Source organism: Moschus berezovskii, chromosome 8, assembly GCF_049115385.1.
Source record: "Moschus berezovskii isolate FMDL1 chromosome 8, NW_MosBer_1.0, whole genome shotgun sequence".
Taxonomy (NCBI): Eukaryota; Metazoa; Chordata; class Mammalia; order Artiodactyla; family Moschidae; genus Moschus; species Moschus berezovskii.
In genome coordinates, this window is record NC_142467.1 from 22073775 (window position 1) to 22145863 (window position 72089).

Consider the following 72089-nt stretch of genomic DNA (forward strand, 5'->3'; position numbering starts at 1 on the left):
CTCACCAACGGTAGCTCCTGATGACAAGCTATTGTCAAGGCCCATCGAGAGAGAAGTTTGAATTACTATGGTTGATGCCCTGAGTTAAGTTAGAATTATGTTGTGTTGCTTAGGAATACATAGTTGGCTCTAGCCTAGGGATCTCAGAAACTCCCTGTACTTGGTTAAGTGTCTTTCTACCATTTCTGATTTAGTTTTTTTTTTTACTGCCTACCACAGGAAGCTAAAATTGCAGCAATTTCCAGGGTCAGATGGGGAGAGAAGTCCTGGATGAAATTTAGACAGAACCACACACTTCCCTTCCCCAAACCCCCCAAGATGTGGCCCCTGGAAAAGGCTTTTCATAAAAAGAACCTATCAGTTAAACGTCTCCTTTGTGGGCAGATCTGGCTCCGGCTAAGTCTAAGGTGTATAAAGGGAGTGGAAGTTTTTACAGCAATTGCCCAAAATTGCATTTTAATTTCCATACACACATTTGGAATCTTGCGTTATTTTTAGTTTTTGCCATCACTGTTCAAACAAAGCAGCAGGTTAAACTCTTTCCTCTCCAATCACATGAAAACCTCACATAACAAAAGTCCAGAGCAATTTTTTTTAGACCAAGCAAATACAGACAAGTAGACCTTAGAGCTCCTCTTGTCTTTTGTCTCAGCGTCAGTCTAAACTACGAGAAGTCTTTCTGGGGAAAAAAAAATAAAATTATAATTCTTAAAATGAGTCTTTAAGAGACCTAATAAGCAACCATTCTGCCTACAGTTGTTCTAAAGTGCATGAGGAATAATCTGAAAATACAAGACATGAGGTACCATGTCCTTCTGAGCTGTTTCATTTTTAGGACAGTTCCTGGAGATGTATATTCTGACAGCTTGTTTTGAAATAATAACCATAAAGACTACTTCAGTCCTTTAATCACATAATCAGCAAATATGTATAAAATGTGTACTACGTACTGAGCCTTAGACTGAGTTGGGAAGAAAACGGTGTTTTTGTCCAGACCTGGCCTTCAATGAGTCACAGTCCAGAAGGGAGATCAAACTATAAACAAATCATTACAACACAATGTGGGAAGTGTTGATATGTGTATGCGTGTAAAGTGCCATAAGAACACTGAAGAATGAGCAATTTGCCATGCAGGAAGTTAAAAAAAAAAGCAATTAAGAAACACTTTACCAAAGAGGTGGTATTTTAAGGTGAGTTGTTTGATCAAAATCAGTCAGAGTATCTCAAAAGATAAACAGGCAAAGGCCTAAAGAGAATGAAACACATATTACATTCAGACAATCAGAGCAGTTTATGTTAGATTTCAAGATGAAATTTTAAAAGTAGAAGAGAGCCAAGGTTTCCTGACAACTTCTGAGGAATTTGGTCATTAACCTGGAAGCAATGGGGAACCTTTGAAAAACTGTATTAAGTATATTCAAATAAGAGACACATATTAGCAAGTCAGTGCAGCAACACAGATAGGAAAACAGAAGGACCCAAAGTAAGCCAGTGGGAACCGAGACAAGAGGACAAAACCAGGAACAAGCGAGGAAAAATAAGTAGAAGCCTTGGACGCCTGAATTGTTGAGGAGGCTGAGAGGGGGGAAAAAATGGAATCAGAGATAATTTCAGTAACTTCAAAGGAGGTGTTTAGCTGCAAGTGATAAGACACCCAGCTCAAACCAGTCAAATAAACAACAATCTCACACCAGTAAACTGTGCAGAGGTTGGAAGAGCCACAGTGTCATCGGGGCAGACCCGATTATCTGTGACTCTCTTGCACGGTTCACTTCCACCTGGCAGGCTTTTTGCTAGGTTGGCCCTCCACATGGCAGGGAGAGGACTGCCAGTCCTACCTGAGCCTCACACTTTCTGGTTAACACACAGGAGAGAGAGTCAGTATCTCTTACAACCTGAGCTTTGTTATCGTTAGACCGGCTTTAGGTCTCTGCCCACCCTGGATCAGTATTCGTGGCAGTAAGAAAGTCATTTGCTAATTACTTAGGCGAAGGTTTCCAGAAGAAGCAATCACTATGTCAAGAGAAACAGAATTATCCTAAATTTAGACTTACCTGGTCCCACCTATGGTGCTGGAAATCATATCAGTTTCCATTGAAAACTCATGTCTGCTACATAATTGAATCTAGAGAAGAATATATGCAATGACCATTAACATGCAGAGCAAAATCATTGTTTACACACATTACTACATTACCAAGTGGGCAAGACTGACTTCTACAAGCAATGTCCGGGCTGAAGAAGGAACTGCTTTATTTCCAGCCTGTTTTTGCAGAATCACACTGTTCAGTAATTTGTAGACTACTACCTGAAATCTGCAAACAACAGGCACTTAGATGTATAATTATATCTTTCTTGAAAATACGATAGCTTGGAACATCAAACACAGAATTCTTCAAATTTGGATAAAGTCTCTATTTCTTCCTATATACTATCCCTGACTATTTAGGAATAAATCAGTTAACAATCTCCATTTTAAAGAATGCCCTAATACATGTTCCTAATGCAGGGAATAGGAAGGTAACTTTTCTACTATTTTCTATTTTGTGTTGTTTTTAATTTTTTTTTTTTGGTAGATTTAATTAACTTGTAGGTTTCCATTGGAAATATACTTATCCAGGTTAATCGCACTGTTGGTTATTATAAGGAAACTATGAATTGGTTTGAAATTAAATGCATTGCCTTAGAAATTGAAAACATATGTTAACTTTTCAAAATATTAATTTTTTCAACCAAAGAAAGTATCAAAAAGCCTTGCTTAACTGAATTTTAGTATTTACTTTGCTATCTGATGAAGATTACATATTTTGTATTGTGTAAAGGAGGGAACATAGTTTAAAATGTGATTTATTTTACTTTAGAATATAATAGCACCTGCTTTGTTTTCACTGAAATCCATTAAAGTATCTTCTCTTAGTTAAGCCATATACTTTCTTAAAGAGAGCCGAATATCATGAGCTTAGCTGGATGCCATTATGAAAAGAAAGACTATTTCACCATATATTGTGTATTGCATTATATTGAAGGTGAACTGATTACAAAAACCATCAAAATGTTACCAATGTTTAGCGTCATATATATAGGTGCAGATTGATGTTTAATAGTCACATTGACAAAATAGTCTAGTGTCTATGTTGTTAAACTTATCTGCAGAGAATTTTCAAATATACAAAACTACAGGGATTCCAGTCTCTGGTGCATTTTCAGAATGCCCCCAATGATACCACTGTCTAAACATCAACCTGTCAAGATGAAATGACAGCTGGGACAACTGCAGAAAAAGTATCTGCTCCAAGGACTTCTGCAGTGTTCTCGATCACACCTTTCTTCTCAATGCACCCTTTCTGTGGTTTCCGTGACTCTATTCTTATGTATTTTTATGATTTTCCTCCCAGTTCCCTGCATGCTTTCACTCTCTTCAATTGCCTCTTTTTCCTCACTGCAGAACTTAAATATTGCTGTTCCCCGGGCCCTCGTATAATAGTTTTTGCCCTTCATTAATATCTATCTACCAACAGCTACATTTTAAGATATGTTCCAGGCAAGATACCTGATACAAGGGGAAAAGTGCAAAGTAAGCATCAGACCAGACTGTGCTGTGGATGAGCTTGTAATATGGTTCAGTCAAATAGATAATCAGGCTCATCCAAGTTCCTTCCTGTATCAGAACATTTACATTTATCTTCTCACCTGAGTGATATAAAGTGCTGTACCTGAACACTGTATTTTATTACATTGTTATGACATCTTAGGAACACATACAATAAAATCTAGTCCTGAATTTCCCTATTACTCGACAGATTCAGTTATGTCTGACCTATTCCCATTGTGTGGGGATTTTTTAAGAAAATTATGCTGAACCAAGCAGAATAGCATTGTACGATATACTTTAAGTAATCTGATTAAAAGTCTAAATGCCTAACCAGTTTTACTGATGCTGAATTTGTACTGGGAAAATAATGGAGACACTTAATATAAACAACTCTGAAATGAAGCATTTTAAAAAATCCTTTTTTCCTCCTCAACCCAGACAAAAAGCACACCAGAAGTTAAAGCAAAACATCCTGATTAGATTAGCACCAACTTCACTGGTGGCCAGCAACTGACTCCCTCACAGGGTGGGGCAAGAAAAGAAAGTTACTTGTTCTTTTCTAGGGCTGCCTGCCTGCAACAGCCTTTATTTGGGCAGTAGCCTGAAGCAACCCATCCTTTATTGGAACCATGACTGAGGCAGGTTTATTGTTTTCCTTTGTGGAACCCCAAAGGACATAATGTTTATTGTTCATTTCCTCTACATAGTGACTGTCTATCCAACCTAAGTAATGTAGGGTCCAAACTTGGGTTTGGCAACCTCGAGCCTCCAGGCTAAATCCCATAGGGATATTACTAGTGAATGCCAGGCCTGGCTGCAAGTTTAAAAATTCCCTTGGCCAAATCTCATAACATACATGGTTTAACCAGATGTCAGGAGTTAGTCCCAGAGACCCAATCCTTCTCCAGACTGGGGGGAAAATAAAATACAACCACAACTCTCCTACCCCTCCTGATGTCCTTGAAGGTCCTGCCCTCAACATGTTGGCATTCTATCAAGAATTCTGTACTGAGCATCCTTATAAGTTATATGTTGCCCAAGGACAATGACTTTGTCTTACTTGTATCAAGTGATCTAGAAGTATATGTCGACTTGACTTTTGTCCCCAGTGGACCCTACAGCACCACCCAGCCTGCCACTAGAACATGCCTTCTCCATTTCTTGAGTCTTATCATACAATACTTTGAATAAAATACAATGACCAACTTCATGAGAGTGCTTGATGCTATTTTTACATGATGAATAAATTAATGAAAATGTTGTTAACTACACACAATTCACATAAGTCATATAAACCTCTCAATTACCCTTTGAGCCATAAAGTATCAGTGGTAAGGGAATACCGGTAGGATCATCCATATTTCACTGTCTCTAAAATTCCCGAGCTTTTCTCTTAACCTTCTACCCCATTCTAACTCCCAACTTTTAGCCAAAACTGAAGTTGGCCTATTCAGGCAATGGAGAATGAGAAAGTCAGATCATGTACATGATATATCTTTGTGCCAACGCTGCAGAATCACCCCACTGGCCAAGCCGAGGAATGTGAGTCCCTAGTACCATCCCATGTGTCTGGCTCCAGGCCCCAAAATACCATTGGCAACAAGCATCCAGTTGGCAACTGTATCTTTCAGACTTGCTCATAAACATACACCTATATATACACCCACATATCACATTTCCTTGCCCAATGAGGTAAGGATGCCTTTTTTGTCTTGAGTTTCTAGTAATAACCCTAAACTATGGTGGGCTAAAATGTCATCCGGCTTATGGTCATATCCACAAGTGCTTTCTTAAGAGGTTTCCTGACACCATGGCTTCCAATGTCGGTATTTTTAAATCCGCTTGCACATTAAAACTCCCATACCTCTGGTATCAAAAGCAAGTGATCAGATGAAACAGAAACACACTCTGCCCATGAACAAGGAGACTGTTAGCTTGTTTCAGTGTCAAAATGTCATCTGTGCTCGTATATATATATTTTTTAATTCTCTGGAAAAAAAAACTGTTTCTCTTCATCCGTTAAAAATTTAAAGTGAATTGAAAACTCTTTGGGAATGCAACCCCTGTGTGATTGACAGTGACAAGCACACATACCTTGAAAGCTCCACTGTAATGTTTATACTTAATAAAAACAAATACTGTGGCATCTGAGAGTAGCCTAGTCAGCCATGCAGCTTTCTACCTGGCATCTTGTAAATTAATCTGGGTGTTTATGCTGTAGATCATTCATGATGAACATATTGCTATAGCAACATGCATTTCTTCCATTTTTTTTCCTGCTAATTACACTAACATCACCATCAGCTACTAAATCTTTGAATTACTAATGAATGTATGTGAAAAGCAATGTCTTGATAACACTCTTTCAGTATGTCCTTCTCTACAAAGTAAGGAAAGAAAAGATGCATATAATTTATTTTCAATTTTTTGTTAAAATTTGCCAATATAAGGTTAATCCATACTCAAATTTGAACATGTTAAAGAATTTGGCGAGTGTCTATTTAGAGCAACATGTATTTCAAAGAGGAAGAACATGGTGATCCTACATAGATTTCTTTCCCCCCATGTCTATTACCACACTATCTTCATTTGTACCTACATTACATTAACATTTGACCACAAGGAAGTTTTATTTCAAGCTATGAACAACTCAGGCTCCTACATTTCTAAGTAGCTCAACCAACATGCGTCACAAACATCAAATCTATTTAAATTAAGCCTTTAGTAGAGCACCTAATAAAAGATTGCAGAGAATTTAGTCGATATGCAGCATATAGGTAGACACTTCTATAAAATTCATATTCATCAATACTAAGGATAAAGAAGGACCCGTTGAGGTAATGCCCTGACCCATTAAATCATTTCTTTTAAAAACTATTGATGTATAATTGACTTCCAATATTATATTAGCTTCAGATATACAACATAGTAATTCAGTGTTGTCTGTTTTTTGTGCTGCACAGCTTTCAGGATCCTAGTTCCGTGACCAGGGATTGAACCTGAGCTGTTGATAGTGAAAGCATGGAGTCCTAACACTGTGCATTTCCCAATGTTTTTATACATTACAAAACTATTATCAGGAAAAGTCTAGTTACCATACAATGTTATTACAGTATTATTGACTATGTTCTTACACTGTATATTTATTTTATAACTAGAAGTTTATATACTTTAATCCCTTTCCCTTACTTTACTCAATCCCCCAACCCACAGCTTGAAAAGGCTCTGTTAAATATTCAGCTCAGTTGTGTATTGAGTAGTTTGGAAAGTTCTTTATGTGGTCACACAAACAGATATTTCCTAGTCATCTACTGATTAAATTACTAGTGCTTGTTCCAAATATGTCTAAATGTAGTCAAGTTGTTTAGGCCAAAAGCCTGTCTCATCATTAGTAAAGCTGAAAATTTCTGAGATGATTCAACCAGGGTGAAAATAGAGGTTTCACCTATTCAGTACATATTTGAATGTCAGAAACAAAGAGGAACAAAGGTGGGAGAAAGACAGCTGGACTCCCCTAGCTAAATAAACTCCTTCAATAAAACTTAATGATCTCTGCTGACCATTTCAGCTAGATTGACCCCACACAGCTTCCTCTTTTAGGTTTTCCCATCTATTCTAAGTTAACTAGTAGTGAAAGGCTATCATAAAGGTAAGAAAGGAATTGATCCACTGGGGCTTTAATATTCTACCCAGTATCCTAATTCCAAAGTTGTTTGTCCTAAGCTTAAGAATTTTGATGTATTATTGAGCATATTTCACTGTGAGAATCATAAATATATGAAACTACTTCTGAGTCTTTCAATGTTCATGTGTAGGAATAAGCATAAAATGTCATGCAGCAAGAAAAATATACAATAAACTAATCATAAAAGGAATGAATCATGAAAACCAAAGCAATTACCATTTATTTGTTGAGGTCAGTATCATTATTTCTCTTGCTATTTATTCCAGCGTCACTAACTTAAATGTTGAAAATCTGAAATGATGGGTTCATCCAACATGTGTCTCCTTCAGGCAAAACTGTGTTCTAGCTGTGCTCAACTGGATTCTGTAACACCTACATTTTCCCACCAAGAGTAGGGAGGAGAATCTAGAAAAGATTTCCATCTAGTCATCAAAACATTCAATGAGTGTTATTTTGGGAAATGTGGGTTCAGGAGAAACCATTGAAGCTAAATTGGAGGGAGCAGTGAGTCTCAGCTGTTTTCCTCTACAAGAGAATGGAGGATTCACAATCAGTTCATTGGTGATAGGGTTACTGTGCATTCACCATGGGCCCACACAGCCTTCAGGATCTCTTCTGTCAGGACACAAAGAAGTGGGGTGAATGTGAGTGGATTTGATGGAAGTTATTTGAGGGTAAATAATACAGGATGGCAGGCCATTATTTTTATTACTTGACACTAAATTCATGACGTATATGTATGGAGGTAATTTCTCAATGGAAAGGCTAGAAGAATGAGCACTGCTCATTGACCCATCTATCGGTCTTGATGGAAAAAAAAAAAAAATCCAACTCCACTACTGGAATGCAATTTAGAAGACATAACTATAAAGCTGACTCTCAAAAATGTGGTGGAAAAAAAGATGTGTTTGTACAAATACACAGAAATGTGTAGGAGAATATGTGACAAAAGCAGATACCATTTAGGTGGAATTAAGAAATAAACAGGTAGGTTTTCAATGTCTTCCTTATACACCTATTATTTAGCCTCTGAGAACAAGGATGAGTTCCTCTTTTAACAAAGGAGTCTTCACTTCATGAGAAAGGACATTAAATGTAGAAATGAACTATTTCCTCTTTTACTTCTCATGTATCAGGAATTTTCCACTTCGTAAGTGAGACACACGCCTGAAACTTTTTATCAAAGGAAAAGTACTTACAAAGCTTACAGAGAAAGACTTAAAAAAAATTTGTAAAAAGGAAACTGCTTCCTAGCTGAGACCACAAATGGCAAGTTACAGCTGAGAGTGATTTTTAATACTGAGTTAAAAGTCCTTGATAATAGCAGTTGTATTATACAAGAGTTAACAAATCCTTAATTAGATCAGAGTTTGCAACAAAGTCCAACTGCATTATCCCAGTAGTTCAGTTCCTTATGTATATATTATGTCTATCTGATTCAATTAGATCTCCAATATAATCAATATAGAAAAGACTAAAACAATTGGCTTCCTTTTCACACTCTCAAAGTTTATCAGAGGGTGGCTTAGAAATAAATCTTTATTCTCCATAATTTGGGTTGTATGGGCTGCCAGTACCCAAGAGGTTTCCAACATGGTTCATATAATAGTTATCACTGTGTAATTTAAGTTCATTCATACTCATTCTGCTGTTTCAGGAGGTGGGAACCTAATCCTAAATGCTCTTTTAAGAATACTAAATGAGAAAACACATTTTCAACTTTGTGAGGCAACAAGAATTATTACAAAAATTAGAAAATTATCAAAAGCTGCGGTTTTTTTCTAGAAAAGCAGAAACTAGCCTTGCCAGTTATCATCTTTACTGAATCTAACTATGGTCTGACTGAACCAGGATTTTTTTTTTTTTATTGTTCTGTTTTTTGGCCAAAAAGCAACATGCCTCAGATTTGCTTTTACCATATAAGCAAATATAATTGTTCAACTATTTAAATATGAATAAAACCTCATTAAGTTTCCGTACAGAAAACCACTGTCCCTTTCTAATAAAAAGGCAAAAACCCAAGGATGCCTTATTTGGAGACTGTCTGAAAAGTGCCTTCCAAAATGTGATTTGAATTCACATCAAAGGAAGCTCCTAACACGCCAACTTTCGTCAGCTAACATCTTCTTTGCACCAACCACATATTAGTGAAAGAAGCAGTGCAATCTTATGCCAGAATACTATGCTGTACAAAGAGCACCAGCTGAAGAATCAGAAGACTCCAACTAAACTAACTCAGGCAAAGCCCTTCACCCATCAGAGAAGTTAAGCTGTTTCCCCATTGGTCAGATGCAGATAGCTTTCCTTACTGATCACAAGGAATTCAGAGGGTTCGAACAAGATAAAAACATTAGCATATTTCCTCTTCCCTATTCAGAATTATTTACTAAAATTCATAATAGGTTATTGTAATCTAACCTAATTATATATGCCTAACTGAAGTGACAGAGAAGGCAATGGCAAGCCACTCCAGTACTCTTGCCTAGAAAATCCCATGGATGGAGGAGCCTGGTGGGCTGCAGTCCGTGGGGTCACTAAGGGTCGGCACGACTGAGCGACTTCACTTTCACTTTTCACTTTCACCCACGAGAAGGAAATGGCAACCCACTCCAGTATTCTTGCCTGGAGAATCCCAGGGACGGGGGAGCCTGGTGGGCTTCTGTCTATGGGGTCGCACAGAGTCAGACACGACTGAAGTGACTTAACAGCAGCAGCAAGTGAAGTGGAATAAAGTTGCTCAGTCGTGTCCGACTCTTTGCGACCCCATGGACTGTAGCCTACCATGCTCCTCCATCCATGGGATTCTCCAGGCAAGAGTACTGGAGTGGGGTGCCATTTCCTTCTCCAAATATATGCCTATTATTCATTCTTTCAGTAAATAGGTATTGTGCCTTTACCTTTATAATCCAATTACTGTAGGATCACGATATATGTTTGTGATACAAAATATTGCTTTTAAAAAGTAAAGCACCGTATAAATGCAAAGTTGTTTTGTATGATATTGCATCAGTTTTGACAAAGGGAGCAAGTCTAAAGATGAAAATCCTTCTATTAAGTAGTCATGCTCTGAACTGATGGAATCCGCATTTCTCTCTGAATTCAGTACTATGACCAAGGCCATAATCTACTAGGCCCTGGCTTCCTCATGAACAAATTCCTAGTTTTGTCAGTTTATATTTCCTATCACTCACATTAGATGAAATGCATTCCATGAAGGAAGTATGTGTTAAAAGGAATGCAAGTAAACCGAATAAAAATGATTATCAAACTACAGACTTTCTAAATAAGGTCCCCCCATGCACCCACAAGCACTACATATTAAGGACAGTCTGCACAAACATGAACTCTTCCTTTTCAAACAAACAAGAAAAAACCCACATTTCCAACAAACGTTAGAAAAATAGTCTTTTTTTATGTACGAAAAGAAATCTACTTCAAAGGCAATATAGCTGCCTATATTCTAACACTGCATATACATTAATGATTTCTTTGCTTCTTTTAAAGAATAATTACAATTATTTTCTTAGCTGTGTAAAAATTCCAAAAGCTACTGACTCACATATACTCACATACACATATATACTTACATTAAAAGTTTCTGGATCACTCAAATAGTACATAAAAATTATCAGAAGACCAAGACAAAGTAAAAAGTCAATGAATGTGGACAAAATTATCCCTTTCAGTAGTAAAGAAAATTCCCCCAGCAAAACTGAGTGTTCTTTACATAAAATTTAATAAAATAATTTTCATACCACCAAAACCTGACACATAGCAGTCAACAAATATAAAATCAATATTAAAAAATCAATACAGTGACTGAGAAATATGTTAAAAGAAAATACAAGGCTTTGTTTCCAGTTTCACTGCTTAATCTTTAATATAAAGTTCTAATTAGCATTCAAGGTTGTTCATTTCCCTTTTTATCTGTTTTGTGTGATCTAATATTTGTCCTATTTCATCAGGACTTTCTTGCTGCACCATTTTGCAGGTGTGAAATTAAAAAAAGAGAATTAAAATGACTTGAATAGAATCAAATAAATAAATATGAAGTAAATTCATGACAGAGCTGCCAGTGCACTAGAATTCAGTGTCAATCTTCATTACCACTTCAGACCATAGTGTCATTCTATTCACTCCCCTAGTAATTCTCACACCACTGAAAATATATTTATATTAAATATATACTTAAATTAAATATATGTATATGAGAGACTTTAGAAGTGGTACACTAATTTGATGGGAGGAAACACACATTTCAATATACTGCATAGAATTATTATTGATTCTCTGGTAAAGGGTCATTTGTACTTTTTAAAGGGCCAGTATTAAAAGAAACTTTTAAATTTAATATTGAAAACTGGAATATGGATGATAATATTTTATAAAAGCTATTTGTTTTGGACTTCTGAGAAAACCCCACACATGACTAATTTAGAGTCACTGGCATTCCTTGCTACTTTACACAAAGGCTAACAGTGAAGTGTTACTGGAAAGCAAATCAGGTGAGGTGAGTTCCAGGTGGAGCAGGAGGTAAGGAATCTACCTGTCCATCTAGGGGACGTAATAGACATGGGTTCGATCCCTTGGTCGGGAAGATCCTCTGGAACAGGAAATGACAACCCACTCCAGTATTCTTGCCTGGAAAATTCCATGGACAGTGGAGCCTGGTGGGTCCATAGGGTCGCAATTACACAAATATCCAAAAATCTAAGTAGAAGTGTTCTGAACTTTGTGCCACCAAAGATATTAATATTTAAATATTCTCCATCAAGGGATCTATATTTTGAGAGAGCTACTTTATGGCACAAATTACACTAAATAAGTTAATTAAGTATGAGTTGTCTTACAGTACAAAGTTGATATAATTCCAGCAAAAACAAAGACTCTAATTTTTCTCCATAGCTTTAGCAAGGGTATACAGAGATTTCCTCTGAGATGTACTGAAACAGTGAAAAGGCTCATCCTAAGATTTCTAAGGTTTCATACCGTAAATTATTGTACTGGGGAACCCAGTTTTACCTCCACCCCCCAGAGCTCCCTCCTATTCTGAATACTAATGACATCAAGAGCCATTGCTGAATTCATCTATTATTCACTTTTTGTTACTTAGTCCATCAGGAATTCCTGAGAAATCTACCTCCCTGGTACATCTCCAGTTTTTCTATTTCCCTGTTTTCTCTCCCACCTTTCCGGTTCAAACCACTATCATCATTTTCATGGGCCATGTAACAGCCGCCAACCAGGGCTCCCTGCCTCCATCTTCCTCTCCCTAAAACTCATTTTTATCACAGAGAATGTGGAGCTTTCTCTTTAATGTGTCAATCATATCTTGCTACTCATGTGTTTAAAGTTCTTTTAGTGATTTCTCATGGCATTTATTTTTGTGGCTGTCTTTGTGGCAAGTTATTTTCTTTTTGTTGAAGTATAGCCGATTTACAATGTTGTGTTAATTGCTGCACAGCAAAGTGATTCAGTCATACATATACATACACACACACACACACACACACACTTCCCTTCAGATTCTTTTCCATTATGATTTATCACAGGATATTGAATATAGTTTCCTGAGATATACACAACCTTGTTGTTCATCCATTCTATATACAACAGTTTGGATGAAACGTTAGAGAACTATAGGAACTTGGTCTCCATGGGTCATACTGTATCAAAGCCGGACCCGGACACTTTTCTGGAGCAAATGAAGATTCCTTGGGACAGGAAGGAAAAGACCATAGCCATACACTCATTACATTTAAAATAAAACTCAGACTCCTTACAATGACCTACAAGATGTGATAATGATCTGACCCCTTCCTTCTGCTTCAACTTAACTTTCGAATCACTCCTTCCCTGAATCCTGATCATCAGCCTAACTGTATCTCTATACTTTCCTCAAAGAAGTCAAATGTGTTTCGTGTATTTGCTGTCACCTTCACTTAGGGTTCCCTTCTCTGGTCATCCCATGACTGGCTCGCTCTTCCCTGTGCTCATCTCACTTCAAATGACACCTATTCATAGAGGCCTTCCCTGATGCCTCAATCTCAGAATCCTTTCATGTATCTTCTACTCCATTACTTGATTTTATTGTTTATCAGCATTTTTATCATTATCTGAAATCACATTCACTTATTTGTTTACTTGTCAATATCCCCCACTTAAAGTGTAAGCTCTATCACAACAGGGATTGGTACATACCAGGCATTCATAAACACTCTCTGAACAGAAGAACTGATGCCTAAGCTAACTCTTTTAACTGAGCCTATTTGGAAGTATGTCTGATCTCTACTACTAGAAGTGTTTATTCATGATGGATGTTCACTTTTGTTCTCTTTTTCCTGCACACAGTAGATAATTCATCAATTCTTTAAGTAAATGAATTTTAAAAATGCATAAATCACTTCAGTTCCATCAGAGACTTCTGTTTTAGACACGACACACTCTGGGTTATTACAGGGCATAGAATTCATTAAGTGGAGGATTGAGAAGGAAGATAAGAATCAATTCTTGCCTTCTTGGCTGGAAAAAGGCATGGAAACAATAAACTATAATATTACAAAATAGGCAGAAATAAATACTACACAAGTGGAGGATAAGAATTAAGATCAGAGGTGGAGACTGATTAGTAAAGATAGACTAAAGTCTAAGGTATGTTCAAGGATACAATGAAAAAGAAAACTGAAGGTTGGGAAGATTTGAGCAACATCTTAATTTTGCATAAAGTGAGAAACTCCTAAAGAAGAGGAATAAATGATGCATTAGTCCTCTGTTGAGATCCTCTTCGAGGAGGCCTCTCCTTCCTTCAATGTATTGGTTAGGAGACCCCACAGAATCACTTACTTCCCCACAGAGAATCTATTACATTGAACTGTAATTGCCAGTTTACAAGTTTGATTTTTTCATTGTCTGAAAGTTCTAAAAAGGCCGAAGACAGGTATCTTACTCACCATTTTATCACCAAGTTCTGGCAAAATACATAAATCATGCAAAGGGCTCAATAAATGGTTTTTGAAAGAAAAAAATAAAGAAGATAAGGAAGAAGAGAACACAGAGGGAAGGAAAAAAGGAAGGACAAAGAGGAGGAAAAGCAAGCCAGCCTCCTTTCTAATCTGTTCCACCCCTCCCCACCCTGCAGTGGGGTGAGCAGCATCTACTGCACTGCCCAGCATTTGAAAATCTGGATATGGTTCACCAAGTGAATGCAGTTGGCAGAATAAACTATTAGCAGCACATCAAATACATCATATTCATAGTAACAAAAATAAAGCCAGTTCCAACAGTTGTATTTATAGGTTGTATCTTTTGCAGGCTTTAATTGAAGAAAGATTTTAAACATTTATCCACATTTCAAAACCATGTATTAGTCATTGATTCAATATATTCTCATACATGTGTTCAATATTTAGGCACTTTACTATTTTTATCTTAATTAAGACTTGTCTTTTTAACTGCGGCAAGCTAAATCATGCATATTGTCACAGTCAGAATTCTAAACTCTGAACTCCGTTTGTTAGTCTGGGTAGGCCCTTAACACAAAAGCCATTCAACAGAGAGGGCATCTGAAAATATAAATGCACATGGTGACTTATTTGAAATTACTCATATATTTAATACTTGAAACCGAAGAAGGAAACGGTCTGAGAGAAGTTATGATTCTATCCAGTGTGTGCTACAATCTTATTCTGCAGTAAGACAAGGTCACTCAGAGAAACTAAGGGAGTCTATACAGGAAACTGCCTGCCTTGCCCTTTTTCTAACAAGGAGATCGTGCTTTCATTTCCACCATTTGCTCTGGAAGAACATGTACTGCACTGGTAAAATGGCTCCTTGGATAACTCAAGAATGGGCAATTGCAGTTTTAAACTCAGGTCTATGAAAGACTTCCATTCAGGAAATCAATGACTTCTTCAATATCATATCCTTGTTCAGTTACAACATGGACCTGGTTAAGTGAAAACAATCAATGAATAGTTGATATAAATATATAAAACCAATCTACTTAGTCTGATATTAACATACTTCCTTTTAAGTGATTTCCACTTTTAATTTGGTGTAATGAGAATCATATTGATCGCTTGCCTGCCAATTTAATGTGCTTGTGGCACAAAATTTATCACAAATATCTAAAGAATTTCTAAAACAAGCATAGAGTATTCCCTGCCCTCACAATCAAAATATCACTTCCAAAGAAGACCCAGAAAACATTCAGACATACTGAAGTGAGTCTAGGCCATTCAATTTTTAGATCTTGAAAGGTCTTAGTCAGTCTTCTAAGACTTATACTATACTTTCTGCCTCTTGATAAAATAAGCTGATCTTAAGTTGTTGATGTACTGCTTCTTTGCCTTATTGTGTTGGGAAGGAAACGCAATAGTATGGGCAATAGTGAGCACAGACTTTTGACCCAGAGCTCCCAGTTTTGAGTCTTAGATCTATCATTTACTACACATGCAATCTCAGAAAACTCATTTCCTTCCTCTGAGGGTCTTGGAAGCCTCAGTTTATTTCTCAGCACACCGGTGAGAATGCACATGCTGGTATAACTCAACTGACTGCAGTGAAAATATCTAAGGAGTTATGTGTAGAATGCTTCATAAATGCTTGTCATTACATTTCCATAATCTTTAAAAGTCATTATTTATTATGGAAAACGTTTTAAACATTCCAAAAGCAAAACGGTAATCCAACAAGCTTTCTGATCAGGTGTTAGGTTATCTGCATGGATCTGGGTGCTACCAGATCTAAACAAAGTCATAATGCACAGACTCCTTGCACTGAGTATTTTCCTTGACATTGATAAATTCCTTGCTGCCAAAGTATACAGAAGATGAATGCACTTGGGCAAAACAAGAGGAGTATAAAAGCACCACCCTTTGCATAGTGGCTGGCAGGCCCTCAGTACAAGGACTGAATGATCCTTTTCTACGGATAAGTTGAAGGTCTTTTTAGAGAAGGATCTCATTGGAAAAAATCTATCAGTCAGTTTCTTCCAAGTTATTTTTTTAATCCAACTTCTATGACTATGTCTAATAAATAAGAAAGTGAAAGTCACTCAGTCATGTTTGACTCTTTGCAACCGCATGGACTGTACAGTCCATGGAAGAATCCTCCAGGCCAGAATACTGGAGTGGGTAGCCTTTCCCTTCTTCAGGGGATCTTCCCAACCAGGGATCAAACCCAGATCTCCCGCATTGCAGGTAAATTCTTTACCAGCTGAGCCACAAGGGAAGCCCAATAAATAAGAAAGGTTTTATATTAATAAGAATGGTTTTACATTAATATCCTACACTCTCACACCAAGCCAGACTTTGCAATACAATCAGCAAATATGGGGCAAATTTTCCTTCTCTAATTAAGCTTTTGACTTGCATTAACAACTTCTCTAACCAGTTCAAACATGTAGTAGTATTTCATGAATCTTTAGTCTCGTTTATAACAGCATGAAAAAAAAAAAAAAAGATGTTTATGAGATAAATCTTTAAGCATAGCTCCTTCAAGCAGATTTTGGAATTCTCCTAAAATAAAAACATGGAGAGTCATGGAAGATGATTGGGATAGCTAGCAGACCAGAGTTGGCACTAGCAAATGCCAACTAATACAATTTTTATGGAGCAAATATATTGTTTTGCTGTTTTTGAAAATGAATTACAGAAACTGAAATATAATTCCCTTTTTAGGCAATTTTTGTAACTCTAATGGATTTAGAAGAGTCTGGGACTTTCTGACCTTATTATCAGTTCCAGGGTTTGCCACTCTGCTCTTACTGATCACGTGTTTCTTATTTGGGCTGGTGTCTGAGAAATGCCCTTTTCCTACTTAAAAATGAAGTCGGCTACCCTGCCTTCATGCTGCCTCTCCCATGAAGAGTCTCTGCTTGACGCAGCTCTGGTCACTATCTTACTACAGTTCCAGCAGTTGCATACATTCCTCGCTCAGATATGTTTAAAACGAATAGAGGTTTAGCAGACTGTGGCAATGGGAAAACAGCCTGAAATTTTTAGGGGCAGGAGTTGAACAACACTGTATGTTGTTTTCATGGAAATACAAATTGCTGAGAAGAATTTATAAAACGCAAATATATCTTACAGAAGTTCTAACACTGTAATCTTAAATTTTGGCAGTTATGTACACTTCATTATTACTTTAACATGCAATTATATTAATGGTGAAGGATTCTCATTTTCATTAGATTCCATATGTAGTTTGAAAGACCTGCATATGAGAAAAACACAGATGAATCTTCCCCAGCTGCTGGCAAGAAGCTGACAATGTTATAATGTGTTGGTGATGGTAGTGGTGTTGTCCACGATGGTGGTAGTGGTGAGGTAATTTTTGTTTTTGCTGTTTTCATTTGATATGAATTTGTACCAGAATTGGATGGAAAACTGAATTCCAAACATATGTCTTCTTTATAGATTAAAAAATTTTTAGCTATCTTTATAAATATATAATTATGTAAACATACCATTGATATCTTTAATAATCTGAAAACTGAATTAAATGTAGTAAATAAAAAGTTTAACTATACCCATAAGAAATATTTAAAATCTTTATGTCTTTGCAAAATAAGCCATAGACACAAAGTGATCATAAATTTACATTTCACGTATTTTCCACAACAACATCAACAAAATTATAAAGAAAAAAAAGCTTCAGACATATCATTTGTCTTCAAAAATATATATGTTTTAGTAAACGGATATAATGCCATATGACTGAATGACTCCCAGGAAAGAACTGAAACGCAGAGAAATTAAGTGACACTAGAGATGGCACATTAATAAATTTTAAAATGATTTTTCATAAATTTATATTGGGTATAATTGCTTTACAATATTGTGTTAGTTTCTACTATACTGTACAGCAAAGGAGAATAGCTTATAGGTATACATATATCCCCTCTTTTGGATTTCCTTCCCAGTTTGGTCACTGCAGAGCACTGAACAGAGTTCCCTGTGCAAAATAGTTCAGTTCAGTCCAGTTGCTTAGTCGTGTCCAACTCTTTGTGACCCCATGAACCGCTGCACTCCAGGCCTCCCTGTCCATCACCAAATCCTGGAGTCTACCCAAACCCATGTCCATCAAGTTGGTGATGCCATCCAACCATCTCATTCTCTGTTGTCACCTTCTCCTCCTGCCCCCAATCTTTCTCAGCATCAGGGTCTTATCCAATGAGTCAGCTCTCCGCATCAGGTGGCCAAAGTATTGGAGTTTCAGCTTCAACATCAGTCCTTCCAATGAACACCCAGGACTGATTTCCTTTAGGATGGACTGGTTGGCTCTCCTTTCAGTCCAAGGGACTCGAAAGAGTCTTCTTCAACGCCACAGTTCAAAAGCATCAGTTCTTTGGTGCTCAGCTTTCTTTATAGTCCAAATCTCACATCCATACATGACTACTGGAAAAACCATAACCTTGACTAGACAGACTTTTGTGGACAAAGTAATGTCTCTGCTTTTTAATATACTATCTAGGTTGGTCATAACTTTCCTTCCAAGGAGTAAGCGTCTTTTAATTTCATGGCTGCAATCACCATCTGCAGTGATTTTAGAGCCCCAAAAAATAAAGTCAGCCTCTGTTTCCACATCTATTTGCCATTAAGTGATGGGACCAGATGCCATGATCTTCGTTTTCTGAATGTTGAACTTTAAGCCAACTTTTTCACTCTCCTCTTTCACTTTCATCAGGAGGCTCTTTAGTTCTTCGTCACTTTCTGCCATAGGGTGGTGTCATCTGCATATATGAGGTTATTGATATTTCTCCCAGCAATCTTGATTCCAGCTTGTGCGTCATCCACCCCAGCATTTCTCATGATGTAATCTGCATATAAGTTAAATAAACAAGGTGACAATATACAGCCTTGACATACTCCTTTTCCTATTTGGAACCAGTCTGTCGTTCCATGTCCAGTTCTAACTGCTGCTTCCTGACCTGCATACAGGTTTCTCAAGAGGAAGGTCAGGTGGTCTGGTATTCCCATCTCCTTCAGAATTTTCCACAGTTTATTGTGATCCACACAGTCAAAGGCTTTGAAATAGTCAATGAATAGGAGGTTCTCATTAGTTATCTGCTTTATACATAGTAGGAAATAGATGTAAACCCCAATCTCCCAATTCATCATCCTCTCCTAGTATCCACACATACATTCTCTACATCTGTCTGTTTCTGCTTTGCAAATAAGTTCATCTGTATTATTTTTCTATATTCCATAAATATATTCATACTCAGTCACTCACTCATGTCTGACCCTTTGTAACCCCATGGACTGTAGCCTGCCAGGCTCTTCTGTCCATAGAATTTTCCAAGCAAGAATACTGGTGTGGGATGCCATTTCCTACTCCAGATGATCTTCCTGACCTAAGGATCGAACCCTCATCTCCTGCATTGACAGGAGGATTCTTTACCATTGCGCGGCCTGGGAAGCTCCAGATTCCACATATAAGTGATATTATATTTGTTTTCCTCTTTCTAACTTATTTCACTCTATGCGATAGTCTCCAGGTCCATCCACATCTCTGAAAATTATACGATTTCACTACTTTTTATAGATTAGTAATATTGCATTGTATATAGGCATATTAATAAATTGTAAGATCCTATAATTTTGTTCCTTTTTATGGCCCAGTAATATTCCATTGTATACAGGCACATTAATAAATTTTAAGATCCTGGCTTTGAACACAGGTATTTTGACCCTAGTATTGTTGTGCTTTTGACTTTATATTACTCTGTTCCCAACGATCGACAGTGACTTTCATCTGCTCTTCTGCTGTAGGTCTAAGACATCCTGGGCAAACTAAGTTCAATACAAATTTCAACTTTAGAAAGTATATGCCCACTAAGTTATAGTATTTTCTCTTTAATCTCTGGACAAATCTGGACTATGGGAGATATACTGGGGAAGAGATGCATAGAGAGCAAGATATTCAAATCAAAATCAGGAGAGAAGAAAACAGAGGGCACTTCCTGATTTAAAAGCAGAACCAAAGAAGAAATACTGTGCCCATGTTCAATTCATACTGGGGATCCTACAAAAAGCAATGATAAAATTAGTAATCTTGGTTTTTCCCGCTTAAAGAACAGAAAAGTTTTGGACCTTTCCTGAACCTAGAGTTTTCAACCAGAAAGACTTGATCAGTTAGGGGATGGGTAGACAGTAACTTGTTTCAAATTACATTCAAGTATTATTAAATATTATAAACTTAAGTTTCAAATGATTTAACTAAAGCAAAATTAGAATCAGTTTAAGCTTATCTCCAAAATCACTGCGGATGCTGATTGCAGCCACGAAATTAAAAGACACTTACTCCTTGGAAGGAAAGTTATGACCAACCTAGATAGTATATTCGGAGAAGGCAATGGCAAGCCACTCCAATACTATTGCCTAGAAAATCCCATGGATGGAGGAGCCTGATAGGCTGCAGTCCGTGGGGTCACTAAGGGTCGGACACGACTGAGCGACTTCACTTTCACTTTTCACTTTCACACATTGGAGAAGGAAATGGCAACCCACTCCAGTATTCTTGCCTGGAGAATCCCAGGGATGGGGGAGCCTTGTGGGCTTCCGTCTATGGGGTCACACAGAGTCGGACACGACAGAAGTGACTTAGCAGCAGCAGCAGATAGTATATTAAAAAGCAGAGACATTACTTTGCCAACCAAGGTCCGTCTAGTCAAGGCTATGGTTTTTCCCGTGGTCATGTATGGATGTGAGTGTTGGACTGTGAAGAAAGTTGAGCACAAAAGAATTGATGCTTTTGAACTGTGGTGCTGGAGAAGACTCTTGAGAGTCCCTTGGACTGCAAGGAGATCCAACCAGTCCATTCTAAAGGAGATCAATCCTGGGTGTTCATTGGAAGGACTGATGCTAAAGCTGAAACTCCAATACTTTGACCACCTCATGCAACAAGTTGACTCACTGGAAAAGACTCTGATGCTGGGAAGGATTGGGGGCAGGAGGAGAAGGGGATGACAGAGAATGAGATGGCTGGATGGCAACACCAACTCGATGGACATGAGGTTGAGTGAACTCCGGGAGTTGGACAGAGAGGCCTGGCGTGCTGTGATTCATGGGGTCACAAAAAGTCGGACATGGCTGAACGGCTGAACTGAACTGAACTGAAGTTTATCTCTGTAATAAAACCACCTGTTTATGTGCATCTTAATATTGCTTCTCAAAACTTAAAGATAGGGTGGAATAACCATTGAAACTCAGTGAATAGCTTAGAGGCCAAAGCTTATCTGGGTGTGTCTAGGGAAAAACTGAAAACTCAGCAGTGGCCACAGGACTGGAAAAGGTCAGTCTTCATTCCAATCCCAAAGAAAGGCAATGCCAAAGAATGCTCAAACTACCACACAATTGCACTCATCTCACACGCTAGTAAAGTCATGCTCAAAATTCTCCAAGCCAGGCTTCAGCAATATGTGAACCGTGAACTCCAAGATGTTCAAGCAGGTTTTAGAAAAGGCAGAGGCACCAGAGATCAAATTGCCAACATCCGCTGGATCATGGAGAAAGCAAGAGAGTTCCAGAAGAGCATCTATTTCTGCTTCATTGACTATGCCAAAGCCTTTGACTGTGTGGATCACAATAAACTGTGGAAAATTCTGAAAGAGATGGGAATACCAGACCACCTGACTTGCCTCTTGAGAAACCTGTATGCAGGTCAGGAAGCAACAGTCAGAACTGGACATGGAACAACAGACTGGTTCCAAATAGGAAAAGGAGTGTGTCAAGGCTGTATATTGTCACCCTGCTTATTTAACTTATATGCAGAGTACATCATGAGGAACGCTGGGCTGGAAGAAGCACGAGCTGGAATCAAGATTGCTGGGAGAAATATCAATAATCTCAGATATGCTGATGACACTACCCTTATGGCAGAAAGTGAAGAGGAACTCAAAAGCCTCTTGATGAAAGTGAAAGAGGAAAGTGAAAAGGTTGGCTTGAAGCTCAACATTCAGAAAACGAAGATCATGGCATCTGGTACCATCACTTCCTGGGAAATAGATGGAAAAACAGTGGAAACAGTGTCAGACTTTATTTTTTTGGGCTCCAAAATCACTGCGGATGCTGATTGCAGCCATGAAATTAAAAGACGCTTACTCCTTGGAAGGAAAGTTATGACCAACCTTGATAATATACTAAAAAGCAGAGACATTACTTTGCCAACCAAGGTCCGTCTAGTCAAGGCTATGGTTTTTCCCGTGGTCATGTATGGATGTGAGAGCTGGACTGTGAAGAAAGCTGATTGCCAAAGAATTGATGCTTTTGAACTGTGGTGCTGCAGAAGACTCTTGAGAGTCCCTTGGACTGCAAGGAGATCCAACCAGTCCATTCTAAAGGAGATCAATCCTGGGTGTTCATTGGAAGGACTGATGCTAAAGCTGAAACTGCAATACTTTGGCCACCTCATGCGACAAGTTGACTCACTGGAAAAGACTCTGATGCTGGGAAAGGTTGGGGGCAGGAGGAGAAGGGGACGACCGAGAATGAGATGGCTGGATGGCATCACCGACTCTGTGGACATGAGTTTGAGTGAACTCCGGGAGTTGGTGATGGACAGGGAGGCCTGGCGTGCTGTAATTCATGGGGTCGCGGAGAGTCGGACACGACTGAGCAACTGAACTGAAAAATACTCTTCTACTAGAACCTATTATACAGAGTGAAGTAAGTCAGAAAATGAAAGATAAATATCATATTCTACTCTAGTACTCTTGCCTGGAGAATCCCATGGACGGAGGAGCCTGGTAGGCTACAGCCCATGGGGTCACTAAGAGTCAGACACGACTGAGCGACTTCACTTTCACTTTCAATGCATATATATGGAATCTAGAAGAATGGTACTAAAGAACTTATTTAGAGGGCAACAGTGGAGAAACAGACAGAGAATAGAGATATGGACATGGGGAGAGGGGAGGAGAGGGTGAGGTGTATGGCGAGAGTAACCTGGAAACTTACATTACCATATGTAAAATAGACAGCCAATGGGAATTTGCTGTATGGCTCAGGGAACTCAAACAGAGGCTCTGTATCAACCTAGAGGGGTGGGGTGGGGAGGGAGAAGAAGGGAGGTTCAAAAGGGAGGGGATATATGTATACTTATGGCTGATTTCATGTTGAGGTTTGAAATAAAACAACAAAATTCTGTAAAGCAATTATCCTTCAGTTCAGTTCAGTCACTCAGTGGTGTCTGACTCTTTGCGACCCCATGAACCGCAGCACTCCAGGCCTCCCTGTCCATCACCAACTCCCGGAGTCCACCCAAACCCATGTCCATCGAGTCGGTGATGCCATCCAACCATCTCATCCTCTGTCGTCACCTTCTCCTCCTGCCTTGAATCTTTCCCAGCATCAGGGTCTTTTCAAATGAGTCAGTTCTTCACATCAGGTGGCCAACGTATTGGAGTTTCAGCTTCAACATCAGTCCTTCCAATGAACACCCAGGACTGATCTCCTTTAGGATGGACTGGTTCGCTCTCCTTGCAGTCCAAGGGACTCGAAAGAGTCTTCTCCAACACCACAGTTCCAAAGCATTAATTCTTCAGCGTTCAGCTCTCTTTATGGAGAAAGCAATGGCAACCCACTCCAGTACTCTTGCCTGGAAACTCCCACAGACAGAGGAGCCTGGTAGGCTGCAGTCCATGGGATCACTAAGAGTTGGACATGACTGAGCAAATTCACTTTTTCACTTTTCACTTTCATGCATTGGAGAAGGAAATGGCTACCCACTCCAGTGTTCTTGACTGGAGAATCCCAGGGACGGGGGAGCCTGGTGGGCTGCCATCTATGGGGTCGCACAGAGTCGGACACAACTGACGTGATTTAGCAGCAGCAGCAGCAGTTTTTCTGGACAACTAAGCCAATGGACCAAAGGGGATTATTCTTGAATAATCATCTTGCCAGCTACTGTCTAAAATTTAAGAGTAAAGTAAACATGAGTAACTGCGAAATATTACACTGCATATGGATTGCAAGTATATTAATTCTATCTTTGTCAATGTTCCTTAGGTATGTTCAGAGAGTGATGGCATTTTTTCCAGTCAAAAAAAAGAAAAAAGGTTTTTCTTAGACAGGAATTCCATCATTTCTGAACTTTTACAACTGTGTGCTCTACCTATCACTTTCATATGCTTCCTTAACCAGCAAATGATGTGGTAAAATTGTGGGTAGTGGCATCATGAAGAACAGAACCATTTTAATTTCTCCCATCTGGCATATTAGCATTAATAAAAGATGTTTAAAAAGAGAAGCACTGAAAGGCTTTCACCTCTTGATTTAACAAGATAATAAGGAAAGCTTGCAATCTGCCACTAAATATAACTGATAAGAATAAGAGTGAGTTTAATGTGATGATCACCAAGATTAACCTTAGAGACAATTTTTAAAACCCTGCTGATTACAATACAATTATGTTAAGACTAGCACTGAAACTGTTGTTGTTACTTTTTAGTACAAATAGGAATTTTTCCATGACATAGTAATATAGTCTACATAGATTAACAGAACCAAAATTGAGAATATACTTATAGCTGCCTTATCTATTCAAGTGACCATAACGAATCTCCTATTCACTGAAGTTAGTTGCCATTGTATTACTATGGGATTGTAGTAATACTGGTTACTTACTGGTTTAGATTAAGTACAGCATAATATTGATTAATCCGTCTCTCCATTTATCTGTTTCACCTGGTTTTATTGTTTTTATACAAACATTCCTCTCGCTAAGAACTCATTACCATTTTCTCATTCACCCTGGGTTTTCAATAGGACAGAAGCAATGATTTTATTTACCCTAGCAGTTTCTCAATTAAAGGGTGATTTGAGGATCACAGTCTTAATTGGAAAATTATCTGAGTTATTTGTCCAAGTTTTTCATAGCTTTGTTGGCTTATGTTTTGACCACAACTAGAGTTCAGAAGAACGCCAGAGCTAACAACAAAACAAAGTAATAAAATCAACAGCTCACAAGGGAGTTTAACACAAATGTAATCTCAATCCATTTTCTTCAGGTTACCCTTGACTGCACATCAGATGGTGTATTTCAAATAGTTACAGGATTAAAAAAAAAAAAAAAAAGGAAAACTTCCCTGGTGGTCCAGTGATAAGGAATCCACCTGCAATGCAGGGGACACTGGTTGGATCCCTAGTCCGGGAAGATGCCACATGCTGCAGAGCAACTAAGCCTGAGTGCCACAGCTACTGAGCCCACATGCCGAAGCTGCTGAGTCCATGCACTACAGTTTTTACTGAAATCTGCACATCAGCACATCAAGAACCCAGCCACCAAAACAGAGAGTCACCCCTGCTCACTGCCTAGAGAAAGTGCACCCAGCAACGAAGACCCAGCACAGCCATGAAGAGATAAACTTGAAAAAAGGAAAAACAGGCTGGGAGTAAACTTCAGCTTACAAATATGCTTTTTTTCCTGCAAAAAGTTTCATGTACGGCCACTGAGGTCATCTGTTGATCCTACTCTCAAGAAACATCTAGAAATACAAGGACAGGCCTGGTTACATAAGCCAGACTCACATTAACCATTACCTTAAATGAAGGCAGAGCTGTTTGTTTCACTTATTCAAGGCAAAATTTGGTCACCTGCTGCTCAGAGCTTAGAACTGGGAGTAAGAGAAAATGTTCCTAACATAAACTTAAGACAAATTTTTAAGTACCTGTAGGGCAAAAAATGTATTTATATAATGAACTGATAAGCACCCAGGGAGTATATTAGGACTTGCTCATTAATGTTGCACATATGGTATTCAATCCTCAAGGCCACCTTTGTGTTACAAAAATACAAATAAACCTGTAGCAATCACAATGGATATATACATGCCATGTAATCATCTTTATATTTTGTTTAATATCTCAGTTGAAAGCAATTGTGTATATTTAAAAGTCCAATGTAAAAAGCAGTACAGATTGAGGGACAATGAGAATTCTGTGCACACACAAAAAAAGGGCTGAATGTGGTCCATAGGAGGAATGATAAACCCATGGTAACCATGGTAGAATTTTATTTTTAGACAGTCTCAGTCAAAATCATTTGCCTAGAATTTTTTTTTAGATTGAAGACTCCAACTATAAAAAAAAATTCTGCTCTATAGTCAGGGCTAGAAGAATACACGTACATAGATTGTTGATAATTAAGAAGAAATTAAGTCTTCATTCATTCTGCAAATGTACAAAACAAGGAATACAGAACTTGTGTAGTACCTAAGAAGAATCATAACTTCTCACTTACTATGTTTGGTATTATTTTAAGTAATCCCCAAATTAAGCATATTTCTTGTTTCTTTTCTAAAAAAATCTAAAAATCATTTAAAGTGGAATTTCACAGGTATACAGACTAGATCACATATACTAATGAGCAATAAGTACTATATTTTAGATGAAAAGATTCACCCATATCATAAAATCCTTTCATTTCTCTCAACTTTTTATTAATAAAGACTGCTAAATATGCTAAAAAGTACACTATTACTATTTTCATTTAAAATAATTGTGTTTAAGACACGAAATTAACGTTGAATAAGGATCATTGGCTAATTTTCCTAAAGCTAAAGGATATGGACACTCATTGCTTTCTGTATTTCAAAGACTTTTGAAAAGATACCAATTGAAAAGATTTTTTTTTTCAATTTCCCTTAAGCTGCTATATTTTACAAAATAAAGAACACTCAATTCAATGTTTTCCAACAAAAAGAAGTTTAAAAATTTCCAATGGGAAATCATTCTCTATGAATCTGTCTTCATGGCAAGTTTTTCTGGAAAATTTGGAACTCCCTTGATGGTGAATTTTCCAAGAATTATACATAAATTTAAGACAGTTTCTATAATGTGGATGAATAGTAAACTCTTTGTTTAAGAATGCCACTGGATATGTATGTTTATCATATTGCTTGTGTGGCTTTGGTTTTGTTAAGAAGCTAGTGTGATGAATTCAAGGTTTCCACTTCTATTTCTCTAGCCAAAGGATATGGATGAATCACTAACAATCCATTACCACTACTGGAAAAGTAATACAATGCACATTCCAGGCTAATTCTACATTGGTAGCATCAACTTTGCATATGGAAACTGATTAAAAAAAACAAAACTCCCTTTTATTAACTAAACAGAAAGCCAATACAAGTCATTTTGAAATAAAAAGAAATATATAGCACTGAAAAGTTAATTTGTGTCAGTTCTTGGTTTTTAAATATCACTGGCAAAAAAAATAGAATCAGGTAACTAGAGAAATGGAAATATGACTTATTCCAGAGCTAGGGCAAGGAAAATACAACACATAACACTGGAGTATCTTGTAGTACTAGCACAAGAAATAGAGGACTAGAGCATGTGCCCAAAGGACATAGAAGTCAACTGAAAGAGCCCTGAAAGCCAAAGCTGGAAAAATTTGCTGAGAAAAAAATAATGGATACTGGGTTACAACCCAAAGTAAAAAATAAATATCCATCCATCTGTCCATACTGATATAAATAAATGTATAATTTATCATTTATTTATAGGAAGAAGAGACAAATCCTTAAAGGATTCTAACTGTATCTTTAGATTCTCCCACCACCCCCACCCCCAGAGCTGGGGGCTTCCCAGATGGCACAAGTGGTAAAGAAATTGCATGCCAATGCAGAAGACATAAGAGATGTGGGTTCGATCCCTGGTTGGGAAGATCCCCTGGAGGAGGGCATGGCAGCCCACTCAGTATTCCTGCTTGGAGAATCCCATGGACAGAAGAGCCTGGTGCTACGATACATGAGATCCCAAAGAGTCAGACACGACTAAAGTGACTGAGCACACACTCCTGGAGTTGGGAGAGAGCTCCCCTCCTCTTGAGTATGGACTGTAAATAGTGATCACTTCTAATGAACAGAATATGAAATAGGAAGCTTACAATGGAGAAATCCTGAAAAGACTTCTTTAATAAGCAACGAAGATTAACATCAGTGATGCCATGTGGGTATTATGTGTCCTCTTGATGTAGCAGATGAGAAGGGTACTTCACCTCTGTAATATTCTTGAGAAAACTTACAATCCCAGTATAATCATGATAAAAACACCAGACAAACCCAGTTTAGAGGATATTCAATAAAATGCCTAGATAGTACTGCTGAGGATATTCAAGGAAAGACTGAGAAAGCTTCACAGACCAGAGGAGGCTGAGGAAATGTGGTCAGCAGATGCAATGAGTTATTTTGCATTAGATCCTGGGACATTAATGAAAACCTGGTGACAGTTGAGTGGTACGGGGTTTAGTTGATACGTTTCTTCATTTCATAAAAGGTAGTACAGTGATATAAAATGTTAATAATGGGGAAAACTAGATAACGGGTATATAGAAACTCTTTGCATTGTCTAACTTTTCTGTAAACCTATTTTCTATAAAATATCCCCAAATAAAAAGTTCATTAAAAAGTGAACTGTTGCAGCAGGGGCAAGGGGGACACGGGAAATCTCTGTACCTCACCTTCAATTTTGCTGTGAACCTTAAGCTGGTCTAAAAACTTGAGTTTTAATGGAAATAGTGTATTGTTCACTTGCAGGAAAAAGTAACTGTCATAAATAGAGGGCCCAGAAATAAACACTTGTATATGGTCAAATGATTTTCAAAAAGATTGTCAAAATCATTCAATGGGGAAAGGACATCATTTCAACAAATGATGTTAGGAAAACTGATATCTAGCTGCAAAAGAATGAATTTGGACCCTGACCTTACATGAAAGTGAAAGTCTTTCAGCCATGTCCAACTCTTTAAAACCCCATGGACTATACAGTCCATGGAATTCTCCAAGCCAGAACACTTGTGTGGGTAGCCTTTCCCTTCTCCAGGGGATCTTCCTAACCCAGGGATCGAACCCAAGCCTCCCACATTGCACATGGATTCTTTACCAGCTGAGCCACAAGGGAAGCCCAAGAATACTGGAGTGGGTAGCCCATCTTTTCTCCAGTGGATCTTCCCAACCCAGGGCTTGATCCAGGGTCTTCTGCATTGCAGGTAGATTCTTTACCAAATGAGCTATCAGGGAAGCCCATGACCTTATGTAATATAAAAGAATTAATTCAAAATAAATCAAAGACCTAAACAAGAAAGCTTTTGAACTGTGGTGCTGGAGAAGACTCTAGAGAGTCCCCTGGACAGCAAGGAGATCAAACCAGTCAATCCTAAGGGAAATCAACCCTGAATACTCATTGGAAGGACTGATGCTGAAGTTGAAGTTCCGATACTTTGGCCATTTGATGAAAATAGCTGACTCACTGGAAAAGATCCTGATGCTGGGAAAGATTGAAGGCAGAAGGAGAAGTGGACGACAGAGGATGAGATGGTTGGATAGCATTGTCAATTTGATGAACTTGGGCAAACTCCAGGAGATAATGAGGGACAGAGAGGCCTTGTAAGCTTCAGTCCATGGTGTCTCAAAGAGTCAGGCATGACTTAGCAACAACAACGAAAGTATAAAACTCTTAAAAGAAAATATAGGAGAAAAGTCTGATGACAATGAATTTGGCAACAATTTTTGGATATTACACCCAAATCATAGGAAACAACAAAAAAATAGGTTAGACTTCATTAAAATTAAAAATGCTTTTGCATTAAAAAACAATATCAGAGGAATGAAAAGGCAATATGGAATGCAAGAAAATATTTGTGAATCATATACTTGATAAGGGATTGATATCCAGAATATACAAAGAACTCCTACAACTCAACAACAACAAAAAATAACCCAATTTAAAAATGGGAAAAGACTTAAATAGACATTTCTCCAAAGAAGATACACAGATGGCCAATAAGCATATGAAAAGATGCTCAACATCACTAATCATTAGGAAAATGTCAATCAAAACTATGACATACCACTGCACATAAAATTGATGGCAATTATAAAAAACAAATTGAAATTAACAAATATTGTTGAGAATATGGTTGAGTATGGTGTATACATAACATGGAATATTATACAGCCTTAAAATTCTGACACTGCAACATGGATGAACCTTGAAGACATTATGCTAAGTGCAATAAGCCAGTTACAATAAGACAAATACTGTATGATTCCACTTATATGAGATACCTAAAGCAGCTGAATATATAGAGATAGATGAGAGATAATATTTGTGAATCATATATCTGATAGTGGAACAGTGGCTACCAAGGGCTAGATGTAGAGAGTAAAATATGAAGTTAGTGTTTAATTGGTAGAGAATTTCACTGGAGATGTTGAAAAATTCTGGAGATGGATGGTGGTGGTAGCACACAATATGTATGTACTTAATGCCACAGAACTGTATAGTCCAAAAAATAGTTTAAATGGTGAATTTGGTATGTATCAGTTCAGTTCAGTTCAGTCGCTCAGTCATGTCCGACTCTCCGCGACCCCATGAATCACAGCACGCCAGGCCTCCCTATCCACCACCAACTCCCTGAGTTCACTCAAACTCATGTCCACAGAGTTGGTGATACCATCCAGCCATCTCATTCTCGGTCGTCCCCTTCTCCTCCCACCCCCAACCTTTCCCAGCATCAGAGTCTTTTCCAGTGAGTCTACTACAAAAATTAAAAGGTAATTTTCATAGTATGTGCAGTTTTTTAAACTATCTTAATTGATGTATACATATTGTTGTGAATATTTCCAGAAACATGAATCAGGTTGCTGAACATAACAAATCAAGATTGGAAACTACTTTATAAAGCCATTTATGACTAAAAAGTGAAAGTGAAGTTGCTCATTCATGTCCAACTCTGCGACCCCATGGACTGTAGCCTACCAGGCTCCTCTGTCCACAGGATTTTCCAGGCAAGATTACTGGAGGGGGCTGCCATTTCCTCCTCCAGGAGATCTTCCCGACCCAGGGATTGAACCTGGGTCTCCCACATTGTAGGTTGGCGCTTTACCATCTGAGCCACCAGCTAAGTCCTGACTAAAAAGTGAAGTAGTGCCCAAACCAGGTAAAAACAAATCATTTAAGTGTAAGAGACTTAGTAATAGACAACTTAATCTTGTTCAGTTCAGTTCAGTTCAGTCGCAAAATCGTGTCCGGCTCTCTGCGACCCCATGAATCACAGCACGCCAGGCCTCCCTGTCCATAACCAACTCCCAGAGTTCACTCAACCTCATGTCCATCGAGTCGGTGATGCCATCCAGCCATCTCATTCTCTGTTGTCCCCTTCTCCTCCTGCCCCCAATCCCTCCCAGCATCAGAGTCTTTTCAAGTGAGTCAACTCTTCACATGAGGTGGCCAAAGTATTTCAGCTTCAGCTTTATCATCAGGCCATCCAATGAACACCCAGGAAACTGATCTCCTTTAGAATGGACTGGTTGGATCTCCTTGCAGATTACCCAATTAGGAGAAATCTCTAGAGATCAGTAGTGGCTAACACATTAATTAATTAATAACTATAACTAAATAACTATTTTTTTTAAAAATAGGATATCACATATTAGTTTTCTTGATATTAGTCAAACATAAAAATGAGAATAACAATAATAAAGTATACCTTTATATAAGTAAAAATACAGTCTGTCAAACATGCTACCTTTGTTGAGATATGTGCTTAAAGTACAACATTATAATAAGCGGAAGTAATGAACAGACCTGAAGAAAACGTTTGAAAAACATCATAGTAATTTTTTTATTTTTTCTTTCTTCCTGAGGATATTTTCTTGTTCTCTTGATATGATTTTCTTCCCTCATCATAACTCCTGTCTTCCCAATCCTCATTGTTTCTCTAGTCAGACAGTCAATAGAAGGCAGAAAGATTTTGTCTGTCAAGTTTGTCAGGGTATCTCTTTAGAATATGCAAATTGAAAGAAAAGCCATTCGTTCATTCAGTCCTTATTTAATACATACTATTAAGGACCTAATTATGGAAAAGTTCGTTCCAGATACTGTGCTCTAGACAAATATTTTATTTCTGGTCCTATTTTACCCTATAGAATAAGTCTGGGTTTAGGATGGGGAACACATGTACACCCATGGCTGATTCATGTCAATGTATGGCAAAAAACACTATAATATTGTAAAGTAATTAGCCTCCAATTAAAATAAATAAATTATTATTTTAAAAAAACAGAATAAGTCTTCTCTTTACTATTATTAGTCTTGCTTTTTTCCCCCCTCTTCCAACCATAAGGTCCATTCTTTCAAAAAAAAAAAGCTTTCCAAAATTCCTTCTGATTTACCATTTCTTCCTAATGAATCTGAATCCTGCATGCAAATGCCTAGCACATAGTATAATAGTTGCTAAATAAGTATGGTGAATGCATCTATTGAATGATTGAAAAGAGGTGATCTTAGTGATACACTTTCACCATCAAAATGTAGAATGCTAATCAGTCTATCCTGGGTTATAAAAATTTTAAATATAACCAAGTAACTACCCTCAAATCATTTGTGTTAAATTTCAAAGTTCAGTTGAAAACAAAGTCCAATTTATCTATATTAAAAAAAAAAAAAACCTACACCATGTATTCTTTAAACTCATTTTAATGAGTAAAAAATAACTTGTAACTTATTTTTAAAACCAATAAGCAATCGCAGTGCTTGAAATACACCTCATTTGTGTTTGATCACTATGTTATCAATTAATTCAAACAGCATTCAACAACCTTGTTTACATTTCACATATGTCTAGTAAAGGGGAAATAAGAAGTATACATCTGGTTAATTCTCTGAGTTCCCAAATTTACAATTAAAATTTGACCAAGCTTCAGATACTTAAGAGCTTAATTGACCGTGTAATCCTGAAACATGCTACAAGGATTTTATTATAGGAAACGCATGGTTATAGGTACATAGCTTAATGATGACAAATCCTGCACATCAAATTCTACTTTTATTTACTTTTTTTTAAAGAAAAAAAAGGCTTACCCTTGAATCAGAGACATAATCTCTTATAACATACCATATGTATGTTAGCACATGTTTAAAAGCAGCCTTGATTATAGTCAATGCATTGTTTTGTTTCTCCACTGCCACTCCCCTCATACTGTTAAGTGATAGTGTTACTTGCTTAATCGTGTTTGACTCTGCGACCCTATGAACTATAGCCCGCCAGGCTTCTCTGTTCATGGGATTCTTCAGGCAAGGATACTGGAGTGGGTAGCCATTCTCCTCTCCAGGGGATCTTCCTGACCCAGGGATTGAACCCAGGTCTCTCGCACTGCAGGCAGATTCTTTACCATATGAGCCACCAGGGAAGCCCCATCCTGTTGAACACTATAGCAAAGTTAGCTCTGCGAACTTGTGCAGGATACAGATCACATTAGTGGAAACAAGGCTCTGTAGGATCCAGAAAATCTAAGGGGGCTACCATAGGACATTAACCAAAATTCTTTCAAGGAAACAACAAAAAGATCTTACTTTTTGTTCACATTAACAAATATTTATTAGATAACAAATGCTTTTCTAGTTTAGTGAGGACAAGAGATGTCATTAAATATCAAGTGAGAGGAAATAAGGAATAAAATAGTTTCTTACTTATGACCTTCTGTTTCTTATTTTGTCCAGTGAGCTAGGAGGATATGGTCATATAATTATAGAATTCTAAGAAAGATCTAAGGCCGAGTGTTCTGCTTCTAAGTGTAAAGTTCATCGTGGTTGGAAGAAGTGAACGTTTGAAAAACGATCATTCAAGAGAGCTTATTCTTTCATTTAATTTTTTAAAAGATTTTTTTTAATGTGGACCATTTTTTAAGTCTTCACTGAATTTGTTACAATATTGCTTCTGTTTTTTTATGTTCTGATTTTTCGGCCATGTGGGATCATAGCTTACCAACCAGGGATGGAACCCTCACCCCCTGCCCTGGAAGGCAAAGTCTTAACCTCTGAAAGTCCCATTTTGACTATTTTAAAAGCACTGAAAATACTAAATCATGTTCCTTTTCTTGCTATCCCTCATTCCTTGTCTCCTCATCTTCCAATTTTCAACTCATCGTTGTTACATAAATAAAATTATTTATATTGTTGTAGAAGAGTTTATTTAGCCTGGCTTCTTATTTAGTGTCTTTTTCTATCCAAAGCCTTTAATTCCAGCTATGCTTGAGCTCTGGTTCTTCTTCCTTCCTTGCCTTTATAGCCAATACTATAGACTAGATAAACTTTTTATCTAAAACTGTCCAGTAATATCATGAGTTCTCTATAAACCCATCCTCATCAACAATATGTCTGTGAAAAATTAAGAAATTAAAATGTAAAATAAACAAATACACAACATCATTTTCATTGTTTCATCTCAGAATTTAGGTAAAGAATCTGCCTGCGATGCAGGACACTAGGGTTCAATCCCTGGGTCAGAAGATCCCCTGGAAAAGGGAATGGCAACCCACTCCAGTATTCTCACCTGAAGAATTCTATTAATAGAAGAGCCTGGAGATACAGTTTATGGGGTCGCAAAGAGCTGGACATGACTGAGTGACTAACAATTTCATAAGATATTTAATTAGACAACAAGAATCATTTTTGAATGACACTTTTCTAAAAACATTGGCTAACATCTGCTACTTGCATCTGACTATTCTAGACAATTTTGTAGAAACCGAAACACCTGAATTCTGTCCCCAAGTATCTCTGAACTGCAAAGCAGTAATTAACAGAAGAATTCCTCCAGATTCCAGGAAATTGAATGGACAATCGAAAGTTAACATTTATAGAGAACATTTAGTTATTTTCATGGTTTTAATACATTACATTTTTAAACTCTTCTTTGCTTCCTCACCAGAGCCTTCATATTTCTTAACACTTTGTGGTTCTCATGCCCCCCCTAAAAATCCCCAACACTCTTCTACAAAGATCTGCTTATCATCCTTAAAAATACACACACACACACAAACACACCAGGCAGACTGATGGCATTATACATTTACATTTTTGAAACTGAGGTATTTTCAGCATCCTAAATATCCAGTCATTTTACATGCTACCAATCACATCCATTCTAACCCCTAAAACAGCTCTTCAAAATCATTATCAATCTCACCCATATCAATGGCCCCTCAGTCCACCCTTCAATTGCCTGCCCCCAGCTAAATCCAGAAATTAGACACTCTTAAGGCTGATTGCCGAAGAATCGATGCTTTTGAACTGTGGTGTTGGAGAAGACTCTTGAGAGTCCCTTATACTGCAAGGAGATCCAACCAGTCCATTCTAAAGGAGATCAATCCTGGCTGTTCATTGGAGGGACTGATGCTAAAGCTGAAACTGCAATACTTTGGCCACCTCATGCGACGAGTTGACTCACTGGAAAAGACTCTGATGCTGGGAAAGGTTGGGGGCGGGAGGAGAAGGGGACGACGGAGAATGAGATGGCTGGATGGCATCACCGACTCTGTGGACATGAGTTTGAGTGTACTCCGGGAGTTGGTGATGGACAGGGAGGCCTGGCGTGCTGTGATTCATGGGGTCGCGGAGAGTCGGACACGACTGAGCGACTGAACTGAACTGAAGGCTAAAATCCCTCTGCTCAGTACGTCCTCTTCACAGCGCCCTCATACTGAAACTTACACACAACTGTAAGTTTCCCTACACAGGTTCTCTCTCTCCCCCTCTCGCCTTCTTTCCCTCCCTCGTTCCCTACCTTTCTTCCTTCCCTACCATCCCAGATTTGCTTCTCATAAAATATTGCACTGCCCCCTAGCATTGCTGTATATATGTTTGGTTTTGGTTTAGTCACTGTCGTGTCCGACTCCTGCGACCCCATGGACTGTAGCCCACCAGGCTCCTCTATCCATGGGATTTTCCGGGCAAGAATACTGGAGTGGATTGCCATTTCCTTCTCCAGGAGATTTTCCTGGCCCAGGAATCGAACCCAGGTCCTGCATTGCAGGCAGATTCTTTACTGACTAAGCTATGAGAGAAGTCTGTATATATGTTTCCATTCCGTTCCGTTCTGTCACTCAGTCGTGTCCGATTCTTTGCGACCCCGTGGACTGTAGCCTACCAGGCTTCTCCATCCATGGGATTCTCCAGGCAAGAATACTAGAGTGGGTTACCGTTTCCTTCTCCAGGGGATCTTCCCAACCCAGGGATCGAACCCGGGTCTCCCGCATTGGAGGCAGAGCTTTAACCTCTGAGCCACCAGGGAAGCCCTTCACCTAAAAACTTACACTTATGCTCACTTGGGGTTGTTCCTCTAAACATACACTCACGTCCTTTACCCTCTGCCCACCACGGACCCCATTTTCACCTCAATTAACAAATCCAGTAACTCAAAGACTTCAAAGAGGAAATGGCAGCCATCTGAAATGAAGTTCAGAGTTTCCTCAACCTGTTCCCCCCAAAACATACACACAGATAAACCTACCTATTTTGGTACCTGTATTTTACTAAACTTTTTCTGGTCTCACAGGGGAAGATGTGGTTCCTTCTCCTCTCCTAGAGTAGAAATTACATTTCCTTCTACCTTACAAAGCATCATCATCTTTTCCTGTATGCTCAAGCTCTCCCTCTCTAGTAGCTCCTTTCTTCCCATTTCAAATACCCTCAGATATCCTATCCTTCACCCCCAGCCCTATGAAAACAAAAGCCGACAAAGTAAAACAAAAACAAAGATCTTCATCTCGATCCTAAATCTTTTTCTCACTTCTACTGCATTTCCCTTCTTGTTTTCATGATAAATTTTCCACAAGGGGTTTTTCCCATCTTTCTTTCCTCAAGTCCATTTTCTGTCCTACAACCTAACACTTCCTGATATCACAAAGGTTAGCAATAGCCTCCTAACTGCCAAATCCTCATCATTTCTCTTCTTCCTCACAAATTCTCCAACCCTTAACATTCGTTCAGCTACCTTCTTCTAACTCTTGCACATCTAAGTTTGACTGTCTCCCTTCTATTTTTGCTACTTCTCCTTTGTTTGCCTCCTGAACGCTGGAATTTCTCAAAACCTGATCCACTTCTCACTCCCCACACTGTCTGAGGGGCAAGATATTCTGAAGGAGATGTTTTACAGAAGTTCTTTGACGCAGTTTCCTCAACTCTGTGGTTTTGATGTCATTAAAACTTTTACTAATTCCTCAAAAATAGCTATTAAGTGTTAGGTAGCTTTTTCAAACTTACTAATTCTAATCCTCTTGCACACCAAGTGGATGCAAACAAAATGGTTTTGTCCAAGTATCCCATGTGTAAAAATGGAAACATCAAACTAATCAAGTCAAAATGTAATCTAATCTTACTAAATGTCACCTCTGTATGATGAAGATTTATAATCTAGTCCTCAGACTTCCTCTGTCTTTGACCTTTAGACTTATATTTTTAAAAGTTTACTAGAGCTGTCTACACAGATGTCTTACTGGTTCCTTTAAATCAATGAATCCAGAAGTGAATTTCAATTTTTGTTCTCTTCCTGAGTCGATCACTCTCTTATAATCCTCTCTTGGTTAACAGCGCCAAGATAAGCCATTCACCCCAGTCAGAAGCTCAAGAGCCATCTGTGATTTCTCTCTCTCTTTTTCCCACATTCAAAAGCTCATTAAATCCCATCAGTTATTTTTTCCTTTAAAATCCGTCAAATATGCCCACCTTTCTCTTTCAGTGCATGGTGAGAATTCAGAGCCCTCATCATCTGTGGGTGCAACAGTCTTCTAAGATGTCTCTTAATATGATTTAACCATTCTTCAATCCATGTCCCATGCCAGAAACATCTTTCCAAGAGCAAATCTGCCTAAAACTGTTTTCCTTCTTGGCTTTAAACTGTGATCCGTTTGCTATAGTCCATAAGAATATGTTCTGCTTATCTCTGCAAAGTCATCGTTTGCTACTCCCTCATGCGCATCCTGAAATCTAACCATACTAAACTAAGCACAATTCTTTTAACAAATACATTCATAGTAACTCCCTGATTTTGCAGATGCCCTATTTCTCCCTACCTGTATGTATCTAATGAATACCCAATTAGTTCAGGATCCCCACTGTCCCTTAAATACACTTCCAGGAGTATATATACTACTGCAATTGTCTTTTTTTTCTGCTAAAGTTATTTAAGGCATACTATCTTCTTTGTCTTTGTGTATCAATTGCATACCAGAGTGTGGACATTTTATACTTAGGAAATTTCATTAAGGAAATAAAGGCAATCACTATGTACATTTGGATAGTCTAAAATTCTGATTATATTCCTTTGAGACAATAGCAAGTCCATGGAGGAGAGAGGTGAATACATGTGTGTAGTAAATTTGAATCAAGAACAAACTGTGATGGTACTGTATTTCTGGCACACAAGAAACAAGTTCTTTCCATTAGATTTTCATTTTATTACTCTATTTACTTAGGATTAACCTCATCTTACTCTCTAATATTTCATCTGCAAAGGTAATCACTGGAAATTCAACTTCCTTTTCAAGATTCTCTCTTAAAAGTCCAATGACTGCTTCCAAGCAATATAATCATTAGAAGAAAAAATGTAGGCAAAGGAACAATCTGATTGTTTAGAAATAATCATGACAAAAGAGTTTTCAATGTGGTTAACTTACCCACCAACACAGATAGTTCACTAATTTCAGGTTTATAAAAGTTACAAAGAATAAATCTTGCTTTACCAAGCTAGCATTTAATTTTCCAATGCTGCAAAATAGACTTGATCAAGTGTTTTTCCTCCATAAGGTTCTACTTTAAGACCTCCATATGCTCAGTTTTAATAATCTGCTTTCAAAACCAGGAACCATTCCAAATATGAGTTATGGAAATATTGTGCTTCTTATTAAAAACAACATGAAAAGAAATATCTGAAGCCCAGGTATCAATCTGTAAAACACATAGTGGCTGGTCCATGTGAAAGGTTTGTATGAAGAATTACTGCTTAAAATCACTTTTACTGAGGCAGTTTAACTCGTTTCACTAGAAGTGAAAATTGCTATGACAAATATGTCACTATGGAGGTCAAATGGTAATTTGCACATGCTAAACAGCTCAGCAGGAAATTACATGTGATCCTCGCAATCACTAGCATTCCCACCAGAAATCATTTTAGAAGACACGGAGGTCACATGGATTGTGTTAGGGATAAAATTCTTTCAAACACATGTTCTACCCTCCCCCTCTGGAAGAAGAATTGAAAGGTATAGAGAGAGGTATGATCAAGGTGTTTAAAGTTGGAGAAATGTTGTGATTTAGGGTAGTTATAGAAAAGGAAACTAGAGAGAAGTGTCACCAGAGACCAATGAAAATAACTGCTTAATGAACTCAATATTTTGATACTATTTTATCTCTTATTATTAGCAAAATGCAGTTATGCTTACAAGCTCTGTGAAAAATCTCTCAGGGCAAAAGGTCCAGAAAAGAAATAGCACTTTCTTTTTTGATCAAGACTGTATTTGTTACTATCTCATCTTAAAAAGTCTTTACTTCTCATGCCTTACTCCAGTCATGCATAAAACTTCCTACATCTAAACATATTCCCATTTACTGACTTATTCTTAAATGAGTACAAATTTTGTTCTAGGAACTCTACCCCAGTGGTGACCAAGATAAACAGTCCCTCTTCCCAAGAAGCAACTGGTTTAACAAGGAGTACAAACGGGATGATGAATAAAAAGAGGGAAACCATAAGTTGCTATGGGAGCACAGAGCACAGTTTTCCAGCCCAGTTTAAGTGATTGGGAAGTCTTCTTGGAAAAAGACCTAAAGAATGTAGGGGAGGGGGATTGGGGGAGCAAAAATATCCCAGGCCAAGAATAAACCTATAGAACAAAGCCGAGAAGTGATATGAAGGCTGGTTTAATCATCACAGAAATCTTAATAGAGGAATAGGGACTGCTGATGTGAGTTGAGTCACTGAAACAGATGCTGTAGAGACTGTAAACTCTAGAGGCATAAATTAGTATACCAAGGGAGAAAAGTAAAGGACTAAATAAGTTGAACCACAGGAAAACGAAGCTTAATGGGTAGTTAAAAGATGTTGCAAGAGATAAAGAGAGGTAATAGAAAAGCAAGAAAAATGAGGTTTCTAAATCCAAGAAAAGAGAACATTTCAAAGAAGTTCATGCTCAACAGTATCCAATGTTTCTTAAAAATCAAGTCAAGTATGGATTATGAACTGCTCCTTGGACTTAATAGTAAATACATAGATCTGTAAACTTGGCAAGAACAAATTCATCAGAGTACCAAGAAACAGAAGCCAAGTTATTTAGATTGAAGTGTAAGTAAAGGTGAGAAATAAAGACAGTTGAGCTTACAACGCAGTAAATAACTTTAACCATGAAGCAGAGAAGAGATACATGTCAAGGTAGAGGGGCTCTGAGAGAGAAAGTTTGTGTACAGGTTATTGTTTTTTGTTTTGTTTTTTAATGAGAAATATTTGAACAGTGAAAACTGATTGATAAGGAGAGAATGAAGTGAAAAGAGAGATAAGGCTCTTTCAGACCATGGGTAGCAGCATTAATCACAGACCAAGGGAAGTAGTGTTCTAGTTGAAAGATGGCACATTGCTCATAGTTTCTTTTTGATGGCTCACATTTTCTCCCTGAAGTTAGAGACAAGATTATCTCTAGAGGAGGGAGGAGAAGGAGTGATAAGAGGTTCAAAGAACACATAGAAGAGTTGAAGGACCACCCTGGAATACATTGGAGGGAGCCAACGAAGGAAAGAGAAGTATGGCTGGACCCTGTCCAGGGACATTGATTTTGGACATTTTGTGTATACAGTGGCATCTATCTTCAAGTGTGCTTGATTTTCCCAAGCTGTGGAACTGCACTGATCTAAGATTGGCCCAGTTAGATTTATCCAGCATTGGGATTTCTGAAAAGTTATGATAGGATGACAAACAAGCAAGACAGTTAAGGATACTGACAGCATATCTAAGTTGGATTGGGAAAGACATGATGACTAAAGCAGACTTGTTTAGAGGGACAGGAAGAATAAACAAGGGGGTCAGAAGTTCCCACATTTCCCAGACACTATGTGGTAGAAAAAAATAAATAAGAACAGAAACCATGAAACTCAAACACTGTGGAGCATGATGGTTGAATTCTATACCTTGGAAGAAGGCTGGGTTATAACAAGATCTGGTGTCCAGCAATAGGACAGCTCAAGTGGCTTACAGACAACAAACTGGCATTGAGGATTAAGACCTGGCAGTCTAGGTAGTCAGAGAGGAAGGTCATCCAAATGGATACTGAAGTCCCCTAGAAGGATAGCATTTTGAGATTGAGAAAACCCAGTGCTAAAATCTTTGCTGAAAGAAGAGATATATTCCTGAAAGATTATTTTCAGTAGTTTCATAGTTATGCAAATAAAGATCACTCCAACTGAAATTCCAACTAAAATAATGAAATATGATTTCTACAAGTGCCTGTTTTCTCCTTGATGATGATAATGATGAAGAATGCTATTTATGAGGAGCTCATGTCATTCACAATCCCCACAGGTTCTTCACTGAGGATGGCTCTCTATACACTTGTCTCAATAAGCAATTTGTCAAGGAATGATCAACAACAAAGAAGTGAATCTCACACCTACTAAAACTTATCCTCCCTTTAAATAACTCGTTGTTCATAGAAATATTTAAATAACATGGTTAAACTATCCTTTAACCATTTAAACAGAGAATGAGGCCTATGATTAAGCCTCTTCTTAATGTCCTAGGGCTACCTCTTATATAAGCTCAGATACTTTTGAAGCAGTGTTTACCAAACATTGCTGAAAACTGTTTGTATTATTTGTTAAGTATGGATTCCTGGGTCCTATCCCAGACACACTGCATTCTCCAACAGAAGTGGAAAAGCTGAGTGTTTAAACAAGCCTCCCTGGTGAGTCTTATTACCAGGGATGTTTGAGAAACAATAAATAGCCTTAGAGGGTATAGCCTTTGATCCCACATTAAACAGATCTAGTTTACAATGTCTTTTGAGTTCTTTAAGAGCTTTTCTGTCATTTTCCTTGTTGTCAACTGTCACTTCTTTTTGCTACTGACATTCCTATCTCAAGCAGGTTTTTCTTTCTAATCACAATGTATAAATTACTGCAATGGAGGAAGTGAGTTAGTCAACTTTGTTTTAATTAGGTGCTGGCTGATGATCAGAAACCACACCCAGAAGTAAAACTATACACATTTTTAAGAATTTGTAGTATCCAAATTTTACTCACTTGCAGATTTTTTGGCAATTATCCAGATAAATGTCAGATAATTTATTCTAATAGAAGCAGAAGTTTGGAGTTGGACAATACACTCAGGTTTGGTTTGTTTTTTCAATTTTACCAAATGGTCTAATTCCTATTCAAATATTTGCATCACTTTCTAAATTCTTTTTTTTTTTTTAATAATAGCAGGACTAAATTGTATTTGATGTTTGGTTTCAAGCATTTGACAGAGGAATAAAAGGTTACACAGTACACATACAAACATACACAAATTTCCCAAAGAGGAAACAAACCATTAAATGTGGTTTCCTAATCTAATTACTGAACTTCACAATTAAGCCAGTTCTTTTTTATGTGGTTATCAGTCTTCAATCTGGGATCCTTCATCTAGGTGATCTGGCAAAGCCAGGAGAATAAACTACCGTAGAGTATTTGGAGATGAACTTATCTCAGAGTCCATTAAAACTGAAATTTCTGGTTCGTTGGAGATGCAGACAAACATTCAGCAATTGGTGTAAAAGTACCATTAGCTTGCAATGATGTCAGAGAAAAATTGAAGCTGATTTTGCTTTAAGTCTTGGTATTGCCAGGTCTAAAACCTTTGGACTCCATGAGCAGGGTTTATGTTCTCTTCAAGATTTGTTTAAAGATACCTTGTCAGACCTTCTGCTTGAAAACAGAGGCTGAAGAGTCTTCTTGAACTGTAATTAAAGTCTCTAAGCATTCCTAGTTGGCTTTCTTGAAATGCGGAGCCTCACCCTCCACGTTGTTTGTGTTAGCAAAACAGGGCCACTGCAACCTGTCCCCCTCCTCCTTGCTGTGCTATTGAAACACAGTAAGAAGACCCTTTGAGCCAACCATCTGCTCTTCAATTAAACTAGCAAGCATTTTCTTTTCAATAATTTATTGTGGGCGTCTTTTTGTTTCCAAGTAACTGTTGGTAAAAATTCATGAATTAATTGGGAAAATGAACTAAACAAAGACACAATTTCACTTGCAAGATGGAAAACTTAGCAAAGCAAGGTATGACAAGACCACATGCTGTTCTTTGCCATGATCGTTGGCCCCATATATTTCTAAACCCTGTAATTCAGCCACTTTCCAATGAGAGTCTAAAAACAATTACAATGGTTGTGGCTATAAGAAAGCATGATGCAAGCTTTACTAATAAATTGGACTGCTTTATAATTACCCGTGAAATAACAACGCTTGACCCTGATTTATTTTGTGGGCTGCCTTTTTCTCTCTAAACATGTTGAAGTTGATTTTTTTTTCTTAAAACCAGATGTTTTAACATTTCAAAGAAGATGGATGGAATGCAAACTCAAGACCAAAACTGTTTTAGGTTTGCATTTGTTATTATTGTTATTATAGAAAGGGCCAGGACTCTACACAAACTGGAAAAAAGCCAAAATTCTAATTTAGATGACAGTGGCCATCTTGAAAATTTTCTAAACATACCAACAGCTTTGTTTCCATTTTCTGCAAGCACAGAAACAATGCGAAAATTAAATCAGACAATAAAAGAATTTTTTATCTCTAAAGGTCAGCATGATTTAATGACAGTCCACTGGACCTCATTTATAACTGTTCAGTGGGAAGGGTCCTATTGCTTAGAATATGAAATTAAAGATGTTTTAGTTTACTCAGCAAAAAAACATATCAGCCCATGTTTATTTTTGCAAGTATCTTGAGGGACAATTTTGTCTCTGTGTTTGTGACAGGTCCCTTTGACAAAACAAGGAATTTACAATAACCTGCAAATTGGGACTTGGGAAATTTCCAAGAGCCTTCTCCAAAGTGAGAAACGCAAAGAGCTCCTGTTTTGCTCCCTTGACTCCCTTGACTGTATCCAGCTGGTGTCAGAAAAGCAAGGACTCTGTCCACTCTAGGGCCAGAGCTTCTAGGCTGTGGTTCCAAATAGATATGGACAGGGAGGGGGAGGTAAGAGATAAGATAGAAATGCTAGGACCGTGCTGATAAGTGCAGTGACAATAACGAGGAAGGCTGACAGAGTGATGCGTGGAAATGCAAGTGCATTCTAAGCCAGAAGAGAAGGAGCCCTTTCCAAAATAATGATTACTCAGGTAATCTCTCTTAACTAGATTAGATCACTGCATTAGTGCTTCATTTCACTTTATTTATTTTAAGTAGATGGCCTTTGCTAACCAACCAAGGTAAGTACTTAGGAGAAGTGGGCTGACAGAACTTTTCTGATAGCATTTGCACAATATCAGGTTGTAATCACTGGTTTCTAGCTAGCTGAGAGCCCCTTGAAGCACTGAGGATTTAGTACAACATAGCTATTGGAGAAACAAAGGGAAGGCTTTTTAAAAAATGAGGCAGGGTTCCTGTTACCACAGAATCATTGTTTGCCAAATCACCTTGAGAAAAAATCATCCTCAGAGTGGAGCACTTATGGTTGTTGCTGTTGTTCAGCCTCTAAGTCATGTCTGACCCTTTGCGATCCCATGCACTGCAGCATACCAGGCTTCCCTGTCCACGGAGTTGGTGACGCCATCCAACCATCTCATTCCTCTGTCACTCCCTTCTGCCCTCAATCTTTTCCAGCATCAGGGTCTTTTCCAATGAGTCAACCTTTTGCATCAGGTGGCCAAAGTATTGGAGTTTCAGCTTCAACATCAGTCCTTCCAATGAATATTCAGGGTTGATTTCCTTTAGGATGGACTGGTTGGATCTCCTTGCAGTCCAAGGGACTCTCAAGAGTCTTTTCCAACACCACAGTTCAAAAATATCAATTCTTCAGCGCTCAGCCTTCTTTATGATCCAACTCTCACATCCATACATGTCTACCGGAAAAACCATAGTTTTGACTAAATGGGCCTTCGTTGGAAAAGTGATATCTCTGCTTTTTAATATGCTATTTAGGTTTGTCATAGCTTTCCTTCCAAGGAGCAAGTGTTTTTCAATTTTGTGGCTGCAATCATCATCCACAGTGATTTTGTAGCCCAAGAAAATAAAGTCTGTCACTGTTTCCATTTTTCCCCATCTAGTTTCCATGAAATGATGAGACTGGATACTGTAATCTTAGTTTTTTGTATGTTGAGTTTTAAGCCAGCTTTTTCACTCTCCTCTTTCAACATCAACAAGAGGCTCTTTGGTTCATCTTCGCTTTCTGCCATAGAGTAGTAACATCTACAAGGTAATATTGTTAATATTAATATTTGTTAATATTTCTTGTTAATATTTCTCCAAGCAATCTTAATTCCACCTTGTGATTTATCAAGCCCAGCATTTCACATGGTGTACTCTGCATAGAAGTTAAATAAGCCATACTCCTTTCCCAATTTTGGACCAGTCCATTGTTTCATGTCCAATTCTGCTGTTTCCTGTCCTGCATAAAAGTTTCTCAAGAGACAGGTAAGGTGATCTGGTATTCCCATCTCTTTAAGAATTTTCCATGGTTTGTTGTGATCCACACAGTTAAATGCTTTAGCATAATCCATGAAGTAGATTTTTTTTTTTTTAATTTCTTTGCTTTTTCTATGATCCAATGGATGCTGGCAATTTGACCTCTGGTTCCTCTGCCTTTTCTAAATCCAGCCTATACCTCTGGAAGTCCTTGGTTCACATACTGTTGAAGCCTAGCTTCAAGGATTTTGAGCATTGCCTTGCTAGCATGTGAAATGAGCACAACTGCATGGTAGTTTGAACATTCTTTGGCATTGCCCTTCTTTGGAACTGGAATGAAAACTGACATTTTCCAGTCCTGTTACCACTGCTGAGTTTTCCAAATTTGCTGATGTATTGAGTACAGCATTTTAACAGCATCATCTTTTAGGATTTTAAATAGATCAGTTGCAATTCCATCACCTTCACCAGCTTTGTTCATAGTAATGCTTCCTAAGGTCCACTTCACTTCACACTCCAGGATGTCTGGCTCTAGGTGAATGACCATATCATCGCAGTTGTCCACGTCATTAAGATCTTTTTTTTTTTGTATAGTTCTTTTGGGTATACTTGTTGCTTCTTCTTAATCTCTCCTGCTTCAATTAGGTCCTTTCCATTTCTGTCCTAAATTGCGCCGAACTTTGCATGAAATGTTCCCTTGGCATCCCCAATTTTCTTGAAGAAATCTCTAGTCTTTCCCATTCTACAGTTTTCCTCTATTTCTTCACATTGTTCATTTAAGACAGCTTTATTATCTGTCCTTTCTATTCCCTGGAACTCTGCATTCAGTTGCGTATCCTTTACCTTTCACTCTTTTCTCAGGTATATGTAAGGCCTCCTTAGACAACCACTTCTCCTTCCTGCATTTCTTTTTCTTGAGTATGGTTTTGGTCACAGCTTCCTGTACAATGTTATGAACCTCTGTCCATAGGTCTTCAGGTGCTCTGTCTACCAGAGCTAATCCCTTGAATCTATTTGTCACTTCCACTGTATAATCATAAGGGATTTGATTTAGGTCATACCTGAATGATCTAGTGGGTTTTCCCTACTTCCTACAATCTAAGCCTAAATTTTGCAATAAAGAGTTCATGATTTGAGCCACAGTCAGCTCCAGGTCTTGTTTCTGCTGACTGTATAGAGCCTCTCCATCTTCAGCTGCAGAGAATATAATCAATCTGATTTTGATATTGACCATTTGGTAATGTCCATGTGTAGAGTCATCTCTTATGTTGTTGGAAAAGAGTGTGTTCTCTTGGCACAAATCTGTTAGCTTTTGCCCTGCTTCATTCTGTACTCCAAGGCCAAACTTGCCTGTTACTCCAGGTATCTCTTGACTTCCTACTTTTGCATTCCAATCCCCTATACTGAAAAGGACATCTTTTCTTGATGTTAATCTAGAAGGTCTTGTAGGTCTTCATAGAACCATTTGACTTCAGCTTCTTTGGCATTAGTGGTTGGGGTATAGACTTGGATTACTGTGATATTGAATGGCTTGCCCTGGAAAGGAACCAATATCATTCTGTCATTTTTGAGATGCATTTCAGACTCTTATCGACTACTAAGGGCTACTCCATTTTTTCTAAGGGATTCTTGTCCAAAGTAGTAGATATAATGGTCATCTGAATTAAATTCACCCATTTCAACCATTTTAGTTCACTGATTCCTAAAACGCCAAGTCACTCTTGCTATCCCTTACTTGACCATGTCCAATTTACCTTGATTCATGGACCTAACATTCAAGGTTCCTATGCAATATTGTTCTTTTGAGAGTCCCTTATACTGCAAGGAGATCCAACCAGTCCATTCTAAAGGAGATCAATCCTGGATGTTCATTGGAGGGACTGATGCTAAAGCTGAAACTCCAATACTTTGGCCACCTCATGCGACGAGTTGACTCACTGGAAAAGACTCTGATGCTGGGAAAGGTTGGGGGTGGGAGGAGAAGGGGACGACAGAGAATGAGATGGCTGGATGGCATCACTGACTCTGTGGACATGAGTTTGAGTGTACTCCGGGAGTTGGTGATGGACAGGGAGGCCTGGCGTGCTGTGATTCATGGGGTCGCGGAGAGTCGGACACGACTGAGCGACTGAACTGACTGACTGACTGACTGATACAGCATAGGACTTATCTATTTATTTATTAATTTTGACCACCAGACACATCTACAACTGAGAGTTGTTCCCGCTTTGCTCCCACCCTCTTCATTCTGCTCTTCTCCAGTAGCATATTGAGCACCTACTAACCTGGGGGGGTGGGGGGACAGGCTCATCTTCTGGTGTCATATCTTTTTGCCTTTTCATATTATTCATGGGCTTCTTGAGACAAGAATACTCAAGTGGTATGTCATTCCCTTCGCCAGTGGACCACATTTTGTCAGAACTCTCCACCATGACCTATCCATCTTGGTTGGCCCAGCACATTTATGCTTATTTTAAACAAAAGGAAATACTGAAGCAGAACAGAAAATATTTGATGGTTGTATGCCAACTATGTTAGACAAGACACATTTATAGGCATCATGCTGCTGCTGCTGCTAAGTCACTTCAGTCGTGTCCGACTCTGTGCGACCCCATAGACGGAAGCCCACCAGGCTCCCCCAGCCTTGGGATTCTCCAGGCAAGAACACTGGAGTGGGTTGCCATTTCCTTCTCCAATGTGTGAAAGTGAAAAGTGAAAGTGAGGTCAGTCAGTCGCATCTGACCCTTAGCGACCCCACAGACTGCAGCCTACCAGGCTCCTCCATCCATGGGATTTTCTAGGCAAGAGTACTGGAATGGCTTGCCATTGCCTTCTCCGATAGGCATCATAGAGCAGCAATATATTGCTCTTGTGTATCCTGGGTAGACAAATACAATGGCTAGTACATATCCAACAACACCTTGATGAGGTCTGAGTTGCAAGGAAGGAAAAAGTTGATCAGAAGGTAAGACTTGTTTTTGTTAAGTTTCCTGGGGTCTGGAAGAAGAAGTGGTAGACCAGAAGTCCTTTCAGTCATTCAGCATATATTGGGAGCCTTCCATGTGCAGGTATGCTGCTGGTATATTATCATGGGGAACAAACACAAAGTTCCTAGCCTCGTAAACTTCTAGTATATTAGCAAAGATATATGGTGACCACGTATTACAGTTGCGATAAGTGCTGCAAAAGAAGTGCATTGTGATGAGAGGAGAGTAATGTGAGGGATTAAGGAAGGCACTCCCCTTCATGGATCACTGCCTTGTGGAGAGGGGGCTTTCGTAACTCAATGAAGCTATGAGCCACGCCATGCAGGGCCACCCAAGACAGATGAGTCATACTGGAGAGTTCTGATACTTCATGGCAAATACAAGGGGTAAAGGCAGAAGCAGTGACAGATTTCTTCTTCTTGGGTTCCAAAATCACTGCGGATGGTGATTGAAGCCTTGAAATTAGAAGATGACTGCTTCTTGGCAGGAAAGCTATGACAAACCTAGACACTGTGTTAAAAAGCAAAGATATCAGTTTGCCAAACAAAGTCCATATAGTCAAGGCTATGATCTTTTCAGTAGTTACGTATGGTTGTGAGAGCTGGACCATAAAGAACGCAGAGCACCAAAGAATTGATGCTTTCAAACTGTGGTGCTGGAGAAGATTCTTGAGAGTCCCTTGGACTGCAAGGAGATCCAGCCAGTCAGTCGTAGAGGAAATCAATCCTGAATATTCACTGGAAGGACTGATGCTGAAGCTGAAGCTCCAATACTTTGGCCACCTGATGGGAAGAACTGACTCATTGCAAAAGACACTGATGCTGGGAAAGATTGAAGGCAGAAGGAGAAGAGCATGATAGGGGATGAGATGGCTGGATGGCATCACCAATGCAATGGACGTGAATTTGGGCAAACTCTTGGAGATGGTGAGGGTCAAGGAAGCCTGGCATGCTGCAGTCCACGGGGTCCCAAAGAGTTGGACATGACTGGGTGACTGAACAGCAACAGCTAGGAAGGTGGAAGCAGGCCTAAGAGAGGAAGGAGGAAGCCCAGGAGGCCTGTGCACTAGTCCTACATTGAAAAGCAGCTCTGGCAAGAAGACCAAGTACAAGGAAGCCTACATGGGTGGAGGGTGAGAAACAGGCAGGTACCCCAGCAAGTGAGTGTGGAGAGCTGTAAAAGAAGCAGCCTTGAAAACTCTGTTAAGAATGAAATCCCAAAGAGCAACGGGAAGCCACTGATACATCTGAACTAATCAGAAGATCCCAGGAAAATAGGATTTAGTGTTGCTGCCCTATCACACTTCAAAAACAGCCTTTTTATTTTTCCCCAGGATTCATGGCATTATACATATTATCAGATACTCTGCTCTTAATTTAAAATTAATACTCGGTCTCAATTTTAAAAAATTCAAGAGACCCTGTAGACCTGAAGCAGAGCTCATTTTACCTTCTGCTCAGCACATTAAGAAAGGGTCAGAATAGGATTATTTTAAACACTAAATGCAGTGAATTCTTCAATATTTTTTCATAACAATAACCAGGGAAACCAAAAGGGGCACTTTCTGAGGGTCCCTGCATGATTATTTTACAATTTCTCTTAAGCCATTTCTAAGTTGTGGGGAGCGGCTAATGCTTTCCTCTCGTATGCTGATGGTAAAAGCAAATATTTACAAGACAGGCTGTCCAGGAAAGAAATAGAATCCACATATAATCTGTTTTTATTGCACTGTCTGCTGCTCAATTTTATAAACAGCTGCTGGCCAAATGTAATTCGAACCCAAACCCAAAATTTTGTGCCTTTTCGTTGAAGGGAACAGAATATTTTGCTTAAATATGTCAAAGAAACTGTTAAGAGTCATTAGGGTTTTGGGTTGGGTGGTTTGTTTTTTGGCAATTTGGAATCTTATTTTGAAACAGCCTACAGAACCATGTAGCAAAATAAGAATTGTATTGCTATAAAAGCCCAGTACAAGCCTAAATCAGAGACATTAGAGTATGCGCTTCCAATCATGAGTAGGTGGCACAAACATGAATCCTACTGAGAAATAATGAGATGTGTGTACATATGAACCTCCTGTGTATCATTTTGAAAACATATCCCCAAGAGAAAATGACATAAAACAACTTGCAGTTAAACTTTATTTGATGCCAGATGAGAAACAAATGTTTTAGAAACTGTAATTTTTAATATAATAATTTTTCCTTTGCATGTGCAGACCAGCAGCTTCTTATAATGCAACAGTTTCTTAGCCAACATTTATTTCTAAAGTAACTCAATAGAGGCTGAGCTTTTAATTGCATTTTTTAAATTTGTATATTTACTTTGTAAGATTTTTTTTTCTTGAGAAATGAATTATTTCAGCTTGACTTTAGAGGTCATGGGACGTATACACTATTATGAAAGTAAATGCTTTATAGTCATTCCATAACCAAAAAAAAGCAAATTTCTCAATCTATGATACGTAATAGCTCATAAATTTATTCCAATACTAAACTCAGGTTCCTTTGGATTTCTGAGTCCTATAGCAGTTGTTCCCAAGTGTTTCAAATACTAGGACTCATGGCAAAAATATTCAAGCAACTCTACCCATAAGATAAAAGACCTTAATAGTACATTGTTCATTAATTAGAAAAAAGCACAATGTAATACATAAGAAAATATAATAAGAAACACAATATTCCAGTAATAGTTTTAATAGAATGTATGCTTTTGGAATACGTGAGGCGAGTTGCTAAAAAATCACTCTGGCTGCTATGGCAGGGCAAGGATGGAAGCAGGCAAACTGGTAGGAGGCCGCTGACATAGATAAGTGAGGAAGGAAAGTGGCATAGATGCACTGGCTATACAGGATTTCCAACAGAATTTGCTGATGAACTGGACGTAGGGTATGAGGTAGAGTCCCAGGTGACTCTCAAGGTCAAGAGCTGGCACTTAGACTTAAACTATGCTTCACCTTATTCTTCATTAAATGATTTTTTTAAATCGCAAGTTAAAATTCAAAAGAAATATAAGAAGAATTTTGCTCCCACAACTGTTTAATCAAAGGATATATAAGAATTCTTGAGCTTGTATCACATTACCACTACATTGTTACATCTTCTGGAAATGCCTTTGCCAAGCTAAACACTTAATCATCTAGGACTCTCTATAGGTCCTTTTATTTGGCCTCAAATTGACCAGACCATTATTTTGAGCAAGAGGATCATAAAAAATAAAATAAAACCTAATTTGCCTTTTTTTAAAATGTGTATTTTTAAACCACAAATACTTATGTACACATTTGAAAAATAGTAGTACAAACGCATTCAAAATATACTAGCTATTTGTCTAAAGGTAAAGCTTGTTTCATATGTGCATCCCAGTAACCTCCATAATCTCTATAATAACTTTTCTGAGAAGGCCTAATACTTGATAAAAGCAATCAGGCATATATAATACTGGAGTGGGTAGCCATTCCCTTCTCCAGGTTATCTTGCTGACCCTGGGATCAAACCCAGGTCTCCTACATTGAAGGCAGATTTTTACCATCTGAGCTACCAGGGAAGCCCATATGCCTAATTAAATACACACACACACATACACACAGAGAGAGTATTTACATATTATATATATGGTCTATAAGATCATTACAGATACGTGTATGTGTTATAAACAATCTGTAGGGTAAAAGTAATCAATAAAGATTATTGATGGGTTATGTGATAGATAACCTCCATTAAAATAACCCTAAAGGTCTTAAATTGTGAATTTTTTAAACTGTGATCTTTTTCATGGAAAATCTTGTAGTAAAAGAGATAAGAAGCTGGAAGCAGCTTCTGCAATATATCACTTGACAGGAAGTTAAGTTATCAGAATGAAGTCTTATAGGTAACAATCTCATAACCATACATGGTATATGTCCTAGTTACCACACAGATATGAAAGGTCCATTAAGGTTCCTTATCAGCTGCATATTGGTGTCATTGTGAGAGTTTGATAGCATGAACCTGAACTGCAAAAGTCTCCACACAATGCCCTGTTATCCGTCATCTAACCTTTGAGTTTAAACAGCCACAATAAGTATCTCCTGTCCCTACCAGAGGACACCGTCTTCCTAAACCATTTAGCTAAAGCTATTAATTTCATTACCTTCTAATATTTTTTAACCAGAACACCATTAGACTCTCAGGATTAAACAATACAATGCAATCAAAAATTAAATACACTGTTCATAGCTTGTTTCAATATACAGCAATTATGTGATGCAATGAGCAGAATCTCTACAGAAATCTCAGATTTTCAAATTGATCATATGTATCATTAAGCCCCTTCACAGGGATTCTCACAAATGGCTGAATTTTCATGTGTTTAGCTTCCACCACTCAGATACTTTTAGACCATGCTGAATAAAATACTGTTTCCCACTTACTGCCTACTAGGGCTGAAAACGAACCATCTGGATGCTCACTAGATGGCCAGAGACAAGGGTTAGCTTCTGAGAAGCTGTACTTCACAGTGAACCACAGAAGGCGAAAGAACCAAAGCCATATGGGAAAGGTAAAGTTTAAAAAAAAGCTAGAAGAAAAGTTCAAGAGGTTTTTTAAACAATGACATCAGAGACCAGAAGCAAGGGACTGAGAGGTCAATTTGATGAGAAAGTGACTACTGGATTTGGGAGCCATGGAATGAGGTGAGGAAAGTAGGAGTACCTAGATTTTTATTTATATTAATAGCTGTTCTTGAGAACCAGCAGGACGTGTGCCTAGGTCAGTTTCCCAGACTTAAACAGCCAGGAAAGGACTATAATCTACAGGTTAATCTTGCCTCTAAACCAATGGTTGTTCTTAGCTAGAGCTCAAATTACAAATTCCACTTACACATTCTCATCTTGGAAGACCCATTAAGTCAATCTGCATCTCGCTATTAAATTCATTATTGGTTTATGTAAATATTAACTTTTTTTTTCAGGCTGTACCACTCTAGCAAGAATCTAGAATTTTAGAGGGCAAGGCTCCTCTGTCTGTGGAATTCTCTAGACAAGAATATTGGAGTGCGTTGCCATTTCCCCCTCCAGGGGATTTTCCCAACCCAGGGATTGAATCTGTGACTAGTGCATTGGCAGGCAGGTTCTTTACCATCTGAGCCACAAGGGAAGCCCCTCTAGGTAAATATAAACCTCTGTTTTTCAGGCTGTACCACTCCAGTAGGAATCTAAGGGCAGAGCTATTGTTGCTATAAAGAAATTAAATTCTTACACTGAGTTATCTTGGCTTTACCCACACTGAGTGTCTTAATGTGAAATATTTATTCTTTCTCTTAAGTGAGAAGCAATAAAATCACCATGACATCATTATCATCACCATCGACATCACCATCTCACTGCTCCCTCTCCTGATGTACCCATACCACCCAAATATTAAGTGACTCTCTCCTAAGGGAGTTAAGTTGTCTTGATTCAAGAAAGAGGAGCAAAGACTCTGCACAATTTCATCTTATGTTTCTAAGGCTGTACTTAGTTTGAAATGCCCAAGAATGATCCCCTTCCACAGTAGCTGCTTCTCTCTGACGGCTTTCAGGGGCAATCCTTGAGCAGGTAGCACCAAACAAGTGGGGCCCTATAGGAAACAGTAGCAACGTCCAGTGTCACTTCCCAAAGGATTTGATTCCTATTTTATAGCATTCTTGAATCCTTCTTTAATTGACTGGATACTGGATGGTTTTATACTGCTCTCTATAACAACTACTAGCAAAGATTCCCAAACCTCCCTCAGGGTTCACACATGCATACACACATTACCCCAATGCCAAACGCATACACAGCCAGCAGTATTGCTATCTCTGCATTTTATCTCATACATGAAAATTTTAAATATCTGAGAATAATGAATAAGTGTTTAAAGAACTGTAATTATCATGCAATTCTCTGCTTTTTAAGAACTGCATACCAGGACACCCAGAAGTTACAACTTCAATCTACTTTAATCTATACATTGATGGAAAATTTCCTTTTTTCCAGACAGGAAAAGGAGTACGGCAAGGCTGTATATTATCACCCTGCTTATTTAACATATATGCAAAGTACATCATGAGAAACACTGGGCTGGAGGAAACACAAGCTGGAATCAAGATTGCCAGGAGAAATATCAATAACCTCAGATATGCAGATGACACCATCCTTATGCCAGAAAGTGAAGAAGAACTAAAGAGCCTCTTGATGAAAGTGAAAGAGGAGAGCAAAAAAGTTGGATTAAAGCTCAACATTCAGAAAACTAAGATCATGGCATCCAGTCCCATCACTTCATGGCAAATAGATGGGGAAACAATGGAAACAGTGAGAGACTATTTTTTGGGCTCCAAAATCACTGCAGATGGTGACTGCAGCCATGAAATTAAAAGACGCTTACTCCTTGGAAGGAAAGTTATGACCAACCTAGACAGCATATTAAAAAGCAGAGACATTACTTTGCCAACAAAGGTCCCTCTAGTCAAGGCTATGGTTTTTCCAGTGTCATGTATGGATGTGAGAGTTGGACTATAAAGAAAGCTGAGCACTGAAGAATTGATCCTTTTGAACTGTGGTGTTGGAGAAGATTCTTGAGAGTCCCTTGGACTGCAAGAAGATCCAACCAGTCCATCCTAAAGGAGATCAGTCCTGAGTGTTCATTGGAAGGACTGATGTTGAAGCTGAAACTCCAATATTTTGGCCACCTGATACGAAGAACTGACTCATTTGAAAAGACCGTGATGCTGGGAAAGATTGAGGGCACGAGGAGAAGGGGACAACAGAGAATGAGATGGTTGGATGGCATCACCAACATGATGGACATGGGTTTGGGTGGACTCCAGGAGTTGATGATGCACAGGGAGGCCATGGGGTCGCAAAGAGTTGGACACGAATGAGCAACTGAACTGAACTGAACAGATTGATGCAGTATTTAGCAATTAACTCTCAGGTTGATGTAATATATTATCAATTTGATGGTCACTGATCTACATTTGCATTTTACAATTGAAAAAATACTCTGCTGCTACTGCTGCTAAGTCACTTCATTCGTGTCCGACTCTGTGTGACCCCATAGATGGCAGCCCACCAGGCTCCCCCATCCCTGGTATTCTCCAGGCAAGGACACTGGAGTGGGTTGCCATTTCCTTCTCCAATGTGTGAAAGTGAAAAGTGAAAGTGAAGTCGCTCAGTCGTGAAAAAATACTCTAGGTTTTATTAAATATTTGTCATATATAAAAAATTTATATCTCATGATCCCATTTGCCTTGAAATGTAATTGAAAGGAAAAATTTATTTAAATGAGTCATGTGGTTTTCAACTGTATCTAAATAAGGCAGGTAAACAAGAAAAGTATCAGAATATTTCAAAATTAAGATGATGCATCTTAGTTTTCCTTACCTTGGACAGACAAGTAATTAGAACCTCTTGGAACAGTTCATCTAAAATTACTCAAATATTGTGAAATATGCAATTTTGCCTCTTTCTCTTTTGCTACACAGTATTTATATAAAATAAGATTTTTATATTAAAGGGAAATTTTAAGTGAATATTCCACAAAAGATTTTTTTTAACATGCTAATAAATAAAATACAAGCTCTTACATTTTACTTGAGCGTGAAATGGTTGGGTTTCTTGATATTAATGAAACAAAATAAATTATCTAATTTTTGTGATGTTACAAAGTTAAAGCACACAAACGAATTAGTTCTGGTCATTTTTGCAGCTTTTAAATCAGATATGAGACCATTTTTGAAGTCTTCTTTGATCAAGATAGGGGTTTCCGTGGCAGCTCTGTTGGTAAAGAATCCACCTGCAATGCAGGAGACCCCGATTTGATTCCTGAGTCAGGAAGATCTGCTGGAGAAGGGATGGGCTACCCACCCCAGGATTCATGGGTTTCGCTTGTAGCTCAGCTGGTAAAGAATCTGCCTGCAATGTAGGAGACCTGGGTTCGATCCCTGGGTTGGGAAGATCCCCTGGAGAAGGGAAAGACTACCCACTCCAATATTCTGGCCTGGAGAATTCCATGGACTGTATAGACTATGCGGTCGCAAAGAGTCGAACACAACTGAGTGACTTTCACTTTCAACTTGTGGGAAAGCAAGCACTCGTTCCCCATTCCCCAAGTCAGAGTTCAGCCCTGTCTCTCCAGTGACTACGGGTAAAAATTTCACATTCTATGCTGATGTTCTCCCAGAATGTGTCTGAGTGGAGCCCGCTCTGCTTCCAGATATAGTCTGAAATCTAGAATTTATGAGACTTGAGAAAAGTCTATTTACATTTCTCTGCATTTCTGCAAATAAAATCCCAGAGACATACTCACAGAGTTACAGTGTTCCCTGAAACACCTATGCAAATTAAACCCTAATGAAGATCATTAAGTACATTCATTCTATAAGTGCTTCCTGGAATAGTGACTCTTTGGACATATTTTCTTTTAGTGTTTAAAATAGTTCCTGTACAAAAAAGAATAGTAAGTTTTATTCTTGCTTTCTCTCATATTGTCGTCTTTAATTTAGTGACTTTAGGGGATGTAGTGGGGAAATGTGTGAGTTTATTCTTTCTAACTCTTTTCTATAAAGTTGACATTATATTTATAAGTTTCATTAAAACATCCTGCTTTTCTGTAAAAATCTATGATCAGTAGACTAACTGCTATGCTGCCGATATCATTCATCATGGCTGTCTCGTCTTTCATTTCCTCTCCCCTTTCCTAGACCTACATGATTACAGATTCCTTCCTTCCTTCCTTCCTTCCCTAAGCTGATCATGATTAGAGACTGAGATCCAGAATATATACAAAAGAATGTTCCATCAATAGGCTTCAAGTGCACATTTTTCCTTTATCTAAAATGTCATTCTCTTCAGTCTCTGTAGTGGACAAGGTGTTACCTAGGAAAGGATTTTGGCTCAAGTCACCCAAAGCCTTCTTCGTTTATCAAACCACTGTCCACACTCTGCAAAATGAATAGCAAATGGCCCTCTATTCCTTTTGAACTGATAACTTGGATTAAAAGTCATTGACATCCCTGCTAAAAGGCAAGGAAAATTCCCACACTCCACCACCAAATCCTCACTTGGGAGATTTTTTTCTAATGTTCACAGGAAGCCGTAAATTGTAGAATACATTCTGCCCTGTTGACTCATAATTTGACATGGAACATTATAAGGTTTACACAGCGCTATTCTCCCAAAAAGCATCTTAAGGACACATAAGGCATCTAAAATCCCCTGACACAAAAGGCACAGTGCCACTAAGTACTCATAGTCATATTTCCCAGAGAGTGAGAGAAAATAATAGAGTCAGACAGCAAGAAAGAGAATTGATCTGGAGACTGGAGAAAGTTGATAAACTGCAATGTCATTCCAATAACTTGCTTGCAATTTTTTTTTTATTTTGACAACTGTCTTTCAAATATATTTAAGAGTAAATTTTCCAAAGAATACATACTGCTCTAGAATATCTTTGAGACACAATCCAGGCTGGAGGAAACAGAGGGCATATACAAATCTGAAGAGAGTTTTCTGTTTGTACATGCAAAAATTTAGTCACCATACCCATCCAAGTTCTTTGCTAAAATCCTTGGGACCTTCTTTTAGCTCTACTCTCAACCCTACCCTAGAAGCAATAGTTAATTTTTTTTATGTCTATCACCATAATTTCACTCTTAACTTCTCATTTCTTTCCAACGTTTCTCCATCTGGCCTGGCAAAGACTCTCATCATCTTTCATAACCTCCTAACAGAATTCCCTGTTCCAGCCTCCACCCATATTCTATACTTCTACTGGAGGGATTTTCTTGAAACACAACTCTAACCATGTCACTCAAAGCTAAAATTCTCTGCTGGTATCCAGTTGCCTCTAGGGCCAACTGAATCTCCTCAGAAACATGACCCTTAGCAATCCAGCCTTGACATCTTTTCAGATGCACATTGAGTGAGACTCCGCACCCACAGCCTCTCCCTGAGGCTTACCCTTCTCTTACCCATCCAGAGATGGACAATGTACTCTTCTATTTTATCTATTGTCTGAAATGCACCCACCTCCCTCAAACTGCTTTATTTGATCAATTATTACTTTATTCACATAGATATTATATTTATTGAATCACATATAACTATTCCCCCTCAAGAGTAAGAGTTCTTCCAAGTTATATTTTTGTCTAAATCATCTCTGGATTATATTGCTTATGAATCTCTGGTACAGAGTAAATATTAAATTAAAAGTATCTGGAATAAATACAAAATAAAATCCATGTTTGAGAACTATGTTTTTGCACATAAGAAAACCAATCTCACTCTGTCCACCTCTCTCACCACCTTTCCGAGAACATGGCCCCTGGAAGCACGTTCCACCACCATCAAGCTTTTACTCCCACAATGGCTAGCTGAATACTATCCTCAAGGTCCTGAAACATTTTCTGGTTTCCTTTATTTTGCTCTGAGATTTCTTTCTCTATATGGATGTGAGCAACATGTTAATCAAGTATTTGTTACATCCCATTGGTTATGTAAAATTTCCATCGAAACGAAGAAATAGAACCTTTTTTCCCCCATTGGTATTCGTCTATAAGCTAAAGAATGGTCATTTGTTGATAAGCACCTATCTACACAGAACCTCTATTACAGAATCACCCAAGTGTAAGGACAATGTCAAGACACTTTTAAAAGGAGCTACTCGGCAAGATTTTGACTACAATAAATCAATTAAACAAAACAGTAACCATTAGAAAACATGTATGTAGTAATCTGGTTATGAGAGAATTTTGTTTTGATGACTGTTAATCACTGCAGATGCTGATTGCAGCCATGAAATTAAAAGACGCTTGCTCCTTGGAAGGAAAGTTATGACCAACCTTGATAGTATATTAAAAAGCAGAGACATTACTTTGCCAACCAAGGTCCGTCTAGTCAAGGCAATGGTTTTTCCCGTGGTCATGTATGGATGTGAGAGTTGGACTGTGAAGAAAGCTGATCGCCGAAGGATCGATGCTTTTGAACTGTGGTGTTGGAGAAGACTCTTGAGAGTCCCTTATACTGCAAGGAGATCCAACCAGTCCATTCTAAAGGAGATCAATCCTGGGTGTTCATTGGAGGGACTGATGCTAAAGCTGAAACTGCAATACTTTGGCCACCTCATGCGACGAGTTGACTCACTGGAAAAGACTCTGATGCTGGGAAAGGTTGGGGGCGGGAGGAGAAGGGGACAACAGAGAATGAGATGGCTGGATGCCATCACCGACTCTGTGGACATGAGTTTGAGTGTACTCCGGGAGTTGGTGATGGACAGGGAGGCCTGGCGTGCTGTGATTCATGGGGTCGCGGAGAGTCGGACACGACTGAGCGACTGAACTGAACTGAACTGAACTGAACAGTTGGAAAGGCAACTAAAGTGCCCTTGACTTTGACAGTTTTTCTTACTTCATGTCACAGGAGTCGTATCAATTAATCGGTAGCCTAATAGTTTGAGATTTCTGGCACTGCTCTTTTCATATTACAATCAACCTGTCTAAAGAGACCATTTCTATTTACAGGCAGCAATACATACAAAGATAAAACTATGTAATTCATTCCACTTGAGGTATTAAGTCCATTCTACATTTTTAAACAGCAACATCACATTGAATTCTGTTGTCTTAAAGCAAGAATCACCGTCCTCTGCAAGATGATTTTGTTTTCAACTGAGAAAGGCCTTCCTTGAATGATAAACAGGAATCCCAGTCACTGGGATCACTCCCTTTCCCTCATTTACCTACGTAAGAGAGGTATCAGACACTATAATCCAGGACTTTGTGCTTCAAAGTCCTCTGCAAAGTCATTTCCTCTTATAAGATAATATCCACTCAATCTGCTTAGAGTCAGAGGTTGAATTTTTTCATTTCTCTTTTTGGTCCTTTTAAAGTATGCATATGTAGTATTTATTACGTATTCCAGTTTCACTAACACCAAACCACTTTTCAATTTTTAGAAAATGTCCCCCTTTCAAGGACAGGGCTGAAATGCCTATATGTGAATACTTGAAGGGATGATTGGAAAACTACAGAAGATTTTCACTTGCAGTCTTCATTTTCTCAGAAGGCTGAAGTACTTTGTCCCTCACAAATTCTGAAACGTAGTCATTCAAGTTAATTAATGGCCATGACTGGCTAGCTTCCAGGGTCTATGCACCATCCTGTGCCCCACTCCCCCACCCAAGCTGACTGTGGTAAAGGCAACCGCAAGATGCCATCCACCCCCAGGCCCCACACCCTTCCACCACTCTGCAGTTAAAACTATGATCAGCAACTAAAATTACCATGAGGCTTTTCTTTTTCTCTTGAGTCACAAAAATACTGGGTAAATGTACAAAAGCATAAGAGAGGAGGAAACTGTTCCTTTTTCTTTTCCTGGTTGTTATACAGCGATGTGTGTTTGTAATTCTGCTTTCTTTACTATTATGAAATTGCAAATAAGATCTTTTGGCTGATATGCCATTTCTCTTCTAAATGTTGGGCTAGATTTCATAGTCTTCTGAGTGCTATACTAAATTTTCTACATGACCGTCATAAGTACAGGAAGGTTTTATTTTTGTGGTTCCTTATGATCCAGAGGAATTTCTTACCAGCTCTCGCTTTCTGCACCTAGAAAGATTTGGAACTTATTCTGAGGATAGAGCCTAAAAATCTTCTGTACACTGTAGCTGTCATGTCAATGTGCTTTTTCCTTCACATAATATAGAATAAGTTCAACTGAACTCTGAATTAAGTTAAATGCCATAATTAAATTCTTTTATAAAATAAAACTAACAAATGTATCTGTAACTGGAGATCATTGAAAACAAAATATGAGGTTAAAAACCAATGAAAGTTGTTTCAGCAAAGCTTCCTGTGATCTATTCATTAAGCAACATAAATATTTCAAAGAGATTTATAAATTAGACATATAACTTAAACAAACCTCTGTAAAGAATAATTCTGTTTTATAAAAGCTGAAAAACGGTATTATAATATTTTGCTATAAATAATAGTTTTTCTAGGAGAGTTAGATCACTTTTTCATTCACATAAATAATATGAATAGCACAATTAAAATATTGAAAAATTAGTTAAGACAAATATATCTTGCAAGAGCTTTGCCCTGCAACAGACAACTGTGGCTAAATCAAATTAATTTTTTTCCTCTTTCATTTTACCTCAAGTTTTGTTTTTTGATAGTTCTTGCCACACAAAGGACAATTATCCAGAAAAGAAAAATAATAATAATAATTTTGTTACAAAGCCTTATTCTTCATATCCACTCTATAGATAAACAATTAGAAAAACCCAATGTACTTAGTCCAACCACTTAAGAAAAGTTTGGATCTAAGAACATTTGCCTCTTTTATACCAAATCTAAGACATGACTGAGCGACTTCACTTTCAATTTTCACTTTCATGCATTGGAGAAGGAAATGGCAACCCACTCCAGTGTTCTTGCCTGGACTATCCCAGGGACGGGGGAGCCTGGTGGTCGCACAGAGTCGGACACAACTGAAGCGACTTAGCAGCAGTAGCATGCCAAATCTAAAAGTATCATTTCACATGCCATGATTTTTAACCCCGAGATTATACTCTTTCCTTTTGCCCAGAATGAATTAGAGGTAGCTATGTACATACTGATCAATTTAAAATTGTTAGTTCAGTGTCTTTCCAGAGCCAAGCGTCATGCTGAAAGTTTTATTAGAAGATAAAGATGACAAATTGTGAATCCTTTTGAAAACTTCCAGACATTCTTGTGCAACAAAGCCACATAATTCGGGTCCCAACAATTCAAGAAAATTAAAGCATTTCATGATTCTTCTTTTACAGCTATCTGAGAAGAATCAGTGAAAGGAGAATACACAGATTTTTTTAAAATAATGTTGAATAATTCATTTGGGAGAACAAATTATTCTCAATGGTCAAGTCAAAAGAGCAATAACAAAGAGCTGAAACAAAGAGTGACAACTTAATGATTCACTGCAGAGGACGCATGTGTACTTTGTAGGTCTTCTCTTCTAAGGTTCTCACATGTCCTCCCAGGGGCTCCAGTTTTCCAACACAAACATGGGAACGGTAACAGTTAAGTCCCTAAAGCCAAGTCTGTTATTCAAGGCTAACCTGATAGGAAACAAAACTCAAAAGATCTTGCTATCATAAAACATGTTTTAAATCTGACAATAAACCCATCTTCTTGGTTCCTCTTCCTTACAAGTCATCAAGAAGAGTGATTGTCTCTTCCCATCACTAGAGTTGCTGACCAGTTTTAATGTATTAATTTTGAGAGGAGTACACGTTCATGTTCTATTATGTTTCCTATTTTAGCTTTATTTGTATGGCATTGTTTTTGGTTACACACACACACACACAAAATCCATCAATAATTTCTTATACTACCCCAAGAATATCATCAAAAGTCTGAGATAATTCAAATTCAGAAATAACCCCCACATTTCAATTTCTGTCTTTCCAAATCAAACATTTTCTTAAAGCAACTAAATATTAAGTAAACTGTCATGTGCAATTGATTTTATTTTTTCACTTTTACCTGGTGGGTAAAATGGCAACAAGGTGGTGAACCAGGGACTGGGGGCTAAACAATTCACAAATTGGACACCATTCTCTAAATAATTAATAGTTTATTGTATTTCACTGCAAATCTCTTTTACATATTTCTATCAGTTGTTTGTAAGAATTTGGAAAGTGTAAAAATATAAGCAGAATAGCTGCTATTAATATTTCAGAAAAATCACTCATTAATGTCTCAAAGGTTGTTAACTTTTTAATAACAATTGCTTTACAGAACTTACCAATAATTTTTGTATCGAGTTAATGAATTTTATAATTTTCTGTGAATATTTTTATAATTTTTTGCCAAAATTATTTATAACATGTTAAGTAAAAAGTTTATTATGACACAATATTTGTTTACAGAATATCTGGTCTGGAAAGTATTACAATATTTTTTTAAACAATGTGGCCTCATCTGAGGCTCAATTACATAGGGCACATGACAACTAATTTTTTTCTATTGCTATCCCATTACACAGATTTCCAAAATATGTTTTACTTATGCATCAAATTATATCACTGTCAGTGGTGAGTATAATCCCATATCCCCAGGAAATAGTGTTTAATAATCACTATCTTAGTAAAATTCATTAGCACCCTGTCTACCTGATCAATTCTTTGTTAAAAAAAAAACTTTTCAAGCCTAATGTTTCATCTTTTTTAATACAGTTAAGCTTCAAAGGTATTTTCTTATCACAAAAGAACTCTTTATTCCTAATAATGTCCATTGTATCACAGAAAAAGCAAGGGAATTCCAGAAAAACATCTACTTTTGCCATTGACTACGCTAAAGCTTTTGACTGTGTGGATCACAACAAACTGTGGAAAATTCTTAGAGATGAGAATATCAGACCACCTTACTTACAACCTGAGAAACCTATATATGCAGATCAAGAAGAAAAATTTAGAACCAGACATGGAACAACGAACTGGTTCAAAATTGGGAAAGGAGTACGTCAAGGCTGAATATTGTCACCATGCTTATTAAACTTCTACACAGAGCACATCATTTGAAATGCCAGGTTAGATGAAGCACAAGCTGGAATCAAGACTGCTGAGAGAAATATCAATAACCTCTGACATGCCAATGACACCACCATAATGGCAGAAGGCAAAGAACTAAAAAGCCTCTTGATGAAGGTGAAGGAGGAGAATGAAAGGGTTGGCTTAAACTCAACATTCAAAAAACTAAGATCATTTTTTTCTTTTTTTTTTTTTTTGCGGGGGGAGGGGCTGTGGGGGCTCCAGATTCACTGCAGATGGTGACTGCAGCCATAACATTAAAAGACACTTGCTCCTTGGAAGGAAAGCTATGACAAACCTATACATTTATTTAAAAGTTGAGATATCACTTTGCTGACAAAAGTCCAGATAGTAAAACTACGGTTTTTCCGGTAGTCATGTATGGATGTGAGAGCTGGACCATAAAGAAGGCTGAATGCCAAAGAACTGATGCTTTTGAACTGTGGTGCTAGAGAAGATTCTTGAGAATCCCTTGGACAGCAAGGAGATCCAACCAGTCAATCCTACAGGAAATCAACCCTGAATATGCATTGGAAGGACTGATGCTGAAGCTGATGCTCCAATACTTCGGCCATCTGATGCGAAGAGTTGACTCATTGGAAAAGATCCTGATGCTGAGAAAGATTGAGGGCAGGAAGAGATGGCTGGATGGCATCACTGATTCAATGGACATGAGACTGAACATATTCGGGGAGATAGTGAAGGACAGGGAAGCCTAGGGTCACAAAGAGTTGGACAGGAGACTGAGCGACTGAACTTACTGAACTGAATATCTGTTAACAACTGTTTGCAGGAAGGACCAATTTAACCTCCTTGAAAACTGTACAAGAGCTCATACAATCTAGCCTTCTAGGCTGAAATAAAACCTAATTGTGGTGTGATTCTGGGAAAGTTACAAAGGTGTTTTAATAAGACAAATTTGAATACTGTTGTATCAAAAAGATCTTCCAATATCAATTTATGATATAAACTGTAAGTATGCATTATTCAAACTTAACTATTTTCACTATATTAATGTTTTATAAATATGAAATTTGGAAATATCCATTATCACAATATTGGAATTTTATCTTTAAAATGTATATAAAAATACAGGGAATAAGCAAAGAAATAAAGAAGCAAAACTTGTCTTCATGAGACATTGGGGACAATAGCATATATCTCTAAGAAGACTCAGGGAGAATTAATTTCTTTCAAATTACTGTTTCATAATATTATATGAAGTATTGTTTTTGCTATTACAGAAATCCAAGACTTTTATTGAAAAAATACTTAAAACACTGAAAGCTACATATAGACCTTTCTGGAACAAGAAAATATGCATAAATTAATAGAGTCAGAATCTTACAAATGTAAGCTCTAGTCAAGTAATAACCTCACAAAAATAGTTCACATTGGAAAGGCTCTAAAACCTCTCATTTCATCTACTTCATCTCCAAAAAATACAACATGACTATTCTGAGCTACCATATGGCCTTAAGAGCTGCATATATATTTATTAAGCACTTCTTTCTTCTGAGCATTAGTAGGGAAAAGCTGTCTAAAGATATATTACTTAGATATTCCAAATCTAAGATAAGAATCACTTCCCATGCACATGAATTTTTCAAGGCCATAAACAATGAAAATATATGAATGCTTTAGCAGTCTCCAAACATTAAACATTACTGTTCATCCCTGTTGCTTTTCTTTTCAGAAATACAAAATCACTGCAATCAAAACGCAAAATCTGCTCTATTTCGGTGGTTCTTGCTATAGTGTTAAATTTATCAACATCAACTTTTTAACATGTAAATTGTGTTGTGCTTTTTTGTCAGAAAATAACTATATACTTTAGATAATAAGAGTGCCCATTTAAAGAATTTTGTCAAAGTAGACAAAATAAAAAACATTTTAAAATTTATTGGTATAAAGTATTCCATACTGAAAGCAACAAATGAACAGAAGTCTGTTTCTCCAACTGTGTGAACACACAAGTGCCATTAACACTGAAGCAAACTGTATATCCAGCCCTAAGAATTCAATGGGTCTGCCTTCTCAATAAATGCTTTCCTTTTAATGTCATTCATACTCAAAAATTACCATGCTACCTTGGTACAAGGACTCATTTGTTTGCAATCCAGTCTTATATGAAATTGTTCCAATACAGCCTGTGTTTTAATATTTGGTAGGATTTCCCAGGTGGTGCAGTGGTAAAGAATCTGCCTGCGAATGCCGGAGACACAGGAGGTGCAGGTTTGATCCCAGGGTCGGGAATATACCTTGGAGTAGGAAACGGCAACCACTCCAGTATTCTTGCTGGAAAATTCCATGGACAGAGCAGCCTGGCAGGCCACAGTGTGGGGTCACAGAGAGTCAGACACGACTGAGGTCACACACATGCACACACACATTTTTAACAAGGTGCTTGTGGCTATGTGAAAGGAAATTAGCAAAATATTGAATTCTTAGGAATGCAGACTGAGGAGTCCTAAGAGACGATACTTTTAAATTTTATGGACCAGAATAAATAAATGTGTATCAAAATATAAAACAACAGCAGATAAAATTCTAATCAGTAAACACTTCATTTAAAAAACTTATGATTCATCATATCTACTTCTTGTAATGCTTCTTCAGAGACATAGGAGAAGAAACTATATTTCTGTTCAGAGGCTGAATTTTATAAAAGACCAATGTGAATGTACACCTATCTACTTCACATTATAGACTGCATATGTAATTACTTAATGCATAAATAATTTAAGTTCGAACTGGACTTGAGCTTTTCATTTCCTAGAACTTTGAGATATACAGCCAAGAGAAGTTTGACCCTTGAGTGAATCCATTTCTCTAAAACGTCTATGTACCAGAACCTGTTCAGATCTAGAAAGCCTCAGAGACATGAGTTTATGTCCTACTTCTCATTAGAAGTTCTCAATTAGAGAACTCACTATGAGATACAGAGTCTTTAAATTTTCTCAGAGTTAAGGGTAATTTTCAGTCAGGCATTCAAGGCTGAATGTGAAGTATATTTTCAGAAAAGTAGACGTTATGACAAAATAGTCAGAAATATCTTCATTTACTTCCTGCTACAACTCCTGCAAGGATTTAGGTATTACTGATAACTCCCTTGCTGAATTGCATTCTCTAAGACTATGGTAGTCACAATACTGCTTTTAGCTAGATACTAACTTAAAGTCACATAACTGCTTTTAGTCACAGACACTCATTTAGTTAGAAAAACAATGTCCCCCCAGTTTTTTAAAGATATAACTGCAACTTAAGGGTTGTTTGAGGTATAGGAGTAAATGGGTTAAGTGCTGCCTAGTCAGAAATGATAAAGAAAAGGGCACGTATTGGCTGCTTCCTCTAACTTCTATTTCTCTTTTTGATAGGAGAAATCAGAAAGGAGAGCTTTGGAAAAAAAATTTAGTTGGGTCGTCAGCGATAACGGGTTTGCCTGATGTTCTTAGTAGCATCTTGACTTTGTGGAGGTGTTCCATCTGGTTCAGAGGTGGACATTTGTTGCTTGGATAATTCACCAAAACACGCCTGCTTTGAGAAGAGAAATGCGACTTTTCAACATTTTCTTTACAAGGCAAAGCACTTTTAGGCATTAGCCAGTTTTTTTGTGTGTGTTGGTCAGATTTCTTACTCTGGCACTTTCAAAAATCATAAGCAGACCATAGTCACTGAAGGCAGGGAGGGCCTGTGAGGATCATTTCTCTAAAATCTGGCAGCAAAATACAGTAGATAAAAGCACAGACTCTATCAGACCGCTTCATTTAGAACCTCAGTTCCACCAGTAACCCTGGAAAAGTACATAATCTTCAGTTTCTTTATGAACAGGTCAGTATACATAAAGTATTCAAAATGGAGTCTGATATATAGTAACCACTCCTCTGTTCATGGAATTCTCTAAGCAAGAATACTGAAGTGGGTTGCCATTCCCTTTCCAGGGGATCTTCCTAACCCAGGGATCCAACCTGCTGTCACACTGAAGGCAGACTCCATATGAGCCACCAGGGAAGCCCCATATAAATGACTTACTATTATCATTATCATCATCATCATATCATTTTCTCAGAAGCTAAACCTAATATATATGAATATCAGATTATTACCTAATCTAGTTGGTCAATAGTATCATAACATTTTCAAAATTACCCTATTTTAAATATTTCTATTTCAAATACTTGTGTGCATTGAAATGAAGGAAATATATCTAAAAGGATAGGCAACGTGAATACATAAGTATATCCATACTTTTCTGAAGCTTTGGATCACAGTTGTCACAGTTGTTTTACTTATTTTGGTGACAGATTTTACCTAGTGATTAGTTAACCTTTCTGTGAAGGTAGTTTAATTAGCTCTTAAAAATCAGAGAGACTGGGAATAAAAAAAAAGAAAGAAACAGTTTCTGTTTGTCATTAGGGATTACTTAAATAAATGAGTATGCTTGATAGAAATATCTAATATTTTATCGTGAACAAACATATCAGTAAAATTCACAACTTGCTTTAGGACAGCTTAGAGTTCCTTGAAATCTAGCTTTGGCATATCTTGAAACTGTCAGTACTCAAGTAGCCTTTAGGAATTCGTTTTAAAGATGACATTCTAGGAAGACACTTACTCTAAAAATCTATGACGAAGACCAGCTGCAGGAAAGATGCGAGCTCACATGTACCCTGGTGAGGGATACTGAGTAATAAACTGTCCCTACTCAGGCTCCAAAGTTCTCTAAAGGTCACCACGAGAAATCATTAAAATATTCTTTTGTGTGGGGTCATCTTTAATTTTCTTGTGCTGTCTTTTATAAGATACGTAAATTATAGGTCTACTATAGCCTTCTTGGAGAAGGAAATGGCAACCCACTCCAGTATTCTCACCTGGAGAATCCTGTGGACAGAGGAGCCCAGAGGGCTGCTGTCCACAGGGTTGCACAGAGTTGGACACGACTGAAGTGACAGCAGCAGCAGCATAGCCTTCTACTTTTCTGTCTATACATTCTATTAATTTTTGAGAGTCTGACATTGAAACTCCAACTAAAGATCTTAATTTATCAACTTAAAAATAATTGTAATAAATGGTGTATATAAACTTAGTTCTGTAGTTTCCAGGTTTCCTGTAAATGTGTTATCATACTCTCATAATTTTAAAAATAAAAAAGACAGAAAATATGCAAATTAATTACAATTGTTTCCAGCTCTGACTCAAAGAAATTTCAAATTTGAAACAGAATATGGTGTGGGAAAGGGAAGAGTGAAAAAAATTCTTTGCTTGAAAACATTTTCCAGACTGTTCAGCTTCAGAAGGGCAACGGTGGCAGTGACAGGAGGTATGCAGTATACATTTATATCTTTAGAAGAACTCGCATGCTCCTTCCCTTTTCTTTTTTCTTTTTTTCCTTTCACGAAGGGAAAAAAAAGCAACAGGAAGTTTTATCTTCCACTATGATCTAGATGACTTACAGTTTCATTACTATCTAAAAGGGTAGAGAAGGAGTTGGCAGGTTTTAGTGTAGATTTTTCTAGTGTTTTTTAAAAATTAGCACTATTTTTATATCTCATACCATTTAAACTAAAAGATACCAGCAATCAAAAACCACTAAGTCCTTTCAACTTTTAAATGTACACATACACCGGTGTTGCATATCTTATACAAACTCATGATATTGTTTAAACAAAGTCGTACATGAATGCAGTTCTTCAAAATCCACACATGAAAGATCATCTGGCCAAGAACACTGGCAGGATTCAACTGTTACTGCCCAAAGGTTGCTTCATCCTAATTTTTTATAGTATATGGGCATTTAACATAAATTTTAATACTCAAGTCCTCTATTATCGAGTGTTCAAATTTTCCTCAAAGGAATTTTAGCCAGGTGACTCTTAGTCACATGCTCTGTGATTAACGTCAGTGATAACCTCAGCCCAATTCAGGAAGTTTGGGCCACCTCACCAGGTGAAGAAACACAATCAGCTGAGGAGCTTGGTGAAAGGAAAGGGAATATAGAATGGGTAGTTAGAAATACCAGTGACAACCGCACAGTCAGTCACAGAAATGAGGACTGTAATTGTCATGAGTGTTTCTTCCTTAATTATTACATGTTTGTGTCTGTGTGTGTATATATATATACAGAAGGTAACATAAGAAGTATTGACCGTATATCATGGTATTCAAGTCATAGGATATCACGGAGAAGAGCAAACATCATTTAAGGACTTTGGATCCTCTTCCAGGGGAATTAGCACATTTTAGGTTGTATGCAGGATAGTTGCCTTGTGTTTTGTGCATGAATAACTTAGCTATCATCTTTATTTAGAGATAAGCATGGTTTAAGAAGGTGTGTAGGGATGCCAACTCAACAATGAGTATACCTGAGATGGTTAATCATATGTGTTAACCTGGCTGGGCCATGGGATGCCCAGATATTTGGTTAAACTTTATTCTGTGTATTTCTGCAAGGGTGTTTTTGGATGGGATTAACATTTAAGTTGGTGTAGTTTGAGTAAACCAGACCATCCTCCAAAATGTGGGTGAACCTTTACCAATCAGTCAAAGGCTTGGACAGAACAAAAAGCCAAGACTCCTGAAAGCAAAAGAGAATTTTCCAGTAGACTGCCAACAGACTTCACCTGCCATTTTGGTCCTTTCTGGTTCTACATCAAATGGCCTTCAGACTCAAACTGAAACATTAGCTCTCTCGGGTCTCCAGACTGCTGAACCACTGTGCAGAGTCTGGACTTGCCAGTCTCCACATTCATATAAGCCAATTTCTCGTAATATATCTTTTGTTTTATATACATACACATCCTATTGGTTCTGTTCCTCTGGAGAATTTTGACTAATATAACGCAGAGTCGGACATGACTGAGCGACTGAACTGGACTGAACTGAACTGAATGGTAAATTAACTTTTTTTCCCATGACCAAATCACTACATCTTTCTTGGTCCTTCTAATTCTTGTTTTATTAAATCTCTTTTTTTTTTTTTCTCTCTCTCTCTGCTATCCAGCCATCTTCCTAGTTCTGAAATTCATGATACTCACCAAACAATTCTTCACTTATAAAAAGTTTTTCCTTGATGATTTCATCTTACATCATCTTGAACTAGTACCTCAAATAATTCTCAAATATATACTTCCAGCCTCACCTCCCTCTGAAATAACGGATCCTCCTTTCCAACATCTTAATACTGATCTCCATCTAATTATCCACCACATACCTCAGTATGTTTAAAACTGAACTATTTTTTTCTTCTAAAAACTACACCATGTGGCATTTTTCTTATTCTGTTAATAACACAAGAAAATTGAAGATGACCCCACACAAAAGAATATTTTAATGATCTCTCCTGGTGACCTTTACAGAACTTTAGAGCATGAGTAGGGATAGTTCTTACTCAATATCCCTCACCAGGATCTCTCATCTTTCCAGCAGCTGGTCTTAGAAACACACACTTCCACCTGGGTTACCCCAACTCAAAATCTCATTCATTCTTCACTTTTTCTCTGTGCCTACACAGTTGGGTTGGTGAATCCTGGCACATTTTCATCTGCAGCATCTCTGTGATCCTTTCCCGCCCCCTCCATCATTCCTCTTCCTCTGCCATTCACACTTTGGTCCAAGCCCCAGATCGGCCTCCCTGGCTAAAGAACTCTAAGAACCCCCTAACTGGTTTATCTTATTCTAGGCTCTTCCTCTTCATCCATTTTCCTTATGATTCAGGAATTATTTTCCAGAAGAGGTCATACAGAGATCTTAAGAGGAAAAGGAATGAATAACCAATAGCTCACAGAAAACTCTTCCCGCCAAATCAATATA